Consider the following 72,089-nt stretch of genomic DNA (forward strand, 5'->3'; position numbering starts at 1 on the left):
CTTTTTCCCCCACGTCTGCATCACCCTCTGAACTTCCCAGACCCCTTGCTGCTTAAACTTACAGCCTGTTTGTTCTCCGTGTCTTCCTAGCCTGCTTGTTCTCTGTGTGTCTGTGTCTCTGTGCTCCTACTGCCAAACCTCAATTGTATTGCTGAAGTCTAGCACAAAACCCCATTGGTTACTTTTTCCTCTCTGATACACCTCACATTCTACATTTACACCACTGTGACACATTTTACCTAAAATTGTTTGTTATTTAACATTTTTCCATAACTGTTAGTTGGTTATATGCTGCTGTGACACACCTTTTCACATAGAAATTGTTAGCTATCTGTTACTTTTATACTTCAGTGTTAATTGTTTACCAACTGTATTGTACCCCACTGTATTGTACCCCACTACTGAAACTCCCTATACTGTTCACCAAAAGAAACCCCTCCCCAATTGTCTACCTTAACAAACCCCACACCCCTCACTATTGAATTTTCCCTGTTTTTGCATTTGCTTAATAAAGTTTATTTTGCACCCCACCACTGCAGTAATTGTCCCCCAAGATCCCCTACCTGCTGGCAGGGACAAGAGAATGAATTAAACCTGCCATGGTGCAGATCTCCACCCAGCCTCTAGATTACTGGGAAACTCCCTGACATGAAAGTCAATGCAGACTTGTCCATGGGAGAGAGGGTGCTCCCTGCCTCTCCCTCTACAGCAGCTGGGGCTGGTCCCACCAGGAGTCACTGCTCTGAGCAGGGCTGTTCCCTGGAGCCTGGGGAAAGAAGCACATTTAGTCCCGTAAATCTCTGCCAACTCTCAGGGCTGGGTTCAGACACTCTAGGGCCATGCATGGGGCTCTGCCCCCTTGACCCTGGCCCACATGGAATGACAGTCTGGCTATGCCAGTGCCATCGTCCCCCTTCTCCTTCCTAGAAGAGGCAGCAGGTGACTCATATTGCTAGCTCAGACTTTTTATTTTATTTAGCAGTAACACCAGGAACCTACAGGCCTGTATCCTGCAAAGAATTAGCTTAATCAGTTAGCATAAAGCTACCAAGACCTACACATTTTGACATAGATAAATGGCCTAGCAGTGATCCTGAATTGCTGGGGAACTGGGAAAAAATATGTTTAGGGTCTATCAGGTAACCACAGATAATATGAACTGATGCCAGGTTTTGGATATTCTAGGATAGGAACATCTTCAGATGTCTGACCACAAGAGTCCCATAGCAAAAAATGGATGTAAGTTGAGATCATTGATATACTAAATTATTATTAGGGTGAAGAAACATAAATAAGGAAGAGTGGGGACCCTCTACTGAATATGCATTAGGCATAGTGGTGTTGGCATAAAATATTATAACAATTGTATCCCAGCCTCTGTGCTGGGGAGAGGCAGAGATGTAGCCCTTCGGCGATACCAGGATTATGGCCAATGGCAATGATGATGAGGAAGTGATGGGGATGAGGAAGATAACTAACATTTCAGGTTGCTCTGTAAGGCATGGCGTGATTATATGGATGTCCAGATGTACATTCTGTATTGTCTCTATCTACCTTTCTGAATTGGTGTGTTTGGTGACTATTGTCACAACCCAATGACCCCATCCCTCAGGGGGTCCCCTGGGGAGGCAGATTAGCATTGTATGTTGCTAATGCTGTTGCAGGCACCACAAGGCAATTTGAGAAGGCTTAAAGGTATGAATGCGGAATGAAAGGTTTCTTTACAGGCGGTGAAAGGCTGGAGTGGGAGGAAAAGAGAAAGGAACAGGTTAAATTGATGTTCCAGCTAAACCCAAAGATAAGGAGCTGACTCCAGCTCAAGGCCATTGCACACTCTGCTACCTGCCAAGAAAGATGGGGAGAATCCACCCCCACCCTCAACCAGCTGTGAGAAAGGAGAGTTGCTGAACAAAATAGCAGGGTCCATGAAAAAAAAGTAAGACAACAAGGGAAAAAATAACCGTCTCACAGCCCTGAAGCCGGTGTGTTTTGAGAAAGCTGAGGAAGCTGCTCAAAGCTGGTTCGGACTTGTACAAAAACAAAGGGAACAAAGATCCCTAAACAAAATGCCTCCCCCCCCCCCAAAAAAAAAACCCGCAGGATTTAAAACCCTCCTGAGAGCTGAAGCAAGCTGGAGATCAACAGCGAACACTGGACAACCCATGCACAGGACAAGAACTCCTGTCCAACCCTCTTCTTCTTATGTTACACCCAGGCTTGGCCAGTGTGGGTGTGAGTATGAAAGTGGATTAGAGCTTGGGGCACTAACACTTTCTTCCTTCCTCTGAGTTACGTGGGGAACTCCCAGTACTCTCCACTGTTATCTTATTATTTTATCAATAAAGCTTTAAAACACAGTTACTTCTTGTGCTCCATCATCTCCTTCCCTAATAATCATGTAGCTTCTGCCTGATCACCTGATGCCTCAGGCAGATTGGTAACAGAAATCTGTCACACTATGAGAATTGAATTAATAAAATCCTTACAAATAGAGAAGGGTTTTCCTAAGTGTGAGTTTTTCAGCTGTGCACATCGGGGTTCTCAAATGAACACTAATTTCAATAATACTGCACCTGATCTTGGGACAAGACCCTTGAAAACCTTGGAATCTTAATTGAGAATTCTTAAGTAATCAATATAATGAATATACAATCCATAGATCAAGCAATATTTGTAGGAACGTTACACTTCTCAAGCACTAAGAGGGTTGGAAAACCGCCCCCGGATTTAGAGCGGCTGAAGTGGTTCCCACCCCCCCACACTTCCGGTGAGGAGACACACTGATAAAGCGCCGACCAGGTGCATACCACTGGAGTACGCAGGGCATAAAGCACCAATCAGGAGAGGGGGCGAGACGCTGGCTTGTGTTAGTACATGCGTATAATAGGATGATTTATGTAACCAATTATAATAAATAGACGTGGAAAGCCCCGTTCGGGGCACTCCACCGGAACAGACTGACTGACTTGGCTTCATTCATTGCTACAAATATTTCCCATTCCTTGGACGATAAGGAGGATAGAAAGCTGGCTAGATTGTCAGTCTCAATGGGTAGTGAGCAATGGATTGATGTCTAGTTGGCAGCCGGTATCAAGCAGAGTGCCCCAAGGGTCAATCCTGGGGCCAGTTTTGTTCAACATCTTTATTAATGATTTGGATAATGGGATTAATTGCACCTTCAGCAAGTTCTCAGATGACACTAAGCTGGGGGGAGAGGTAGATATGCTGGAGGGTAGGGATAGGGTACAGAGTGACCTAAACAAATTGGAGAACTGGGCCAAAAGAAATCTGGTGAGGTTCAACAAGGACAAGTGCAGAGTCCTGCACTGAGGATGGAAGAATCCCATGCACCTCTACAGGCTGGGGACTTACTGGCTAAGCAGCAGTTCTGCAGAAAAGGAGCTGGGGATTACAGTGGACAAGAAGCTGGATATGAGTCAGCATTGTGCCCTCATTGCCAAGAAGGCCAACGGCATATTGGGCTTCATTAGTAGGAGCATTGTCAGCAGATCAAAGGAAGTGATTATTCCCCTCTATTCGGCACTGGTGAGGCCACACATGGAGTATTGTGTCCAGTTTTTGTTCCCTCATTACAGAAGGGATGTGGACAAATTGGAGAGTCCAGTGGAGGGCAACAAAAAATGATTAGGGGGCTAGGGCACATGACTTATGAGGAGAGGCTCAGGGAACTGGGGTTATTTAGTCTGCAGAAGAGAAGAGTGAGGGGGAATTTGATAGCAGCCTTCAACTATCTGAAAGGGGTTTCCAAAGAGGATGGAGCTTGGCTGTTCTCAGTGATGGCAGATCACAGAACAAGAAGCAATGGTCTCAAGTTGCAGTGGGGGAGGTCTAGGTTGGATATTAGGAAAATCTATTTCACTAGGAGGGTGGTGAAGCACTAGAATGGGTTACCTAGGGAGGTGGTGAAATCTCCATCCTTAGAGGTTTTTAAGGCCCAGCTAGACAAAGGCTTGGCAGGGATGATTTAGTTGGTGATGGTCCTGCTTTGAGCAGGGGGTTGGACTAAATGACTTCCTGAGGTCTCTTCCAACCCTAATATTCTATGATTCTATGATCAGGCAGATGCCCACAGATAGGCAGGAGGCAGCAGTGATCCTCCCCAATCCTCACTTGCCCAACCAGATAGTATCAGCGTGGGTGAGGGAGTGTGGACAGTTGTGCTCTTCCCCTCCACCTACACACAGAGCCCCGTGCTGGGGTAGGGTTGGTGGGGTTCTCGAGAGCAGTGGGGCTGGGAGGTGAACACCCATGGAAAAGCCTGAGTCAGTTCCACTCTGTCAGAGCCATTGTCGCAGACTCTCTGCAGACCCAGGCAAATGATCCTGCACTGGCTGCACTTAGAGCAGCTCCCAGCACTGACTCCAGCTGTTCTGGGTGGTGCAGCATTTGGTACTGGGCCCAGTGAGACTCCAGGCATTAGACTCTGGTGATTCCTACATTTCTGTGGGAAACAGGCAAATTCTGTTTTGAACAAAATGCAACAAATATTTCACCCAGATCTATGAACATTCATTAAGGGCTTGAACCAAACTGAATAGTGGGGTGGGCCTAAATAACTGATTCCTTATGAAGTATTCAGCCATTCTCAGTGCTTATCCCTCAGGTTACAAGCAGGGAAACTGAGGCACAGAAAGTAGTGGCATAGCCAGGTTTAGCTCGCAAGAGCACCAGGTGTTTGGACCTTGTTTCTCCAGCCCCTGCTGCCTGGCTATACTTACATCACAGCAGCCTGGAGTGTTCCAGGCAGGCCAAGGCAGGTTGGCATCCCAGGTTTGCATACCTTAGCCACCTTTGCAAATCCCAGGCTTAGTATTTCTGAAAAGAAAGAAAAGCCTGGGAAGTTAACAAGCTAGAGACAGGGCCAGCTTTATACACGAGTTTATGCTCTTGAACATGGAGATGGTATCTATGTGGAATTCACAAAAGCACCTGAGCAGGTCAGGGGCTTATCTCTCATTGAATTTAGGAGCTTTTGTAAATCCCACTAGTCTCCTGTTTCCATCTTTAGTTGCCTAAATATCTTTGTAACTCTGCCTCATGGATAAAACAGAAGGTGGTCTGGAATCAGGGAACCCTGGGGCAGATCCTAGGGCCTGTGCTGGATAGGGGTCAGAAGAAAGGGGAACAGAGGTCCCTTTTGCCTTTGGGCTGCTGCTTCTGAGCTGTGCAGGGCTCCAGGGAGTGAATCTAGCAAGCCCTTGGGAAACAGAAATGGATAAATTGTCTTGTACAGCATGAGTCTCCTACTGTCAGTGACGATCAGACTCAGCTACACACGGCTCAACTGCAGAGAGCAACAGTGTTGAGTCTAGTTCTGTCAGGTCAGTCTCAGAGTGCGCAGGTGAAAGGATTCTTTGAAATCTCTCCCTCTGACATGTAGATAATACAGTGGTAAGGACAGTGACATAGATAGATAGATAGATAGCAGAATCTTGGAGCTGGAGGATCAAACACAAAGCAAGTTGGAGTAAAATCTGCAATGAACAGCACAGTAAGTTACTGTCTCAATTAAATATATTACGGAATTAACGTACTGACAAATTAAAAGAAAATACAGCTGGAACTCTTTAAAGTTTTTATTATCAATTTAATCAAATATCTAGAGCCAGCCAGAAAAAGAAATAAAGAAAACAAGAAGAAAAGTTTGATTTTGCAGCAGATACCCCAAATTAAATTTTTTTTAAGGATCTGGCAACAAAAAACTAAACCCGTGTCACTCAAAACTACTGAAAACTGAAATTTTAAGTTGAGAAAAAAAATAGAGGAGTGGGTTCAGTTTTTCAACAAAATATAACCCCCGCCACACACACACTCCCCTCTCCCCGAATATCAGTTACTTTCCCTATACATTGCTATTTGGTTGAGAAACCAATTTTCACATGATAGAATATTCAGATGGACAATTTCTGACTCTCTCAATTGGAAACCATGCTTTAAACAGGGGTGGGAAATGCTAATATTTTAAAGTAATATTGTAATTGCAAACCTAGTTATCCTACCACTGCTGTGTTTATGTCTATTTCAAAGGAATAGCTGCAGGAAAGTAAAAATTGAGTAACAAGCACAGCTGATAGTCCACAGAATGTGTTTTTTATGCACCAGCAACTCTAAACTCAGAGTCAGATTTCTTTGCATAGACAGCCTGTTACAATATTTTTAAATAGGAAAATTGGGTTCTCACCGAACATTTTCCAGGGATAGAATCTACTACATACAAGCTGCCACAGATGATGCTGGGAGTATCTACGTCATATTTCCCTGTGAAGAGGGAGTGTGCCTGTGTTGACATTTTCATATTTTAGCTTTGTGTCCTAGTTGTGAACCTGCTGTTTGTCACAAGAACAGAGGACATGAGACCAGAAGATACCTCTTGGGTCTTCAGGTCCAGTCCACAGCTTTCACTGGCAACCCCATTATATCCCCATCATAAATGTATCAAGCTCCATCCTGGCTTCCACACTAGTTAGGTTGTTCCACCCTACTGCTCTTATGGGGGAGGCTGCTCCAGAACTTCACTTCTCTCATGGCTACAAACCTTCTTCAGATTTCCAGCCTGAATTTACTCATGACCAGTTTATCTCCATTTTGTGTTGTGCCAACATGGTCCTGTAGCATCTTCTTCTTCCCCGGTGTTTATCCATTGTATTAAATGTAAAATGTATGCATCATTGTGGGCTGGGATTGTATGTAACTTCTCGAGGGGAGAGATTGGATATGACCACAGAAAAATGTTCCAGTGGGTTTTGAAGGACTTACTCCTACCAGAGCCCTTGGATGGAATGGCAGGGTGATGTCTGGTAAGTTTATTATCATGTGTGTAGATTATTTTATTTTTAAAACAGTTTCTCTGTAATGCTTTTACCTTAAGAATAAATCTGCTTGCTTCAAAAGGGCTCTGTGGTCTATACCTGAGAGCATTTACACTGTTTATAGTCTCTGTAGAAAAAACAAAGTGTGGCCGCAAACATGTTTAGACACTCTGGATTGCTGGGAATAACACAGTGTAAGCAGCAGGCCGTGCAGCTCAGAAAACCCCCGATAAGGAGGGAGTGGAGATGTTAGTCTCTGCCTCAGAGAGGTGAGAACCGAGCAGCCTATAGCTACAATGGGTGCTCTTTTTGGAACACTACAGGGAACTAAAGGAGGAGAAGAGAGTCAAGTCAGGTCCATGGGACCCCAGAGGAAGGAGATAAGGGTGTGGCTGGTTTGGAGATAGCAGGCAAACAGTTATGGGTATGATGCATGTAGCCTGAGTTAATATGGACACAAAAGAAGGTTATGCATGGTAAAGAGTGCTGAGAAATCCATGATACCCAGAAAAGGGTGGGAAAAGCCCAGATGTGTATGAAACAACCATTGGAGGCATCAACAGGGGAATTGACCTATATTGTTGTCATGAAGCTGTATTTGGGTATGGTCACCAGAATTGTTCATTGACTGACTGAATGTATGAAGTTCAAATGGACAAGTAGTAACAGCAGATGGTCTGTCTAGGAATGGGGAGCCAGAAAATCCCGGGGGGACCTGCTGCATACCCTTGCCCTGTTCTTTCTGGAAAGGGGAAAAATGTGAGGAATTGGGAGTTCTATCTGAATAATCCTGATTTGTGGAGTGTTCATCACTCAATGATCATCTAAATCCAAATAAAACACCTTGAGACAATAAATCATAGAATCATATAATATCAGGGTTGGTAGGGATCTCAGGGGTCATCTAATCCAACCTCCTGCTCAAAGCAGGACCAATCCCCAACTAAATCATCCAAGCTATGGCTTTGTGAAGCCTGACCTTAAAAACCTTTAAGGAAGGAGATTCCACCACCTCCCTAGGTAATCCATTCCAGTGCTTCACCACTCTCCTAGTGAAAAAGTTTTTCCTAATATCCAACCTAAACCTCCCCCACTGCAACTTGAGACCATTACTCCTTGTTCTGTCATCAGGTACCACTGAGAACAGTCTAGATCCATCCTCTTTGGAACCCCCTTTCAGGTAGTTGAAAGCAGCTATCAAATCCCCACTCATTCTTTTCTTCTGCAGACTAAACAATCCCAGTTCCCTCAGCCTCTCCTCATAAGTCATGTGCTCCTGCCCCCTAATCATTTTTATTGCCCTTCACTGGACTCTTTCCATTTTCTCTACATACTTCTTGTAGTGTGGGGCCCTAAACTGGACACACTACTCCAGATGAGGCCTCACAAATGCCGAAGAGAGGGGAACGATCACATCCCACGATCTCTTGGCAATGCCCCTACTTTTACAGCCCAAAATGCCGTTAGCCTTCTTGGCAACAAGGGTACATTGTTGACTCATATCCAGCTTCTCGTCCACTGTAACCTCTAGGTCCTTTTCTGCAGAACTGCTACCTTGCTCTCGGCTCCTACTCTGTAGCAGTGCATGGAATTCTTCCGTCCTAAGTACAGGACTCTGCACTTATCCTTGTTGAACCTAATCAGATTTCTTTTGCTCCACTCCTCTAATTTGTCTAGGTCCCTCTGTATGCTATCCCTACCCTCCAGCGTATCTAAGTTTAGTGTCATCTGCAGACTTGCTGAGAGTCCAATCAATGCCATCTTCCAGATCATTAATGAAGATATTAAACAAAACCCAGGACAGAGCCTTGAGGCACTCCGCTTGATACTGGCTGCCAACTAGACATGGAACCATTAATCACTACCCATTGAGCCTGACGATCTAGCCAGCTTTCTATCCACCTTATAGTCCATTCATCCAGCCCATACTTCTTTAACTTGCTTGCAAGAATACTGTGGGAGACCGTATCAAAAGCTTTGCTAAAGTCAAGGAATAACATATCCACTGCTTTCCCCTCATCCACAGACCCAGTTATCTCCTCATAGAAGGCAATTAGGTTAGTCAGGCATGACTTGCCCTTGGTGAATTCATGCTGACTGTTCCTGATCACTTTCATCTCCTCTAAGTGCTTCAGAATTGATTTCTTGAGGACCTGCTCCATGATTTTTCCAGGGACTGAGGTGAGACTGACTGGCCTGTAGCTACCCGGATCCTTCTTCTTCCTTTTTTTAAAGATGGGCACTACATTAGCCTTTTTCCAGTCATCTGGGACCTCCCACGATTGCCATGAGTTTTCAAAGATAATGGCCAATGGCTCTGCAATCACATCTGCCAACTCCTTTAGCACCCTCATATGCAGCGCATCCAGCCCCATGGGCTTGTACTCATCCAGGTTTTCTAAATAGTCCCGAACCACTTTTTTCTCCACCGAGGGCTGGTCACCTCCTCCCCATGTTGTGCTGCCCAGTGCAGCAGTCTAGTAGCCGACCTTGTTCGTGAAGGCAGAGGCAAAAAAGCATTGAGTAGATTAGCTTTTTCCACAAGCTCTGTTACTAGATTGCCTCCCTCATTCAGTAAGGGGTCCACACTTTCCTTGACCTGACAACATACCTGAATAAACCCTTCTTGTTACTCTTAACATCCCTTGCTAGCTGCAACTCCAAGTGTGATTTGGCCTTCTTTATTTCACTCCTGCAAGCCTGAGCAATATTTTTATACTCCTCCCTAGTCATTTGTCAATGGGTTTGCGCTAGCTGGGAGAAGGCATGTCCTCCTTTTGTCTTAAGGCAGGGGGGTTTGAGAGCAGTGGAAAATTACCAAAAAGCAGAACAAAAGCAGCAGGGGACCCCAGCAGGAGTCTCTAAACAGACTGACAAGGGAAAACTGGGGGAGAGAGCCATCTTGCACCGGAGTAAGATGAGGGAGGTTCGGGCAGGGTAAGCAGTGGTTGGTGGATATTGCCTGCCTCACAGAACACAGAGGGACCCCAAGGGAAGGGTGAGTTGATGAGGGACAGTGAGTTTAAGATGTTTATGTGATATGCTTAAATACAAAGAGTATAAAGTTGACAGACTGAAAAAATGTGTGTGTGTGTGTGTGTGTGTGTGTGTGTGTGTGTGTGTGTGTGTGTGTGCGCGTGTGTTATTGTTTCAAAAACTACTGCATGCCCCCAAGGGAGTGAAACTAGAAGCGTCACACCTTTGGGGTGGAGTTGTAGGAGAGAGGCGAGTTTGAGTACTGGGGAGTCTGGAAGGTAGGGATAGGATACAGAAGAACCTAGACAAATTAGAGGATTGTGCCAAAAGAAATCTGATGAGGTTCAACAAGGACAAGTGAGGAGTCCTGTACTTAGGACGGAAGACTCCCATGCACTGCTAGAGACTAGGAGCCGAGGAGAAAAGGACCTAGGGATTAAAGTGATGAGAAGCTGAATATGAGTCAATAGTGTGCCCTTGTTGCCAAGAAGGGCTAACGGCATTTTGGGCTGTATAAGTAGGACCATTGCCAGCAGATTGAGGGATGTGATCATTCCTCTCTATTCAACATTGGTGAGGCCTCATCTGGAGTACTGTGTCCAGTTTGGGGGCCCACACTACAAGAAGGGTGTAGAAAAATTGGAAAGAGTCCAGCAGAGGGCAACAAAAATGATTAGGAGGCTGGAGCACATGACTTATGAGGAGAGGCTAAGGGAACTGGGATTGTTTAGTCTGCAGAAGAGAAAAATGAGTGGGGATTTGATAGCTGCTTTCAACTACCTGAAAGAGGGTTTCAAAGAGGATAAATCTAGACTGTTCTCAATGGTGGGAGATGACAGAACAAGGAGTAATGGTCTCAAATTGCAGTGGGGGAGGTTTAGGTTGGATATTAGGAAAAAACTTTTTCACTAGGAGGGTGGTGAAGCACTGGAATGGGTTACCTAGGGAGGTGGTGGAATCTCCTTCCTTAAAGGTTTTTAAGGTCAGGCTTGACAAAGCCGTAGCTTGGATGATTTAGTTGGGGATTGGTCCTGCTTTGAGCAGGGGGTTGGACTAGATGGCCCCTGAGATCCCTTCCAACCCTGATATTCTATGATTCTATAACTCCCTTCAGGCTCCAAAAGCTTAACACAACCCATGGGTTTACAGAACACAGAGGCTTGTATTGCCCTCAGAGCTATTCCAGTGGGTGTCCAGGAATAGGGGCTTGCTCTGATCTGTGACACCCCTGATATATTCATGGAAAGCGATCATTTCCCCTCTCAGCCCACACTTTGTGTAACTCATTTAGTATCCTCTCATGAAATGTCTCTCCATTGTCTCAGTAGGACAGCCATAATTCTGAGGATGGATGGGTTTGGTTTGTAATTAGTTCCATATTTACACTGCAATTTGTGAAGCCACTTCTTGAACCAGATTGTCTAAAGATGAAAATGGATGCCACTCCATTGACTGTAAGGGATCTATAGGCATTTATACTTGTGTGATCTTCTTCTCATGTGCTTTTCATAAACAAGATGTTTTTTCCTCAGAACCATGAACAAGCGATGGCACCTTCCATCGCCACAGTGAGGTTCTCCTACCCTCTGTTTGTCAGAGGGTGGTGATGGACGGCAGGAGAGAGATCACTTGATCATTACATGTTAGGTTCACTCCCTCTGGGGCACCTGGTATTGGCCATTGTCGGGAAACAGGATACTGGGCTGGATGGACCTTTGGTCTGACCCAGTATGGCTGTTCTTATGTTCCTCTGTATAGGTCTCCCCAAGGAGTCAGCAAATGAGCAGGTACTCCATGTATTCGTGTCATTAGAGCTACTCTAATGATTGGTGTGATAATGTGCCTGACGACTAGCGTGGTTGTCAGAGGTGAGGAAGCAGGAGTGCTTTAGCCTCACCATTGCCCTTGTCCTTCTCTCCACAGGCAGCACATGATGAATTGAGTAGGAAAATGTCCAATCACACCACCGTGACTGAGTTCCTTCTCTTGGGATTCTCTGAGGTTCGAGAGCTGCAGATTTTACACTTTGTGGTGTTTCTAGGGATTTACTTGATGGCCCTGACAGGAAATCTCCTTGTTATCACAGTAGTACCCCTTGACCACCACCTTCACACCCCCTTGTACTTCTTCCTGATGAATTTGTCCATCCTAGACATCGGATCCATCTCTGTCACTGTCCCCAAGTCCATGGCCAATTCCCTATTGAACACCAGATCTATTTCTTATGCTGGATGTGTCACCCAAGTCTTTCTCTTCTTCTTCTTCACTTCGGCAGACTTTGCCCTACTCACTGTTATGGCATATGACCGATATGTGGCCATCTGCAAACCGCTGCACTATGAGACTGTAATGAACAGGGGAGCTTGTGTCCAAATGGCAGCCAGTGCCTGGATCAGTGGTCTTCTCAATTCTGCTTTGCACACTGGGAACACATTTGCAATATCATTCTGTAAAGGTAACATGGTGGATCAATTTTTCTGTGAAATCCCCCAGCTCCTCAAAATTGCCTGCTCTGACTCATATCTCAGTGAAGTTGGGGTTATTACCTTTAATGCACTTTTAGGGTTAAGCCTTTTTGTTTTAATAGTAGTGTCTTATGCTCAGATTTTCACCACAGTGCTGAGAATCCCTTCTGAGCAGGGCCGGCATAAAGCCTTCTCCACATGCTTTCCTCACCTCATTGTGGTCTCCTTGTTACTTTGCACTGGCACCTTTGCCTACCTGAAACCCACCTCCAGTTCTCCATCAGGTCTGGATCTTGTGGTGGGTGTTCTCTACACTGTGGTGCCTTCCATGATGAACCCGATCATCTACAGCATGAGGAATAATGAGATCAAAGCTTCCCTGAAGAAACTGACTGAGGGGAGGTTATTCATCAAAAATAAAATGTCCATCTGTCTCTCATGACCATGGTTTAATTCTGTTTCCTAATTAATCTAATCAATGGGTGAAAATGTTGTGTATATGAGAACATGGTGCGTAATCTGTTTATGCAAAATGCTTTTTTTACGGTGGTAAAAAAAACAACAAAACAAGCAAACAAAAAACAGACTAACACCACTGAAGTTAATCAGTTCCTTTAGGATGGAAAGGCTTTCTGGAAGAACAAGGTTTTGACACATGTCCTAAAGACAACACACTTTACACAACGCACTGTCAACCTGTGGAACTCTTTGCCAGAGGATGTTGTGAAGACCAAGACCATAACAGGGTTCAAAAAAGAACTAGATAAATTCATGGAGGATAGGTCCATCAATGGCTATTAGCCAGGATGGGCAGGGATAGTGTTCCTAGCCTCTGTTTGCCAGAAGCTGGGAATGAGCGACAGGTGTTGGATCACTTGAGGATTACCTGTTCTGTTCATTCCCCTTGGGGCACATGGCATTGGCCACTGTAGGAAGACAGGATACTGGGCTAGATGGACCTTTGGTCTGACCCAGTATGGCCGCTCTTATGTTCTTATATTTAGGATTCCACAAGTATAAGTAAAATCAAAATCTATATGTGTGTTTTTCTAGAGTTTTATACTGCCACCCATCGTCACTCTACCTGAGCACTTTCCACACAAAATCAATAGCATGAGGAAGTCCCTAGTGGACTTTATGGACCATCTTCTTCTTCTCCTTTTCGGAGTTAAAAAGCTCTGTTTGGGGATAGAGATTTTGGGCATTTTATAGTTTAGCTCATCTAATTGTGTTTGTTTTTAGCAATGGATTGATTGATTTGTCTCATTGTTCCAGACGTTTAGTTTTCTGGGGGTAGATACACTTGGGGAATAGGAATGATTAGTTACATGCAGTAGTCAATGTTTTGTTCTTTCCTGGTCTACCCATATGTCATCTCTTTAATGGGGTTTTCTGAGGGAGAAGATTCGTTCTCCACAATGACACAGGGGGGCAGAAGAGTTTCTGTGGGTATCCAAGTCCCTGAACTAATGTTGAGATTATTATGTTAATGCATCTTTATTGTGTTAATTATGGTTAATAAGGGTTCCTGGAGCCTTGAATATGCATCCTTTTATTATTTTGTACCTAAAGACATACATCAATACCATGACATTTTTCCTAGGATGGAAAGGCTTTCTGGAAGAGCAAGGTTTTGACATGTGTCCTTAAGGGCAGGTCTGCACTAAGGGTGGGGGTCGAACTAGGGTACGCAAGTTCAGCTACGTGAATAGCCGCGGGATCGAAGTCCGCGGCTCCAAGGTCGACTCCGCCACCGCCGTTTGCAGTGGTGCAGTACCGGAGTCGACCGGAGTGCGCGGGGAGTTCGAACTATCGCGTCTAGATTAGACGCGATAGTTCGAACTCCGAGAAGTCGATCTCACCGCATCGACCCGGCAGGTAAGTGTATACTAGCCCAAAGACAAGCTGATTTTGGAAAATGAGGTCAAAATTTGATCCTATTTTTGTTGCTGGGATTTAACCTTTCCCTTTGAAGGGATCCAGGTTTGGCAAATGGTTAATACACACAAGGATCCAAATATGGCTAAAGGTACCCTGGATAAGACGAGTGGAAGGTTTGTAAGTGTTTGACTTCCAGCTCAGCTGGACCTATGCAGAGTTGTTCCATTGACATCCATGCTTAACACTGATGAGTTTCTGCCCAAAGACTCTGGGATAAACTCAGTAGTGACATAATCACTGGGGTAAGTTATTTGTGAGGGGTCATTTTATTATAACCTTTGTGTAAATGGAGAAGTACCGTCATATACACTGGCCTGGCATTCCATGTAGATGTAGTCAAATGCAGACAGAATACAATGATTAGATAGACAGAGAGTATGTCTTCATGGCAAAGAAAAACCCGGGTCTCAGAGTCCAGGTTTACAGATTTGGGCTTGCACTAGGATGTTGGTGTCTGAGCACATTTCAAGTGAGTGGGAAAATATTTTACAGCTGCTATCTGAGTTTCTATGCATTCCAAATGCAAAATGTAAGACTTTAGTCCCATGCTGAATGATGTGGCTGATGTGGGTGATGGAAGGAACAACAGGGCACATGATAGTAATATTTGTGTATTAAGAGTGGGGTATTCAAAGAGATCTAATGGAGTTAGGTACATAACATTGGGTAGTCAATGGGAGTTGAGCACCTAATTTCCTTACGTTGTTCTGAAAATCCTAGTCATAGTTCACATCCTGGTGCAAGAGTACATGGTATAGTTCCAGATTCTGCCACAAATCCCCTTGATCCCTTTCCTAATGCCTCTCACTGGAAATCTTTGGATTTCTTCCTGGATAAATTTGGCCCATTCTGTTGATCTGGTTTCTACTCTCTCCTCTGCTAAAATTCTTTGAGGGGTGGGGTCAACAAACATATGAACAATGGTTATCCAGTGTACCTGGCCTTTCAGAAAACCTTTGAAAATGTCCTTCATCAAAGGCTCCTATTCAAAATAAGCAGTCATAGCATAAGAGAGAAAGCCCTCTCATGAATCAGTAATTGATTAAAAGACAGAAAACAAAGGGAAGGAATAAATGGTCAGTTCTAGGAATGGAAAGAGGTAAATAGTGGTGTCCCCCAGCGATCTGTTTTGAGACCAGTGCTGTTCAACTTACTCATAAATGATCTGGAAAAATTGGATAAACAAAGTGGTGGCAAAATTTGAAGATGATACAAAATTACTCAAGATAGTGAAGCTCAAAGCAGATTGTGAAATTTACAAAGGGATCTCACAAAACTGGGTGACTGGGCAACAAAATGGCAAATGAAATTAAATGTTAATAAATGCAAAGTAATGCACATTGGACATAAACCCAAATATGCATCCAAAATGATGGGGTTTAAATTAGGTTTTACCACTCAAGAAAGAGACCTTGGAGTCATGAATAGTTCTCTGAAAACATCTCGATGTGCAGGTGCAGTCGAAAAATCCAAAGAGAATTTTAGGAACGATTAGGAAAGGGAGAGAAGACAGAAAATAAGACAGAAAATATCATAATGCCACTATATAAATCCATGGTATACCCACACCTTGAAAACTGTGCAGTTCTGTCACCTTCATCTCAAAAAAGATGTAGAAGAATTGGAAACGGTACAGAGAAGGGCAACAAAAATATTAAGGGAATGGAACAGCTTCTATATACGGATAGATTAAAAAGACTGGGAGTTTTTTTCTTGGACAAGAGATGACTAAATGGGATATGATAGACGTCTATAAAATTGTGACATGTGTGGTGTGGTCAAAATCTTGCTCTTGCCCTCCACATAACACAAGAATCAGGGGTCAACCAATGAAATTAATAGGAGTACCTTTAAAACAAAAAAAGGAAGTACAAAGGAAGTACTTCTTCATACAACGCTCAGTCATTTTGTGGAATTAGTTGTCAAGGGATGTTGTGAAGTCCTGAAATATAAAAAAGAATCAGATAAGTTCATGGAGAATAGATCCTTCAATGACTATTAGCTCAGATGGTCAGGGATACAACTCCATGGTCTGGGTGTCTCTAAGCCTCTGACTGCCAGTGGATGGGACTGGAAGATAGGGATCAATCAATAATTTCCCTCTTCTGTTCATTCCCTTTGAAGTACCTGACATCGGCCACTGTCAGAAGACAGGATTCTGGACTAGATGGACCATTGGTTTGACCCCATATGGTCATTTATATATTTTCATGTTGTAATGTAAAACTTACAATTTTCTTAACTTAACATTGCATGGACATAAAATGGCTGGGCACTATTTCTTGTTCAATATGAATAATTATATTGGTACAAACTATTTTCAATTTAGCAAAATTAAAATTAATTAAACATTGATGCATTGCATACTGTTTGTGGAAAGTAGCTATTTAGTCCATGAAACAGAGGGGGATGGGAGGGTGGCACACAGGAAGCTGGTGGAGGGAAAAGTGGAAAGCAAGGAGCCCCTGATGTGTGCAAGGGGCTCAGCTGACAAAAGCTATGAAATGTGAGACCCCACCTATTATATTGAGTATTATTGTTACTGATGTATCTAGGAGAGAGAGAAGAGCACATTTATGAAAAAATGGGGAAATTATCTAAAAGCAGATATCACTTGGAAGAATGGACAACAGCTAGAGGAAGCTGAAACATATCTATATTTGCAACTATTCAGGAAAAAGTATTATAAAATACTTCATCAATGCTCAGTCCACTTAAGCTCAGGAAAATGTATAAGAAAGGGAAACCTAATGGCTAGAGAAGGTGTGGAGGCATATATGCTGGGATTGCATTAAGATAATAGTACAGAAATTAGACAATATTTTCAACAAATTAAACAGATTTCTCAAGAATAGTAAAGGTAGGCCACCTATAGAACCCAGAATTATTGTCCAAAGTTGGTTACTGACTCAGGGAAGGGCACACTGATAACACAATTACTTCTGGTAACAAGATATGTGATAGCTCATGTTTGGAGAAGGATATATTCACCAAGATTAATGGCATAGAGAAATAAAGTATGGGCAAACCTTCTAATAGAGAAAAGGGGAGAGATCCATTAATTGATTTAGTTGGGCTTGGTCCTGCTTTGAGCAAGAGGTTGGACTAGATGACCTCCTCAGGTCCCTTCCAACCCGAATATTCTGTGATTCTATGAATTGGGGTCAAGTATAGTACATATTGAATAATTTCCATGTTTGGAATTTGAACATAATGAGTACAAACTTCATGCTAAAAGGTTGACCAACACAATTTTTTTGAATGTCAAAAATAGGGATTAAAGATATGGATTGTTAAAACTCTGACGGAAAGTTCATTTAGGACAATAATCAAGTAATTGAAAAAAAAAGATAATTCAAGATACATTCTGTCTTTATAGTTTCTTCCCTGAGGACAGGATTCTGCTCATCAGACTCCTGATGGCCTTTTTCATCTCAGCGTTCCTCAGCGTGTAGATCATTGGGTTCAGCATCGGGGTGATTACAGTGTAAATGATTGATGCCAACTTGTCCATGGGCAATTTCCGGAAGGGCCTAGCATAGATGAAAATGCAGGGTATGAATTGTAAACACACAACTGTGATCTGGGATCCACAGGTAGACAGCGCTTTGTGCTTCCCATCTGTAACATGTGTCTTTATCTTGACAAAGATGATGGTGTACGAAATGAGCAGGATGACGAACATTACTATGACAAGCATCCCACCATTGGAAACCATCAGCAACTCGACCAAGTAGATGTCTGTGCAGGCCAGTTTGATGACTTGTGGGATATCACAGTAGAAATTGTCCACGATATTTGGACCACAGAAAGGCAGCTGGAGGATCAATCCAATTTGAACAGCAGAGTGAGCCAATCCACCCAGCCATGCCCCTGCTACCAGCCCCATGCACACACCATGGTTCATGATAGTTAAGTACCGCAGTGGTTTATAGATGGCTACGTACCGATCAGCAGCCATCACCACAAGGACAACAACCATAGCCCCGGCGATGAAGTGGAAGAAGAACATCTGGAGGATGCACTCATTGAACGCGATAGTTCTGCGCTGGGAGAGGAGACCCAAAAGCAATTTTGGAGCATTAACTGATGAGTCACTGACATCTAGGAAAGCCAAGTTGGCCAGCAGGAAGTACATGGGGGTGTGGAGCCGGTGGCTGGTGATCACAGTGGTGATGATGGTGAAGTTTCCCAACCAGGTTGTCAGGTAGACTATGAAGAAAACGACAAAGAGGCATCGCTGCAGCTCAGCATTCTGGGTGAGGCCCAAGAGGACAAATTCTGTCACTGTGGAGCTGAGGTTCTGCTGTTCCATTTACTAGCCTCAAAACATGCCTAGAGAGGCAACAGTAATAATTAATATGAAGTTATTATTATTCCTTCCTTGAATTACTAGTATTAAGTCAATATTAATGCCTCTTAACAGACATTTTGTTTAATAATTATCATAGTTTACTAAATTCAGTCATCCTCAGTGCAGGGCATCCCTTCTACAGCAGACCCTATGAACTACACCAGTTGTCATGTTGAGTTTTGGGATCATTGGGAGTGAAAAGGAGCAGCCTACCTACGAAATCAAGCCTTTGCCAAACCACTTTCTGTATTCATTGTCCCGCAGCCCTCATCTTGTACACATCCATGGGGTCTAGAGGATCATGGTTGGGAAAAATGTGAGTTTCAGGGAGTGCTCTTAGGCAGAACATCTGAGAGTCCATTGGTTCTCAGTGTGGGGGTCATAAGAAATTGTCAGGCATTCATGACAACCAGAATGCCCTTCTGTAGACAAGCAGACTCACTCCTGTGGCACCTCCTGCTGGTGACTTCTGGGAATTAGCTTGTTCCATCTCCAGAGTGCCCTCTGCAGGCCAGCGATCCACCTGTCCTCTGGCCCCATGTCCCTCCCTGACCCAGTGCCCTTTTAACTGGGTGTTTCCCCCTAGCAGTAACCACTTTCTCTTTGGGTCTCCCCTCCCCGGGAAACCACCACCCACTATCCCCACCTCACCTCAGTACCAGGCTACTGCCAGTCATCATCTAGCCCCTGCGCCTTGGGGCAGACTGCAGTATCAGCCTACTCATCACTGGCAAGGTTGGGTTTGGACCTGCAGCCTTTGCCTACCCCTGGGCTGCTCTCTGCAACCCCCAGTACCTGTTGGCCTTATGCTAGGCTAGAGCCTGGGGCTTTCCAGGCTGGAGCTCCCCAGCTCCTCTGCCTTTCCCCAGCCCTGCTCCACTCAGATAACCTGTGTCTAGCTCCCTGCAGTCAGGCCCATCTTCCTCTACAGGCAAAGGGAGACAACCACTTCTGGTTTCCCTGGTCTTCTTATAAGGTCCTGCTGCTCAGTTTGGGGCATGGCCCCAGCTGCAGCCACTTTCCCCAGTCAGCCAGGGTTTTACCTTGCCCAGCCCCGGCCCTCTGCAGGGCTTTTCCAACCCCTTCCAGGCTGGAGCAGGTGGTCACCCTCTACACCTTCTTATATTCATATTTGGCAAGGAGGTCCCACATAGTTCCTGGTTTAGACTGAAGAAGAGTTGGAATGGAAAACCAGAGAAACACTTACTTAGAGGATTCACATGTCCAGTGTGTGCCCTTGGTTACAAGAAGAGAAGGAATTAGCTCTAATTGTCTTTAGAAGTAATTGCATGTGCTCACCTCATCTGAAATAAATCCAGTCACTGTATTTAGGTTCCTCTGGATTCTGGTGCATAATTTTAAACACCTGAATTTGAAAGCTGTGAACACAAAAAGATTTCTGTCTATGCATCCCTGTTTAAATATTCAAAACTGCTGTGGAATTATGGATTCTGAGTTATTAACATTTTTTAAAATCTCTAGAACAGATTTTTTTTTAAATGTTCCCAATAAAACACATCTATGAAATATTCAATATATCTAATTTTTCATGGTTAAATTTTAAAAGGAAGGAAATGAAAATTTTCATGCCATTGGTGTTCAAATCCCAGTTTTCAATTAATTTCTAAACAATTAGTTTTTGCAAATTTTATACTCAGATTGAATTTTAATTTTGATTCTTCTTTTTTTTTCTTCAGTGTCAACCAAAAAACTTTTAAAACATAAGCATCTAGTTGTTTTCATCTACAGAGCTCAAAGTAATTTTAAAAGGAGGTTGCTACGAGCCTCAGTTCTGCATTTGTAAATGGCCCAGAGAGGTTGTGCACTGAGGGAACCAGGCATAGGACTAAGCTCTGCAGTCCTGGTCCCCTGCTCTCTCCACTAGGCCATGCTGCTTTCAATCTCATGCCACTCCCCAAATCGTATCCCTTTACTTTTTCATTATCTCCAGATTTGAGTTTTGAAGAAACCTCATTTTTCTGCAGAGAAATATATTTTGCCAGAGAATGCCAGCCAACTTTCAACCTCTCCTTCTTAAAGGACAGGGCCACGGTGCTGTGCACCATGTGGGAGGACGGCTTTCTGTGTAGAGTACTGGCCACGGGTTCAATTTCTGTACTGCTAAGGACACCTTCTGGGACCCCAGGTAACTCACTTCCTCTCTCAGCCTGGATTTTCAAAGGGGAATAAGGGAGGTAAATGCAGGGAATACTGCTCAGGTTTTATCAGCATTTCCCTGGGATTTTTCTAATTTTTGCTTCCTAGCTCCACCCTGCTTCCGAGATAAAACCTTTCAGATCAGAGCAGCACAAAGCACCTGCCATAGGAGATGCCTGGTCAGACAGAGCTAGTGTTACAATGGTTGGTGGTAAAGGCTCAGTGAACTGTTCTCTTCCTAACTCACTTAGGTTCTTCTAAAATCCAATCCAATGCCTCAACTTCCCCCAACACCCACTTCCTCTCTGCAATAACAATGTGAATTGCTAATTCTACATTGCAGATTTTGAACAACAAAAGTCATGACCTCAGCCTGTGTGCCAGTGATCTCAGAGCCGGTTGCCTCCAAACAGTTGAGGATGGTCCGGGGAAGTCACATCTCATAGCTGGTCATTGTTTTCCTGACTGGCTAGGGAAGAGGACCTGATTCCAAAGAGTAGACAGCCGCAGAAATCTTCTCCTTATATCCAATCTGACCCATGCACCAAGAGTGGTGCTAGGATCAAAGATTCACTGAAAGACCCCTGAGCTTTACTGAGCCAGATCGAGAGAGTTGCTGCTTTGGAGATGTGAGATTTCAGTCTCAAGGGGAATAATTAATAAGTTCCTGGAGTTTTTCCTTTTGTTTATGTTTCTTTTTAGCCACTCAAACTGAACAGACTTTAGAAATTTATCAAGTTGAGTGGGCTTGACGCAAAGAGGCACAGGGGCTGAACTGGATCGTTGTCTGGCCTCCAAATGGAAGACATTCCAGGACTCCTGGGTTCTATTCCTTGCTTTGAGATACAAAGCTGTTCTGTGGGTCAGAGCTGGAGAAAAGTAACCAGTACTTCTGGGTTGCATGTCAGTTCTAAGTGTCACATTGGGTCTAGTGTCTCTGAGAGGGGTCAGTTGTATTTCCTCATCCCTCCTGAAGTCCTTTAACATATTTTGTTCAAGAGCTCTATGGAAGATAAGAATGAATTCTGGAGGAGATCTGAATGAATGTCAATCTGCAAAGTCAGTCTGATTATGAAGTCAGCAGCCAATGTCAGTGTTGCCAAACTTCAACACTGCAGCTCAAAATACTTCATCAATGGTAATTTGCTCCACTTAAGCTAAGGAAAATACATAAGAAAGGGAGTCATAATGGTTAGAGAATAGTGGTCTTTCTCCATATTTGCTGAGAATGGCCTAAGATAATAGGAGAGTAATCGGACAATGTTTTGGAGGAAAATAAGTAGATTTAGGAAGGTTACTAAAGTTCGGACACCCATGGAACACACAGTGACAGTCCAAAGCTGGATGTAGATTCACGGAAGGAGCTGTTGATAAAAAAATGACTGTTAGTAGCCACATCTGTGATAGCCCATGTTTAGAGGACACATCCATTAGCATTAGTGGAATGAAGGAATAAAATATAGGGAATCCCTCCAGTAGAGAAAATGGCAGAGATTTCTAGATCAGGGCAGAGTGCAGAATGCTTCATTTCCACAAGTGTAAACATTATGAGCAGAGTTTCACCCCCAATACATTTATTAATATGTAATAAATGGATTATAAATGAAATTTATTAATACTCTGATGGAAACATCATATGGAATAAAAATTACCATATATATATATATATATATATATATATATGGTAATTTTAGTGATGGGTCTATCACTATATATATATAGTGATAGACCCAGGCCAGGCCAGTTGGGTGGCCCTGCTGATACTATAAAAAGGGCTCACTCCAGTGAGGCAGAGGAGAGCCAGGGAGCCAGAGGAGAGGAAGTGCTGCTGAAGGGCTGGTTAATGAAGACACCCTCAAACCGTCATTAAGGGAGCCCTAAGGTAAGGGTGAAGAAGGGAGAAACAGGAGAGCTGTGGGGAAGTGGCCCAGGGAAATGTAGTAACTCTGGCAGTGAATGGTTGGCTGCCAACAGCTGCTACCATTGGGATCCCTGGGCCGGAACCCGGAGTAGAGGGTGGGCCCGGGTTTCTCCCAACCCACCACTACAGGAACATCTCCTGGGAGGGAAAGTCAGGTCCCTGTCAGGACAGGAGGCTGAACAGAGACTGTGGGAGTTCTCTCACCAACCTCCTTGCTGGCCTATGATGAAAAGGGCTCCGTAGACTGTAACCCTGGCCCTAGGGAAAAAGGCTACGTGGAGGGTCACAGTGAGCCACCGAGGCTAGCATAAACCGCCTAGAAGCTCAGGATCCACGGGGTAAGGTCAGAGCTCTGCCACTATGTATATATCATTCAAAGCTAAATTATGATGTTATTTTTCTTCCCTGAAAACAGAATTCTGTTCTTCAATCTCCTGATTGTCATTTTCATCTTGGCATTTCTCAGTCTGTGGATCATGGGGCTCAGTATTAAGGTGATTACAGTGTAAATGACTGAAACCAAGTTAGCTAGAGATAATTTCCAGAAGGGCCAAGCATAGATGTAAATGCAGGGTAGGAATTGTGAACATGGAACTGGGATGTGGGATCCTCAGATGGACTGATCCTTGGCTTCCCTTCCATGACCTTTGTCGTTATCTTAACTAAGATGGTGGTGTACTACATGACCAGGAGAAAGAAGATGACAATTAGCAGCATCCCACTGTTGGAGAACATCGACAGCTAGGCCAGGTAGACATTGGTGCAGACCAGTTTGATGACTTTTGGGATATGGTAGTAGGAATTATCCAGGATGCACATGCAATAGAGTAATACTCACTATCATTCAGACCAAAGACTATATACTGCAATTCATAGGGACAATTCACAGTCATTCATGATGACACCGGATTGTCAGTTGGCAAGAAAAAGAGAGTGAAGTCTCGTTATAACACTCTGCTCCTATTAAACACTGGGCATCCTCTTACCCTTCAGCCTCTGGCCTCAATGACCCCTGTGTGACACTGGCAGGCCAGATGCCAGCACTTCCCCAGGCTGCAGACATTAGCTCAGAATTGGCAACCTCATAGCTGGAGACCAGGTCAGGTGACCTGTGTGCTAGTTCTGTTCAAAATAGATATTAGTCTTATAAGAATATATCTAGTGTGTAGACTCTCTGAAATTCTTGTATGTTGCTGCCTGCATTAATCTCACTGATAATGTCTATATCCCATGTTATAAGATAATATTTATGCGTTTGCTCTGTAACTATAAAGGTGATTGCTCTGAAACTGTAATCCCCCACATTCAGGAGAGAAACTTGAGCAAGGGTGAAATACTAGTTTGTCAGAGGAGGTATTCACTCCTGCCCAACAGAAGAAGGTCCATATACATCAGAAGAACCATTGTGGAATGTCAGAAGACAAAAGACTTTGTTGAGTTCTCCCACCACACCCATGAAGAGGAGATGTGCACATGAAGTTGTTCCATCATCTTGAAATCTGGGGGAAGGGAATAAAAATCCCGGACAAGAAGAAACTGTGTCTTTTGGTCTATTTGAACTTTGAAGGTCCAGAGAATTTGAACTGAAGCCAGAGATCCCCAAGGGCTGCCTGTTGGGTGTGTCCTTAAAGACACTTTTAAGTGTCCTATCACTATAGCTCTGTAACTCCTAGGATGTAGATGATAACTCATTGGTGTGTATGTGGTCACTTACTTTAACCTGTAAATAACTCTGATTCCTTTTTCCCAGTTAATAAACCTTTAGGTAGTTTACTGAAGGATTGGCTACAGGTGTTGTCTTTGGTGAAAGATCTAGGGTACCAGTTGTTCTGTGGTAAGTGACTGGTCTCTTGGGACAGGAAGCAACATGAATATGGTGTGATTTTTGGTGTAAGTGATGAATTTCATCATGAATTCCAGTTTGGGTGGAAAGATAGACTGGAGAGTCTAAGGGGAATCTCTGTGACTCCATGGTAAGACTTGTATAGTGATCCAGGAGTTCGCATTTGTTACTGGCTTGATCAAATCTAATTATAGAACCTACCACCAGTTTGTGGTGTCTACCCTGTTTTTGGCAGTCCGCCTTGAGGTAGGCATTCATGGTCATGAGCCACTCCAGACAAGGTGACACCCTGTACAACCAGGTCTCTTTCCAAGATTGCCCTCGGTGACCCCTGTGCAGCTCCTTTCCCTTCACGTCTTGCCCTTTGTGAGACCGGTGGAGCTGCTTTCCCTTCTCTTTCTGCCCCCTGACTTCGGTTCTTTAGCTATACTATATTAGACAATCCAGGATGTTTTTGGAGAGTGTTGGGGACAACTTCCTGGTACAAGGGCTGGAGGAACCGACTAGGGGCTGTGCTCCTCTTGATCTGCTGCTTACAATCAGGGAAGAATTGGTAGGGGAAGTAGAAGGGGGTGGCAACCTAGGCAGCAGTGATCATGAGATTGTTGAAATCAGGATCCTGAAAAAAGCAAGAAATGAGAGTAGCAAAATACGGACCCTGGAATTCAGAAAAGCAGACCTGGACTCCCTTAGGGAACTGATGGGCAGGATCCTCTGGGAGGCTAATATGAGGGGGCAAGGAGTCCAGGAGACCTGGCTGTATTTTAAAGAAGCCTCATTGAGGGTGCAGGAACAAACCATCCCAAAGTGGAGAAAGAATAGCAAATATGGCAGGCCACCTGCTTGGCTTAACAGTGAAATCTTCAGTGAGCTTAAACTCAAAAAGGAAGCTTACAAAAAGTGGAAATTTGGACAGATCACTAGGGAGGAGTATAGAAATATTTCTAGCACATTCAGGGGTGTAATCAGGAAGGCCAAGGCACAATTGGAGTTGCAGCTAGCAAGGGATGTGAAGGGTTACAAGAAGGGTTTTTACGGGTATGCTAGCAACAAGAAGAAGGTCAGGGAAAGTGTGGGCCCCTTACTGAACGGGGGAGGCAACCTAGTGAGAGAGGATGTGGAAAAAGCTAATGTACACAATGCTTTTTTTGCCTCTGTCTTCACGAAGAAGATCAGCTCCCAGACTACTTCACTGGGCAGCACAGTATGGAGAGGAGGTGACAACTATAAGAAGTGTATTAATAAAATCCTTACAAATAGAGAAGGATTTTCCTAAGTGTGAGTTTTTCAGATGTGCACATCGGGGTTCCCAAATGAACACTAATTTTAATAATACTGCACCTTATCTTGGGACAAGAACCTAGCAAACCTCGGAAACTTAATTGAGAATTCTTAAGTAATCAATATAATGAATATACAAGCCATAGATCAGACAATATTTCCCATCCCTTGGACTATAAGGCAGATAGAAAGCTGGCTACATTGTCAGTCTCAATGGGTAGTGATCAATGGCTCGATGTCTAGTTGGCAGCCGGTATCAAGCAGAATGCCCCAGGGGTCGGTCCTGAGGCCAGTTTTGTCCAAGATCTTTATTAATGATCTGGATGATGGGATTAATTACACCTTCAGCAAGTTCTCAGATGACACTAAGCTGGGGGGAGAGGTAGATATGCTGGAGGGTAGGGATAGGGTCCAGAGTGTCCTAGACAAATTGGAGGATTGGGCCAAAAGAAATCTGATTAGGTTCAACAAGGACAAATACAGAGTTCTGTACTTAGGAAAGAAGAATCCCATGCACTGCTACAGGCTCAGGATCAACTGGCTAAGCAGCAGTTCTGCAGAAAAGGGCCTGGGGATTACGGTGGACAAGAAGCTGGATATGAATCAGCAGTGAACCCTTGTTGCCAAGAACGCCAATGGCATATTGGGCTGTATTAGTAGGAGCATTTCCAGCAGATCGAGAGGATAGATTATTCCCCTCTATTTGACATTGGGGAGGCCTCATCTGGAGGAGTATTGTGTCCAGTTTTGGTCCCTTCACCATAGAAGGGATGTGGACAAATTAGAGAGAGTCCAGCAGAGGGAAACAAAAATGATTAGCGGGCTGGGGCACATGACTTATGAGGAGAGGCTGAGGAAACAGGTTTTTTTTAGTCCACAGAAGAGAAGAGTGAGGTGGGATTTGATAGCACCCATCAACTACCTGAAGGCGGGTTCCAAAGAGCATGGAACTCAGCTGTTCTCAGTGGTGACAGATGACAGAACATGAATCAATGGTCTCAAGTTGCAGTGTGGGAAGTCTAGGTTGGATATTAGGAAACACTATTTCACTAGGAGGGTGGTGAAGCACTGGAATGGGTTACCTAGGGAGGTGGTGGAATCTCCATCCTTTGAGGTTTTTAAGGCCCGGCTTGACAAATCCCTGGCTGGGATGATTTAGTTGGTGTTGGTCCTGCTTTGAGCAGGGGATTGGACTAGATGACCTCCTGAGGTCTCTTCCAACCCTAATAGTCTATGATTCTATTATAACATTCTAGATTTAATTCATTATATACAGGAGTAATTGATTTGAAATTTGTTGATAGATTTTATGTGTTGTTTTTTTTAATGATATTAAGTAATAGCATGCAACTATTCCCTCAATTCAGTATTTATCTAAGAGGTCTTACAGGAGTCAATCTACTTATAATTCATTTTTGGATATGAAGATCCACTTCTTTTGCATATGGAGTGTAGATCTGTTCAGAAAGAAGTACCCATTTTCATCTAAATATTTTCCAGTGTGGAACAGCCTCTTTTGTACTTAAATATAGAAAATATAGAACTTTTAGGGAAATAAAATATGAATTGCAATAATCTGAAAATTCAGAAAAAATATTTTAAAATATTTGAAAAGAACTATGTTTCCTTTTATCTCAATTTTCTTTTTCTTTCTTTCTTTCTTTCTTTCTTAGAAAAACAGGAATAAATATAGAAAAAAATAAAACAAAATAAATTTAGAGACATTATGTGCTCTTTTTCCATGAAAATAAAAATATGGAAAATATATGAAAGTATTTTTACTGTTTATACATTAACTTTGAAAAAGACACTAACATACAACACAACATTTCTCCTCCTTTCTTTATAACTTCACATTTATATCAGGATTAACAGAAAAGGCCACCAAAGACAAGTTTACTTTAAATTAGAAATAGAAATACACATACTATGTAAAAAATAAAACCAATTCCTTGTGAAAGGAAGAACTCAATATAATTAACCATTCTAATGAGAAATCATATAGTATAAAAGCATAAGCCATAAAGGAAACGAATGTTCCTAGTCACGTACATCAGAAAGAAAAATACCAGGGAGGGAAAAGAATTATTTAAATTATGTGCCATCATTGACACAAGAACAAATGTATATAAACAGGCCATCAACAAGTTTAGGCTTGAAATTAGTTGATAATATCTGACCATCAGAGAGTGAAGTTCTGAAACAGCCTTCCAAGAGCAGCAGTGGCGGCAAAAAATTCAGGCTTCAAGACTGAACTCAATATGTTTACTTAGGGGATGTAATGATGACACTTTATTTGACTGGGAAAGGAAAGAAACGAAGACAGTTTCTGGGTCTGACACCAGTTTGGTGTTAGCCTTAAGCTCATAGGGTCTGGGAAAGAAGAGTTCTGTGTGTCTTGAAAGCTAATCTGTCTCACCAACTGAAGATGGTCCAATAAAAGATATTACCTCACCCAACTTGTCTCTCTAATATTCTGGGTCTGACACAGCTACAACAGCACTGCATACAGCTTTTACATAGTCATTCAGTTTAAAATAATAAAAAGACACCTACTAGAGGCTCTCTGTCCCTCAACACATCATCAATATGTGTTGAGGGACAGAGGAACTTAGGCATGCCCTTTTCTCATTCTGTGAGGCAAACCTTCAGTTTGCTCAGAAAACCACATCAAAGAGATGACATATGGGCACTCTCAAGAGAGGACAAAGATAGACAATCCTATATAATCAAATACTCACTATATCACCAGGCCTCCCCACCTCCAAACCCTACTGGAACAGAGATACAAATAAAAATAACAAACTACTATAGAAATATAAACTAAAAATCTGACAAAAATAAAAACACAATGAAAAAATGTTTTGATACCTCAATGAGAGTTTTTATAATAATAAGAATAATAAGAAGAGTCAGGGACCCCATTAGCGACTTTGCTATGGCTACTGATTTTATTTGCAAGGTTCCCAGATAGTGTGGAGATGGGTAGAGGTACATCACAGATAGATAGATAGATATATCCCAATCTTAATTACATTAATATATGTATAATATCTGTGTAATAATTACATTTTTTCTTGAGGTATGTTTGTCTGGATTTTTACTAGTGTAAATTATACAATGAATACTGTCATCAGATGATTATATTTATAAAGGAACAGAGAATGACATTGCTAACAAAGGAGAAATGTGGATATTTTATTCTTGCTGAATAACCTCCAATTTATCAGCTTACTCAGTGCTCCTTTCACCTCCTTGTTTCTCATGACGCAGATGATGGGATTCATCATGGAGGCAACATGGAAATGATAACACCCACCATGAGATTCATACTTGAGGTTGAGCTGGACGTGAGTTTCAGGCGGGAAGAAGTGGAAATGAAAAGTAACAAAGAGACCACAGTGAGGTGAGGCAGGCAGGTGGAGAAGGCTTTATGCTGGCCCTGCTCAGAAGGGATTCTCAGCACTGTGGTGAAGATCTGAACATATGTCACAATTATGAAAACGAAGTGGCATGAGACTGTGGAAACACCAAAGATGAGAGCCCCAACTTCACTGAGGTACAAGTTGAAGCAGGTGAGCTGGAGGAGCTGGGGGATTTCACAGAAGACCTAATCTATCACATTGCCTCCACAGAAGGATATTCCAAACATGTTCCCGGTGTGCAGTGCAGAGTAGAAAATTCCACTGATCCAGGCATTGGCTGCCATTTGGACACAAGCTCTCCTGTTCATCACACTCTCATAGTTCAGCGGTTGGCAGATGGAGACATATCGGTCATATGCCATGACTGTGAGAAGGCAAAATTTGCTGAAGCATAGACTATGAAAAAAAAAAAGACTTGGGCAATGCATCCAGAATAAGAAATGGACCTGGTATTCATGAGGGAATTGGCCATAGATTTGGGGATGGTGACAGAGCTGGAGCCAAGGTCTAGGATGGACAGATTCACCAGGAAGAAGTACATAGGGATGTGAAGACGGTAGTCCAGGGCTAAGGCTGTGATGATGAGAAGATTCCCCATCAGGGTTGCCAGGTAAATCACCAGGAATGCCACAAAGTGGAAAATCTGCAGTTCCCGAACATCAGAGAATCCCAAGAGAAGGAACTGGTCACGGTGTTTTGGTTGGACATTTTCTTCCTCGGTGCATTGTGTGATGGCTGTGGAGGGAATGAAAAGGGTTATGGTCAGGATTACAGCAACAGAGGAAACGGCCCTGTTTCCCCTCTCCCTAATATCTCATTGCATGACTGTCATAGGTGTCCAGCACTTGTCACTTATAATGACTAAGAGACGTTTACTAATAAAGATAAAATGTTTCACAAAAAACACCTTTTATGACATACCCATGCAAATAGACACATTTATAATGGAATAAAAATTAATAAATAATGGGAAAAGAACATTTGAACGGGAAAGAACATTCATTTCCATTTCAAAAACCCATACACCAACCGTGTCTCTCACAGGCGAGTGTATGTGCAGCTGTGATTTCCTGTATTCTCCCTCAGTGTGGAGGTTGAGCTGAAGGAACATAAGAACATAAGAATGGCCCTAATGGGTCAGACCAAAGGTCCATCTAGCCCAGTATCCTGTCTTCCGACAGTGGACAGTGCTAGGTATCCCAGAGGGAATGAACAGGACAGGGAATCATCAGGTGATCTATCCCCTGTTTCCCATTCCCAGATTCTTGCAAACAGAGTCTAGGGACAACATTCCTACCCACCCTGGCTAATAGCCACTGGCAGATCAATCCTCCATGAATTTATCTAGTTCTTTGTGAACCGTGTACAACAGCCCCTGATGCCACGTGGAATGCATGTGGGGCTGTGTAGGGAGGTCCTAGAATTCAGTTCTCTATAGGCTGCAGAGGACTAGAATTCAGTTCTCTATAGGCTGCAGAGACTACAGGGAGGCGAGCACAGGACTATTGAACCTCAAGGTCAACAAGAGTCTGCAGCATGACTGCTGCTTGAGAAGCACTAGCATCTCCCGCTGAATGTCCCGCTCTTTTTCCAGCACTTTTCTCCTCTCCACTCTTTCTCTGGCCATGCTGTCTGTGATCCTCCAAGCCCTGTGCTCAGCATTCCAGGCTGCAGAGACTTACAGGGTCTCCTGTGACATGTTATCTTGCAACTTCTTTCTTCTCCTCCTTATCTGGCTGAGCCACTCCATTGGTGTGGATGGAGAGGCCATCAAGGCCACATTGACAGCTGCAAAAGGTACAGTGCACAGAGGTACTATTGTGTGAGTGTAATCATGAGATAAATGGAAACTTCGTATACTGAATTCTCTCCCCTTGATCCACACAAGGTTCAATCACTACATTCTCAGTTCTCCTTGGGATTCATAGACCACGGCAGCAATCTCAGCCAGGGAGAGGATGGCCCTGGGGTGAGGGAAGGAATTGGAGAAATAAGGGGGGATAGCTCACAGGCCTCAGTATATGCACTTAAGGCAATTGAACTGAATGCTGGTACCGTTTTCAATGGGCGCTGGGGATTTTAGCAGATGTCTCACTTCTGAGGCCAATGGAGGCTAAAAGGGAACAGCCCCTGCAGGCATCTGGCTGCAGACCAGGGCCGTATGCTGCTAGCCTGTGTACTTCAATGGTGCCTGCTGAAGTAATCGCTCAGTGTTAGAACATCTAAGGGCCAGATTTTTAATGGCATTTAGGTGTTTAGGAGGATTTTCAAAAGCCTTTAGGCACTTAATTCCCACTGACATCAAAGAGTCTTTTGAAGATCCCATTAGGTGCCTAAATACCTTAAAAATCAGACAGTAATTCCTTCTGTGAATCTAGCCTTGGATCTCTGAAATCCCCTAAGAGGCTTTGACAATATCATCCCAGAAAACTAGACTGAGATTCAGAACCACTATTTCTGAGCCCTTCCAGACATTGAGGGCTTTGTAAACAGCATCCATATCCAGAAATGGATTCTACAAACAGCCCTGTCTCTTTAAAATGAGCCAAAAACAGATCACAGGACTGTGGGTCATGGTGGCCTTCAGAAATGGAATGGGATCTTTGTGCAGTTCCTAGAAGACATGTCCCCACCACACAAACATCAACATCACTGGAACTGTATTTGCACCCTTGGGTTCCATCACTACGGAGGTGTCCAGGAGTACAGAGAAAGGAATCCTCCATCATATATAGCAAAGTTCCCTTCAGGGCAGGGTTGAAGCACATTTCCAGGAAGTGGTGAGTGGGAGAAGATTGCCCAGCTGCCACCTTCACTTCTATATATACTACTGAAAAATATCCAACTTCAGAACCTTGGGCGAATCATCTGGCCACTTAGGACTAGGGCAATGCAAAGAAAACTAGGATACAAGGGGACAAGACAGAAATCTCTGTGCATTAATGCTGGTATATTCAAAGGGGTGTAAGGGAGATAGGTGTCTAACTGCCCTTGTGCAGTCAATGGGAGATGGGCACCTAATTCCATGAAGCCACTCTGAATATCCCAGTCACAGCTCACAGCCTGGAGCAAGAGTTCACTGTATCATTTGTGCCACATTCTGCAGCACCCACAGCCCCATGTTTCTGCTCTAATTGCACAGGATGCGGCAGAGTCAGTTACAGGTCTCTCCACAGGCCCAAGCCCATCCCTGGTACCTCAACATGGAGCTCAGTGGATTTGTGCCCAGGATTAATTTGGCCCATTCTCAGGGGCTTGTTTTCTACTCACTCTTCTGCTAATGCCCACTGGGGATAATCACAGCTCTATGTCCCTCATGGGGGTTTCCTGCGGAATTCCCCACTCAGTCTGATTGCTTTGGTTGCTATCAGTACCTGAATCCCTGGGCTGATGATATGTTCCTTGCACATGATGCAGAATCTTAACACTGTGGGAGGGCCTGGGAATAGACTGTGACTCAACAAGGTGTCTTTAGAGAGCAGGGCAGTCCCTGGCCTTAGCCCCCACTGGACATTTGAAAGGACAGGAGGACACAGTTCACACCTATTTCCATGTGAATTCTAGAGAAATTTTACCGCAGGAGGGAACAGGTTGGCTGGGGAGACAAGAGATGAAGCAGCTGCTTTCACCTCTAAGTCCCCTGTTTACACCAATCCCCACTGAACAGTAGCCAAGGGATTGATCCACAAAAGGATTTAGGTGTCTAAGTCCAAAATTAACATCCTGAAAACCTCCTCTGAGCTGTTGCTTAACCGGGTAGGCACCTACATTTCCCTGCGTGAAGTCCCTAATGGTCTCAGACTGTAGTGGTTTGCAGATGGTGACTTATCAGTTGCATAAACCCAAAGTTTGCTCCATTAAGCAACTTTGGAAATCATAGATTTAATGTTTCTGAAGTTCAAGGAAGCCCAGGCCTTAGAACGTAACAAGATAGACACAAGGCCAGGATTACAAAGGGGTTTAGGCACCTTACTATTCAAATAGGTTCCCAGTGGTATTTACAAAAGCACCTAAGCAGGTTATGCACCTAACTCCCATTGAAAGTCTATGGGATTTAGACTTTTGGCTCACTTAGGAGTTTTGATAAATCCCACTAGGCACTTGGCTTTATCTGTAGGTTCCTAAATCCCTTTGCGACTCTACCCAATAGATTACACAGAAGCTGGGCTGTGATCAGGAAACTCTGGGGGAGAGTCTAGGGACTGTGCTGTGCTGGAATTAAATTACAGGATAATAATGGTACATTTTGGATTTAAAATTGATGAATTCATGAAGTTTTGCCTCTGGGCCTCTGCTTCTGAGCTGTGCAGGGCTCCAGGGAATGAGTCCCTCCAGCTCTTACAAATTAGACATGGATAAATCACCTTCCTGCAGTGTTGGTTGTCTAATCCCGGTGACGATCAAAGCTGGCTACACACAGCTCATCTGTAGAGTGCAACAGTCAGTTCTGTCTCAAAAACCATGTCTATTCTATGAGGGCTGTAACAGCATAGCTACAGCATGGTAGATGTGCCAGAGGATCCTTGTAGTGTAGCTACAGCCTGCAGTGATGGAAAGGGTGGTTATGTAGGAATATCACCTCTTTGAGTTATGGGAATTGGATCATCACACATATTTTTCCATTGATTTTGCTCCATCTACACCAGGGGTGAAAGCAGCATAGCTACACCACTCTGGGGTGTGAATTTATAGCCCTGAGTGGTATAACTACGTTGATCTAAGTTTTAAGTGTTGAGCAGGTAAGAATGAGGGGTTGAAAGGATTCTTAGGCAGTTGTGCCTTTGCCATCAAGACATCACAGTGGTGGGGGAAATGCAGATAGATAGATAGATCGATCGATAGATCGATATTGACCAAAGAATCCAGGCAGTGGATGACAGAATGCGTCGCAATTTGGGAAAAAGGCTACAAATTTCAACACAGTAAGTTTGCTACTTCAATTAAATATTTTTGGGGATTAATATAGAGGGGAAATTTAAGAACATAAATATGAATTGTAATCTGAACTCTTTTAAGATTTTTACTATCAGTTTAATCAAATGCCTTGTCAGAATTTTTCCCCCTTCTGGAAAATGCTGATTTTTTCTTTTAAAAAAACCCAAAAAAATCTGATTTTTTTTAGCCAGTTGTGGACAATCAAACTTTTTCAGCTGAAAGATGAAACTTTTAAGATGAAAATTATATTTTTAGTAGTAAAATACACATTCTTTAGGTGAAAAAAAGCCAAAATTCCATAAAAAATATCAACAGACAATTTGCAATGAGCCTTAAACTTTAAAGAAGTGCTGTGGACATTAATACTGTCTAATTTCAAATGACTTCACTCTATTGCAGCCTTGTTTGCATTTCTGTTTCAAAGTGTAACAGCAATAGACCCCGGGTGTTTGTGGGCAGGATTGATGGTCTCGGTGCCACTACATGGGCAGAACACCACACCCAGGAGGACTGTGGGTTACAAAAGCAATAATTACACACAGATTAAAATAGAAAGGGGGAAAAAAGGCACAGAAAGGTCAAAGTGACTGGCCCAAGGTCAGAGATCAGGCCAGTGACAGAGCCAAACATAGAACCTAAGTGTACTGATGGCCAACGAGCCACACATCACAGACCTAAATTCACAGAGGTGAACACCACCACCCGGGAGCGACCGATTCTCCAAGATCGTCATGCCATGCCGATGGAAGCACAGCTGGTATTCAGTGCTGTAAATCAGTTTTTAACCGAGAAGCAGGCCATTGACGTGCTGCTGTGGTGGAATCATAACAGATAAGCTGACATTTTGGATGCGGGGTGACTCTATGGAGTGTAGCCTCAGAGAGTGGGAATCAGGCTATGTTGGCATATTCTAGTACTTCAGTTTCATGCCCAAGTTGTCAGCTGGCTATTTCTCAGAATAGAGAGACCATTGTTAGGAGTGTTGGGTTTAGGTTGTAATTTGTTCCAGCCTTTATACTACATTTCATCAAGCCAACTCTTGGGCCAGATCCTCTGATGGTGAAAAATGACCCAGCAGCACTGGGAGAAATGCCAATTTACACTGATGTGATAATGCACTTGACTAATGCTCTGATTGTCAGGGGAAAGAAGCGTTCACCATGCCTGGTCATGGAATTGATGAGTGCAGTGCTCCTGTGACAGTCACATCATGAGTTATTATTAAAGAATATCTTCAGCAATTGAATATAGCTATAATGCAACGCAGAATAAAATGATGACCATAGTCTTTATTCTTCCCTGCACAGGCAGGACACAATGAACTGAGGAAGAAAATGTCCAACCAAACCACAGTGACCGAGTTCCTTCTCCTGGGATTCTCTGATGTCCGAGAGCTGCAGATTTTACATGTTGTGGTGTTTCTGGTGATTTACCTGGCAACCTTAATTGGGAATCTTCTCATCATCACAGCTGTAGCTCTCGACCCCCATCTTCACACCCCCATGTATTTTTTCCTGATTAATATGTCCATCATAGACCTTGGATCCATCTCTGTCATTGTCCCCAAATCCATGGCCAACTCCTTATTGAACACTAGGTCAATTTCCTATGCTGGATGCATTGCCCAAGTCTTTCTCTTTGTCTTCTTTGCTGCAGCCAATATCACTTTACTCACTGTCATGGCATATGACCGATATGTCGCCATCTGCCAACCACTGCACTATGACAAAGTGATGAACAGGAGTGCTTGTGTCCAAATGGCAGCCAGTGCCTGGACAAGTGGCATTCTGTTCTCTGCCCTGAACACTGGAAGCACCTTCAGCTTTCCCTTCTGCCAGTCCAATGTCATCAACCAGTTCTTCTGTGAAATCCCCCAGCTATTCAAGCTCGCCTGCTCTGATTCACACCTCAGTGAAGTTGGCATTCTTGGCTTTAGTGCATGCTTGCTATTAAGCTGCTTTGCTTTAATAATTGCGTCATATGTTCACATCTTCATGACAGTGCTGAGAATCCCCTCTGAGCAGGGCCGGCATAAAACCTTCTCCACCTGTCTTCCTCACCTCACTGTGGTCTCCTTGTTCTTTTGCACTGGCATCTTTGCCTACCTGAAACCTACCTCTAGCTCAGCATCAGGGATGGATCTCGTGATGGCTGTTCTGTATTCTATAGTGCCTCCAACAATGAATCCAGTAATCTACAGCCTGAGGAACAAGGAGATCAAAGCTGCCCTGAGGAGGCTGAATGTGTGGACATTATTTACCAAGAATAATATGTTTGTCTTTCTCCCATAACTCATTTTATTGCGTTTCATTATAGCTACATTCAACAGATGGAAATATTCTTTCTATGGGAAAATCACCTGCAATGTGTTTATGTAGTGGTTAAAGTACAGACTAATTCCACTGAAGTCAGTGGAGTTACTATAGAATTAACCAGTGTAAATAAGGTCGGAACCTATCTATTAACCCATCTTAAGGATTTATATGGCTACCACCACTACATCATTAAAGCACCACACACATTAAATCAGTAACTACGGTAAAGTCATTAGTCAACTTCATCCACTCTCTGGCTCATCTCTTCTTTTTTTGGGAGGAGGGTAAAAATTATGTTTGGGATAAGAGATGTTTTATTTGCTTGATTGCCTCTGTTTCTTGTTTTGTTTTGCTGGTTGGTCTGTTTTCTGTGAATTGCAGAGAGTGGGGTATGTTTGCTTAGAAGCATGTGTCTTTCCCCCTCTTTCTTTGTTGTTCTCTCCACGTTCTCTCCACATACTGGGGGTGTCAGTGTGTCATGCCTATCCTGGGAGGGGGCTCAACTTTTGATTCCCATGTTGATCAAGAGATGGGAAATAATTTCTGTCGGTGTAGGGATGGCTGAGTTTCTGTTCAAATTATTATTTTAATGCTGATGGGATTTTAGTCTGTTAGTAGTGATGTGTCTGAGCACAGTTTTCTTTGTTCCTGCTGTGCTAAATATATTATACTTTGGAAAAGACCAGCTGGTCACTCAACTTACGACTGGTCACAGCTCTGTGGGAAGAACTGCAGGACCCAAACCCAATCAGACTAGCTGAGAAATCATGGTTGGTGCACTTGGTGCTGTAGCCTGGGTCTCAGTATAAAAGTGGGAGAATCACGAGTTTCCACTCTATGAAATGTGTAGGCATGAAGCACAAATCTGAAGATGTGCATTCAGAGAGACCAGAGAATCACAGAATCGTAGGATTGTAGGACTGGAAGGAACCACAAAAGGTCTTCTAGTCCAGTCCCCTGCACTCAAAGCTGGACTCAGTATTATTTAGATCATCCCTGACAGGTGATAGATGCAACTAGGCCTGTAACCATAACAACTAGGATTTAGCCATTTACTTTAAAGGGATCTGGATTTGGCCAAGGGTGTTTTATCCCACAAGGATCCAAAGGTGACAAAACGTGCCCTGGATCACAGAAGCTGGCTGCTTATTGTTACTGTTATTATTACTACCATATTTGTGCATATAATATAAGTGAGATTAAAGGAGAGTGTGATAGATAGATAGATAGATAGATAGATAGATAGATAGATAGATAGATAGATGATCCATTTAAATTACTATGCTTCAGCTTCTTTCCTGACTACCAAATGCTGAGATCATGATTTTCTTAAAAGGATTAATGTCACCATTATTCACCACAGAATTTCTGTGACCATTTCATGCACCAGTGCTCATATACAATCAGGTCTTGATTATTATTAAGTGTTTGAACTTTTAGCTGTTTCATCTGGTCACATTTTAACATGCTCTGATTCTCTTTCCTGACCAGATACATTGACAAATTATAATCCAGATTCTGGAAAATAGAAAGGCAGATTGTCAGTTGGTGTAAACCATAGAATCATAGAATATCAGGGTTGGAAGGGACCTCAGGAGGTCATCTAGTCAAACTACCTGCTCAAAGCAGGACCAATCCCCAACTAAATTATCCCAGCCAGGGCTTGTGCAAGCCTGACCTTAAAAACCTCTAAGGAAGGAGATTTCGCCATCTCTGTAGGTACCCATTCCAGTGCTTCACCACCCTCCTAGTGAAAAAGTTTTTCCTAATATCCAAGCTAGACTTCCCACACTGCAACTTGAGACCATTACTCCTTGTTCTGTCATCTGCTACCACTGAGAACAGTATAGATCCATCCCCTTTGGAACCTCCATTCAGGTAGCTGAAAGCAGCTACCAAATCCCCCCTCATTCTTCTTTTCTGCAGACTAAACAATGCCAGTTCCCTCACCTCTTCTCATAAGTCATGTGCTTCAGCCCCATAATAATTTTTTATTGCCCTCTGCTGGACTCTTTCCATTTTCTCTACATACTTCTTGTAGTGTGGGGCCCTAAACTGGACACAGTACTCCAGATGAGGCCTCACAAATGCTGAAGAGAGGGGAACGATCACATCCCACGATCTGCTGGCAATGCCCCATCTTATACAGCCCAAAATGTTGTTAGCCTTCTTGTCCGAACACACAGTGATTATGAAGTTAAAACTCATCTCCTTTAAATATTCTGAACTAAAGGCACTGATCTAGAAAAAAGCAAGTTGTTGACTTTAGACGTGTGGGAAGTCCCATTGCAGGCTTAAAGATAAATTTATGAATGAGTGCTTTTCTGGATTTGGGCATATGAATAAGACTGTAAACTGGGCCTATGGTAATTAGACATGAAACTGCTGTAGACTTCCATTGGGTGTTCAACACCCAACTTCCTTGGGCCTTTTGATGAATCCCATCCCAGTTCCTTCACATTCTCTGCTTCCTTGAACATTCATGTCTGCATTGGTGGAATATTCATGGAATGTAACCAAAAAGAGGCCATGACCTCACCTCAGTCAAAAGTATTTTAAAAGTAACATTACTATGCACACATATATGGGTTGCTGTATTCATTCAGTTCTTCAAATGAAAGTGGGTAGAAGCTCACTCAAGCATCTAGGAGACATAAATCAAGATGCAGCTTTTGTATACTGCTGTGTTATAATATATATTTCAGTAAATACCAATTTCCATTCATTGCCTACCAGGGCTAACTCCTGACTACACAAGAGTAACACCTCCCGAAGCTAGGCCTTATTTTAACATCATGTTACGGAGTCTCTGCTCTCATCTAATAATTTACACCAGTGTAACCAGAATCTGCTGAGGCAGGTGATCTAACAGCCGATGGCTCATTGACAGTGGAATTCTCTTCTTGTGCTACATCCCAATTCTTTTGACTTTAATGATGTGCTGTATGGCCCATGTATTTTTCCTAGCTTAGGAGAGGCCTACAGACATGGACCTAGGCTTCCAAACTTACTTACCACTTTATAAATAGAGAGAAGTTAGTACTTTTTGATGGCTTCCTGGTGGCCTTCAGAAATGGACTGAGGATCCTTGTCCAATCCCTAGAAGATGTGTCCCTGCCACACAAACATTAACATCACTGGAATTATATTTGCACCGCTGTGTTCTGCTACTATAGAGATGTCCAAGTATGGAGAAGGGAATCCTCTGTCATATCTGGAAAGGGTCCCTTCAGGGCAGGGTAGAAGTACATTTCTAGGGAATGCAGAGTGGCAGAAAACTACTCAGCTGCCTCCTGGGCTTCTAAATATACAACAGAAAAATGTCAGACTTCAGACTCTTGGGCGAATCATCTGGCCACTCAGGGTTAGGACAATACAAAGAAAAGTAGAATACAAGGGGACAAGACAGAAATCTGTGTGCATTAAGGCCGGTATATTCAAAGGGGTGTAAGATGTTTAATTCCCATTGACCAGTAAATGTGAGTTGGACACCGATTTCCATGAAGCCACTCTGGATATCCCAGTCACAACTCACAGCTTGGAGCAAGAGTCCACTGAATCATTTGTGCCACAGTCTGCAGCCCCTTGTTTCTGCTCTAATTGCTCAGGATACTGCAGTCAGTTACAGGTCCAGCCACAGACCAAGACCATTCCTGGTGCCTCTCCAATAAAATCAGCAGATTTGTACCCAAGATACATTGGGCCCATGCTGTTGAGCTGTTTTCTACTCACTCCCCTGCTAATGCCCACTGGGGACAACCACAGCTCTGTGTCCCTGATGGTGGGAGGCAGCCTCCTTCATAATCGCTAGCTTTGGAGTTAAAGCATTTACCCAGGAGGTGGGAGACTGAAATTCAATACCTCACTCTGCCTGGTGAAAGGGATTTGAACAACGGCTCTCCCCTCCAAGGAACTGTGATGTTATCTGATTAAAATATGACCATGTAAATCATTGTTGCTACCACTGTTATATAATTGCAACAAATCTTATACAAAGTGTGTCAGGTAAGGTGTCAATAGAAACACTATGATTTGCTGAATATGATTATGCTATTGGTACGAATTTCTCATTTTTGCATCTGAAGTTATGAGCTTTAGCTCTATTCCTGGATTTCAAATGTTTGTTTCTGGGTAGCACCCATAAGGTGTTTAGCGAGCACATTGTGAATGAACTTTTCAAGTGAATGGCCCATTAAAGAACACTTAACTCAAAATGGAAGATGCCTACCTACACTTAATCGACTTTCCTGCTATGACACAAGTGAAATCATGCGTGGACATGAAAGCCCATGTGACTCCAAACACCATCTTGTCACTTTCACTTGAGCGAAGCTATAAAAGGCCCTGGAAACATCTCCATTTTGCCTTTTTCCTGCTCTAACCTCTGGACTATGAACTTATACTAATGGGAGCATTCTAACCAAGGGACCGAGGACCGAAGAAACCAGAGACTTAACAAACCAGCAGTTTATTCCATCACTGCTACAAGCCTGAACCAAGAACCAAGAACTTTGCCATGACTGCATATGATTGATTCCTTCAACCAAATTAACTCTCATCTTTCTTTCTTTCTTTCTTTCTTTCTTGCTCAGCCATTACATTATTTTTCCCTTACTGCAGACAGCACTAATTTAAAAGGCTCAATGGGCTGCAGATGCAATGCTACATGGCATTTAAAAATATTTAATTCACATTGGTTGCGGAGCAGGTGAAAATTGGCTGTAGCTCCTTTGGACTCTATGGGCCCTGCTAACAGCTCTACAGAGTTGTGTTAATTGCCCATTTCATATGAATTGCCCACTTCATTTTAAGTGGTCTCCTACATGTGTGATCCCACTATGTGTAACAATTAGGGCTGTTGATTAATCACAGTTAATGCATGTGATTAACTCAAAAAATTAATCAGAATTAAAAATTAATCATGATTAATCACAATTTTAATTGCACTGTTAAACAATAGAATACCAACTGAAATGTATTAAATATTTTTGGATATTTTTCTACATTTTAAAATATATTGATTTCATTTACAACACAAAATACAAAGTGTACAGGGCTCATTTTATATTATTATTTTTATTACAAATATTTGCACTGTAAAAATGACAAACAAAATAAGTGTTTTTTCAGTCCACCTCATACAAGTACTGTAGTGCAATCTCTTTATCATGAAAGTGCAACATACAAATGTTGATTTTTTTGTTACATAACGTCATTCAAAAACAAAACAGTACAAAAATTTGGAGCCTACAAGTCCACTCAATCCTACTTCTCGTTCAGCCAATCGCTAAGACAAACAAGTTTGTTCACATTTGCAGGAGATAATGTGCCCTCTTCTTGTTTACAATGTCATCTGAAAGTGAGAACAGGTGTTCACATGATAGTTTTGTAGCCAGCATTGCAAGGCATCTACATTCCAGATATTCTAAACAGTCATATGCCCCATCATGCTTCAGCCACCATTCCAGAGGACATGCTTCCGTGCTGATGATGGGTACTGCCCAATAATGATCCAAAACAGTGCAGAGTGACATTTTCATCATCTAAGTTAGATGACACCAGCAGAAGGTCGATTTTCTTTATTGGTAGTTTGGGTTCTGTAGTTTCTACATCAAAGTGTTACTCTTTAAGACTTCTGAAAGCATGCTCTCTCCTAGTTCTCAGGTTATGAAGGGCATCGGCCATAGGTTAGGTGCAGGCAGTTGGGCAGCCTCACTTGCCCCGAGGGCCTCAGCAAAAGTCACACATCCAATTCCAAATACCTAGGCATTGGTGCAGTATACAGGGAAGCTGAGGTACACACAGTATTAGTACAGAACAGTAAGATTCACATGCAACATAACAAGGGGAAAACCCCACTTAGTCACACAGCCTTTTCAACCTTTTAAAAGGGTATGATATATTTTGTACAAAGTATGCCTTGTGAGGTATCATTTGAAAGCTCATAGAATCATAGAACTGGAAGGGACTCCGAGAGCTCATCTAGTCCGGTCCCCTGCACTCGTGGCAGGACTAAGGATTGTCTAGACCATCCCTGACAGGTGTTTGTCTAACCTGCTCTTAAAAATCTCCAATGATGGAGATGTCCCAACTTCCCTAGGCAATTTATTCCACCCTGAGAGTTAGGAAGTTTTTCCTAATGTCCAACCTAAACATCCCTTGCTGCAATTTAAGCCCATTGCTTCTTGTCCTATCCTCAGAGGTTACAAAAAACGATTTTTCTTCCTCTCCTTTGTAACAATCTTTTACATACTTGAAAACTGTTATCATGTCCCCCCTCAGTCTTCTCTTTTCCAGACTAAACAAACCCATTTTTCTTCATCTTCCCTCATAGCTCATGTTTTCTAGACCTTTAATCATTTTTGCCGCTCTTGTCTGGACTCTCTCCAATTTGTCCACATCCTTCCTGAAATGTGGCACGCAGAACTGGACACAATACTCTAGTTGAGGCCTAATCAGTGTGAAATACAGTGGAAGAATTACTTACCCATTACCATACCCATACCAGTCCCCATCCTCTCTCAATTGGCTGGGTTTTGGAACCCATGTCCCTTGTCTAACAAGTGCTACTTAGTTGATGGTGAGGTCCTCTGTCATAAAACAGGTTCATAGTCCCTCATTCACATAATCAGGGTAAGAACACTTTATTCCTCCTGCCCCAATAACAGAGAAATTGAGGATCCCACAGCTGTCAAAGTGACCATTTTAGGCTGCCGTGGGCTATGCTAGGCGGGGTGGGTGTTCCCTATGCAAACAAGATCAGCCCCTGAAATTCTTTTCCACACTCGCCATAATTCACCGCCAGATGTCAGGTAGAGCTCATCCTGACTTTGCTTACACAAACAAAACCTGATTTTTTTTCTTTAGAAAAAAACAGAAATTTCAGTGAGAACGGATTTTTGGAAGAAATTTTCAAGGGGAAATATCAGATGAGTTTACAAAATGAAAAATTAAAGACAAAGGAATTGGAAAGTGTCAAGGAAAAAGCCAACATTTTTGAGTGAAACATTTAGTCGATAATTATCATATTTTTGACATTTCAAAAGGTCAGTACTTTTGGCATTTTTGGTGTGTTGAAAATAAGATGACAGTGAAATAATAGAAAGAAGCCCATCTGTGTGTTCTTGTTATGAGCAGAGGTGTGAGTGTGTGTGTGTGTGTGCGTGCCTGTGTGCATGTGTAAAAGACTAGCTCTGGGCCTGGTAAGAAACAGGGAGAGATAAGAGCAAAAGGAAGAAAGCAAAGCAGCAGTCTGTAAGTACAGTGTGAACCTGGGAAGAGCCTAAAAGGAGGTTCTGGGCTTTTGGATGAACTAAGCTTGGATCTGTAAACTAAGAAACTACTCCTTTTGTCTTTGGTTCCTCCTCCTACAGAGAGCAGGAATTTGTACATTCCTTGTAAATAAACAAGTTTGCATCAAAGAAAGTACCAGATTTTATCGTCATTTTCTACCTCCAGCTGGAACGAGCTACTGGGCCTCAAACTCTGGCTATCCACTTGTGTCAAAAAGTGGGCAACATATCCAAACTGATGTTATTGAGATCAATGCAGGGGTAAACAGGTGAAATCCAATGGTTTGTGATATACAGAAGGTCAGACCATATGATCTCTTGGTCCATTTTGGGCTTAAACTCTAGGAATCTATGGCTTTATAGAACTGCTCTCCACTATGTTGGCATCTGGTTCTAACAGATTTTAACACATTGATTATTTCCCCCTAAAAGGTTGGACCCACACAAAAAGGAAACAACCATGGTGTCATAATGACACTTGAGAAGTGTAATTTGACATTGATAAGAGGAAGCCATTTCCCCTTCTGGATTAACACCCACCAAAATAACCCAGATATTCATCCAGGGTCATAAAATCCAATATATAAAGTACAGAAGGAAAAAGGCATACAACCGTCAGCCAGCTACTCTGTATTAATGAATTTATGGAAATTAATACCCTCAAAGAACACACAAGAAACATGAATATGCAATTGTTTGCTTAATTGAGACTAAAAGCTTTATAATACAATGTAGAAATCCCAAGTTTTAGAAGAATGTTAACATTGATGGACCAACTAATTAATGAAAATGACACCTCAAAAGGCCTGATTCTCATTGACTGGCCAAACCTATGAAGGTCTTACAATCAACTCAACAGTATTTCTCTGTCTGTCTGTCTATATACTCTGAAAACTTTTGAATAGCACATCTGATAGTTCCAAAATTTCAGACCCTATTTTAGGAATCAAAGGCAGACATAGAACCACTGCTATGGGGGAAGGATGGAGGCCCTGGTATTGGAGGAGGGCAGGATGAGGGGCACAAAGAACTTCTGGTGGAGGGGAGATTGGTGAAGCTCCAGGGAGGAAGGCTAAAAACACATCTATTTGTGTAACTATTCACACAAATTATTACCAAATACTTCATCTTTGGTAATTCACTCTACTTAAGCTCAGGAAAATATATAAGAAATGTAGTCATAAGGGACTGAGAAAATATGGAGGTATAGCGATGCCCTAAGGTTATCAGACAGAAATATTACAACATGTTAGGAGAAAATAAATAGATCTTTCAAGATTACTAAAGTTAGGCCACCTTTCGAACTCATAGCTATAGTACAAAGTTGGTTATTGAATCGAGGAAGGACCAATTCACCATTATTGCTAGTAGCCAGATCTGTGAGAGCTCATGTTTGGAGAAGGACAAATCCACCAACATTAGTAGCATGGAGAAATAAAGTATGGGAAATCCTTCCAATGGAGAAAATGGCAGAGATCCCTAGCTCAGGGTCAAGTAGAATGCATAAGCAATTAATACCATGTTTGGCAGCTGAACATCATGAATAAAAACTTCATGCTAAGAGGCTCACCAATACAATTTTTCCCAATGTCACATACAGGAATTATGAAGGAAACATTTAATATGATGGGAAGTTCATGCAAGATAATCATTACAAAATGGAAAAAAAAGCTCATCTAAGATAAATTCCATCCTTATAATTTCCTCTCTGAGAAAAGGATTCTTCTCATCATTTTCCTGATGGCTTTTTTCATCTCGGCATTTTTCAGGGTGTAGATCATTGCATTCATCATTGGGGTGATTAGGGTGAAAAAGACTGAGGCCAACTTGTCCATGGGGAATTTCCGGAAGGGCCGAGCGTAGATGAAGGTGGAAGGTATGAATTGTAAACACACAACTGTGATCTGGGTTCCACAGGTGGACAGAGCTTTGCGCTTCCCATCTGTGACGTGTTTCTTTATCTTGACTAAGATGATGGTGTATGAAATGAGCAGGATGATGAACATTACTATGACGAGCATCCCGCTGTTGGAGACCATCAGCAACTCAACCAAGTAGGTGTCAGTGCAGGCCAGTTTGATGACTTGTGGGACATCACAGTAGAAATTATCCAGGATGTTTGGACCACAGAATGGCAACTGGAGGACCAGTGCAATCTGAACAATTGAGTGAGCCAATCCACCCATCCATGCCCCTGCCACTAGGCTCACACACACACCTTCGTTCATGATATTCAAGTAACGCAATGGTTTATAGATAGCTACATACCGATCAACTGCCATCAACACAAAAACTAAAATAGCAGCACCAGCAAAGAAGTGGAAGAAGAACATCTGGAGGATGCACTCATTGAATGAGATGGCTCTGTGCTGGGAGAGGAGACCCAACAGCAATTTGGGAGCAGTGACTGATGAGTCGCTGACATCTAGGAAAGCCAAGTTGGCCAGCAGGAAGTACATGGGGGTGTGGAGCTGGTGCTCAGTTATCACTGTGATGATGATGGTAACATTTCCCACCCAAGTTGTAAGGTACACTATGAAGAAGATGATGAAGAGGCATCGCTGAATCTCAGGACTCTGGGAGAGTCCCAAAAGGACAAATTCTGTCACTGTGGAAGTGAGGTTCTGCTGTTCCATTTACTAGCCTCAAAACATGCCTACAGAGGCAACTGTAATAATTAGTATGAAGAAGTTCTTATTACTCCCTCCTTAAATTACTAATGTTAAGTAAGTATTAACTCCTCTTAACTGAATTTGGTTTAGGAATTTTCTTAGCTCACTAAATTCAGTCAGCCTCAGCAGAGGGCAACCCTGCTTCATCAGACCCTAGGAGCTACACCAGTGGTCATCCTCCATTCTGAGGTTATTGGGAGTGAAGGAGAGCAGCCTACAATTCAAGCTCATGTCTAACTTCTGTCTCCATTCACCTTCCTGCAGTTCTGATGCTGCACATCTCCTGAGGCCCAGAGGGACAGGGTTGAGTTGAATGTGGGTTTCAGAGAGTGCTTTTAAGTTGGACTTCTCAGAGTCCAATGATTCTCAAAATGCAGGTCACAAAGAAGTGTCAGGAGATCATGATGACCAAAATGCCCTTCGTATATTCACAAGTGGCAGTGAAGTCCCAGGTAGCTCCTGGTCTAGATCAAAGAGGAATTGGATTGAAAATTTTGAGAACCACTGATTTACGGGATTCACATACCCAACCTGTGGCCTTGATATGAGAGGTATTGAGCATCTGTAGCCCACATTAACAAAGTGATGGTAGTTGTCCTCTTCTAGTGGCTACAAGAAGAGAAGGAATTAAATCGTATTCTCTTTAGCAGAAATTGCATGTGTTCCCACATCTGAAATAAATATAGTTACTGTAATGAGATGTCCATGGATTCTGGTGCTGAATTTTAAATACCTCTATTTAAAAGCTGTGAACACCAATATATTTCCATGAATGAATCGAGATATAAATATTGAAAACTACTGTGGCATTATGGATGCTCAACTCCCATTAACATTTTCAAAAATCTCTAGAAGTAGTTGGCAAAAAATATGTTCCCAATAATGTCCCCAAGAAATTGTCAGTATTTCAAATTTTTCATGGTTACATTTCTAGAGCAAGAAAATGAAAATGTTCACATCATTGGCAATCAAATTCCATTTTTCATTTAATTTGTAAACAAAGAATTTTTTTTAATTTCAAATTGAAATTTAACTTTTAACTTTAATTCTTTTTTATTGGTGGGGAGTCAAAGATATTTGAAATCTGTTGTTATGAAGAATACTATCAGTACCTGGCTCTTTATATCTAAAGACCTCAAAATGCTTTACAAAGGAGGTTGGTATCATTATACCCGTTCCACAAATGCAGAACCGAGGCACAGACTGGTGAAGTGAGTTGTACAAGGTCCCCCAGTCAGACATTGAAAAAGCCAGGAAAAGAACAGAGACCTCTGCAGTCTTGGTCCCATGCTCACTCCACTAGGCCATGCTACTTTCAGTCTCACACCATTCCCCCATTTTATCCCTTTTTTTCATTACTTCAAGATTTTCCTCTCCAAACACTGGGTTTTGAGGAAAGCACATATTTCTACAGGAAATAGATTTTGCCAAAGAATGTCAGCCAGCCCGAAATGTCTCCTCCTTTATGGATAGGGCCATGTTACTCTGTGAACATAGGAACAGCCATACTGGGTCAGACAAAAAGTCCATTTAGCCCAGTATCCTGTCTTCCAACAGTGGCCAATGCCAGGTGCCCCAGAGGGAATGAACAGAACAAGTAATCATCAAGTGATCTACATGTGCTGTAGGGGGGATGGCTCTGTGAGTAAAATACTGGCCTGAGACTTTGGAGATTTGGGTTAAGTTTTTGCCCTGCCATGGATACCTTCTGGGACCCTGGGTAACTCACATCTTCACTCGGTCTATAATTTTCAAGGAGTAAGAGAGTTAGGCACAGGGAATCTCATTAAGGTTTTATCCACAGATCAGGGCACTTCCCTGGATTTTTTCCAGTTTTCACGCCCCTGCTCCACAGATAAAACCTTTCAGATCAGAGCAGCACTGACCCGCTGCCATAGGAAACGCCTGGTCAGACAGAGCTAGTCATTTAATTTTGGATGATAAAGTGTCTATGGATTGTTCTCCTCCTAACTCATTTAGGTTCCTGTAAGATCCAAGCCAGTATATGAGCTCACCAGTGCCCACTTCCTCTCTGCAGTAACAATGCTAGTACCACACTGTAGATCTTATACAACAAAAATCATTACCTCACTCAACCTCTGTGCTGTTGATCTCAGAACCGGCCTCCTCCAAACAATTGAGGATGATCTGGGGAAGTCACATCTCACAGCTGAACGTTGCTCTTCTGACTGGCTGGAGCAGGGGACCTGGTTCCAAACAGGAGAGAGTGGTGGAAATCTACCCCTTATATCCCATCTGACCCATGCACCAAGACTGCTGCTAGGATCAAAGACTCACTGAAATCCCCCTGAGCTTTTTACTGAGCCAGATCAAGAGAGTTGCTGCTTCGGAGATTTGAGAATTCAATCTCAAGTGAAATGATTAATAAGTTCCTGGAGTTTTTCATTTTGTTTATGTTTCTTTTTAGCCACTCAAACTGAACAAGTTTTGGAAATTGACTAGATGAATTGAGCCTGATATAAAGAGTCTCTATGGAGCACAGGGGCTGCTTACGTTGACCTAGCTGTCAAAGTCTCTTCACTTCAATTTAGCTCCCACCAACGTAAGTGCCCCGCCACACTGATTTAATAACACCACCTCACTGAGTGTCATAGAGTCATGGTCAATGTAATTGATGCATTGTAGACACTTAAACGTCAACTGTTATTGGTGTCCCGGAGTTGTCCCACAACGCCCCCCACTGACCATTTTAGTCACCATTGTGAATTCAGCTGCCCAGGATTCAGGTGGACAGGAAGCCCCTCCTCCCCTTTAGAGCCCTGGAAATTTTTGAAATTATTTTTCTTGGTTGCCTGATAAGGAGAGCCCACCCAGCAGCTCTCCTTTGTTGTGTATAACTGCCCTGTTGACTATACCGGCTACATGTTCCAAATGCATTCCTGCCTGTAGTATGCAGAAGATATTGGATTTCTTGTGCCTGTGGGGAGAAGAGGCTATGTAAACACAACTCGGATCCAGACATAGAAATGTGAACATCTACAAAGCCTCCCTCAGTCAGGAGCGGCGCCAGGGTTTCTAGCTCCCTAGGCAGAATTCAGGGGGCGGCATTATGTGCACCTCCCACGGGGCGCGCGGGAGCTTCCGGTTCCTCTCCCATCATATCGTCGAAGAAGGACCCTCTGCCGAAATGCCACAGGTGACAGAGGCAGTCATTGAGCTGCTCAATTGCCTGCCGCTGTTTTCCGCGGCATGTCGGCAGAAGGTCCTTCTTCAGCGGTGCAACGGGAGCAGAACCGGAATCTCCCGTGCACCCCGTGGGGAGCTCACAAAATGCCGCACCCTGAATCCTGGCTCCCTAGGGACCACCTAGGGTCGCCTAATGGAAGCGCCAGCCCTGCCCTCAGTCATCTAACTCTGGGTTGAGCTCTTTTGTAGCCCTTGTATCTGGCTGTTCAAATTCAGCAGACAGCCACTCCACCTCCACCCCAATGGAAACTTCTCCCCGTTCGCTTCACAGATGTTATGAAGGACACAGGAAGCAGCTATAACCAGTGGGATATTTTTCTTACTGAGTTCCAATCTTGTAAAGTATCAGAGGGGTAGCCGTATTAGTCTGGATCTGTAAAAAGCGACAGAGTCCTGTGACATCTTATAGACTAACAGATGTATTGGAGCATAAGCTTTCATGGGTGAAGTGGGTATTCACTCACGAAAGCTTATGCTCCAATACATCTCTTAGTCTGTAAGGTGCCACAGGACTATTTGTCACTTTTTACCAATCTTGTAAGTAAACAACATCAGTGTCCCTTCAGATGACCAAAGGCCCATTCATCTGTCATTCTATGCCTGTAGCTGAAGCAGTTCTTGGTGCTGTTAAGGTGGCTGGTGTATGGCTTCATGAGCCATGGAAGCAAGGTGTTGCCCAGGATGACTATTGGCATTTCAACATTCCCATTGGCAATCAGCTGCTCAGGTTAGAAAGTCTCTGCTTGCACCTTTTTGAATGGGCCTGTGTTCTTAAATATGTGAGCAACATGCACCTTCTCTGACTAGCCAACACTGATGTTGGTGAAGCATCCCTGATGACCCACCAGCACTTGCATAGCCATAGAAAAGTAACCCTTTCTGTTGATGTACTCTGTGGCAAGGTGGTCTGATGCTAAAATAGGGACACATGTGCCATCTATAGACCCAGAGCAGTTTGGGAATTTCTGCAAATCCATCCACTATGTCCTGCACATTGCCTAGAGTCACAGTCCTGCATAGCATGAGTCAATTAATGGCCCTGTACAGTTGCACGACAGCAGCCCCTGAAATGGATTTCCAAAATGATTCCTGACTGACCTGTGTTGCATGTTTCCACAGTGCAATCACCATTCACTTCTCCGGTCAGCACGGCTTCATTTTGGTATCCTTAGCCGTTGGGAGAGATCACCTTGATTCACCAAAACAAATAGGGATTCACCTCCCCCCGCTCCTCCTCCCTTGAGGTTCCAAACAAGGGAAGAAATCAATCAGGTTCTTAAAAGGAAAGATTTTATTAAAAGAAAGAGAGAAAGTAACACTATCTCTGTAACACCAGGATGAAAAATATTACAGGGTCTAGCTTATAAACCTAGAGGGACTCCCCCCCCCCCCGCCTTTCTCAGAATAATCAAAAGTAACAGCAAACAGAAATAAAGATATTTCTCCAGCAAACACACATTTGCAAATACAGAAATTAATCACAAAACTAATCCGCCTTGCTAATACTCACTATACTGAATAGAAGGAAATATTTCAGGAAGCTTGGAGAGCCTGGATGTATGTCTGGCCTTTCTTAATCCCAAGAGAGAACAACCCCCCCAAAAAAGAACACAAACAAAGACTTCCCTCCACAGAGATTTGAAATTATCTTGTCCCTTGATTTGTCCTCTGGTCAGGTGTCCATCAGGTTTACTGAGCTTGTTAACCCTTTACAGGTAAAAGAGACCTTAACCCTTAACTATCTGTTTATGACACATCCAAAGAATGTGATTACAGCCCCTAAAATGAAATGGCCACCCAGAACTCACAAATTCACAGCCAGCAATCTCAGTGAGGTCTGTGATTCCTCCAGTCATTAGTAACTCTCAGTTTAACAGTACGAGGCAGCAGAACAAAACCATTTTGGATGGGATGTAACTTGTCAACCCCATGGTCATATGACCCAAATCTGGAACATTAACAGGACCTTGTGTCCCAATGAGACACACTGAATTTCAGATCAAACCAAGTAACCATTTGAATTTTTAGAGCACTTAAAAGAGTTGAGGTTTAAAACATATCAAATGGGGCTCATGGAAACCATTTATCTGTGTTTCTGTATTGGCGTGTACACACTGTAAAAGAGAACAACTTCTTAAATACTATTCTCAGTTTGGGTTCCCCAAAGATTTAGTAGGTGCCATGCGCTATCCCGGGTTAAAAGTTGGCAGACAGAAACCATTTTGACCTTCATCACATCAACAGTTTGATCCCCAGGTCTGTGAAAAAATAAATAAATAAAATAAAATAAGGCCATTTTCTTAGAACTTATATATCCGGAACCTCTGGCTCAACTGACCCCAAATTTGGGTTGCTAACTTACCCTGCACTGTTCAGAGGAACATCATATTTCATAAGAATGTAACTAAACTGCTGCCCCACTACAGCATTTTGTTAATGGCTGGGTACACATCTCTCAGATATCTGTCTATTAACCATGATCTTGGAATCTTTCATGAGTTTTAATATGGGCTAGTGGTGTTAAGAAATAAGAATCGCAGATGAAAAGATAGACAACATTAGGCATTACAGGAAGAATATTTAGCTCATGTAAATTACCATAACTCCATAGCACTAAACTAATTCATCCCATCTTTGGAAATGGCATAATTGACTATATGGGGTTATGTCTGGTTTACAGCAGCTGGAAATCTGGCCTCATTGATTTCAGTGGAACTGCATCAATTTACAAAAGGGGGAGAACTGACCTATTTAATCCAGTGGAGCTATGGATGTTTTATACCAGCTGGAGGTATGGACGCATTGACTCCAATGGAGCTACAATGGTTAACACCAGCTTTTCGTCCTTTATAGATGTTCAATCTTTCTGAGATAACTACAACCTATATGAATTAAATGTTTTTAAAATGTCATGAACCATTGCACCTGCAGCCTAATGGTGTTTTGTTTTAGTGTTATCTGAATAAAAGGAAAAATAGTAATTGCTGAGAAAGAAAGAAAGAAAGAAAGAAAGAAAGAAAGAAAGAAAGAAAGAAAGAAAGAAAGAAAGAAAGAAAGGTTGGGCTCTTCATCCCTGTAGAAGTTGAAAATCAGATACAAAAAATCTCTGCAACACTGAATTCCTCCAATGTTCTGACCCAGTTGGACTGAATCACTGCATAGCCATTAAGAGTTCCATTCTTGTAATTAATCCCATGGGACAAAGAGCCATGGAAGGGCAGATGGGTTAAGAACTTTTGACTCATCTTTGGTTCAGAATGACAGGCAAAGTTTATGGATCTGAAACTGTGTAATGGACTGGATCTCAAGCAGGTGTAAATCAGCCACAGCTCCATGGAAGTCGTTTAAATCATTGTAGTTCCACTGAAATCGAAGAACCAGATCCTGAGTTGGCATAAGTAGCCCTAGCTACTCTGGAATCAGTTGAACTGTGTCAGTTTACACAAGCTCAGGATCTGCCCCTTAGTTTTCAGTCTTTGACTCTGGTTACCTCTTATAGTGTGTCTGGACTGCAATTAAAAATCTGCCACTGGCCCACACCAGCTGATCTGAGCTCACTGAGCTGAGGCTAACAAGTTTTTAATTGCAGTGTAGGCGTCTGGGCTCGGGCAGGAGCCTGGGCTCCAGAACCCTACGAGGTGGGGCAGACAGATAGGCCTATTACTTGTTCTAACAATCTCATTTTGTCATAATGATAGATAGATAGATAGATAGATAGATTCTCTGTTTGAAACTCTTCCAGGAGTCTGCTGCATTACCTGGGAGTTTCAACTATTTGGGGGCTTTTAGATGCTCCACTTCCATGATGACTCCTTTATTCCTTCACCACAGTCCTCTTTTCTCTGTCCTCTCTTCTACCTCACTCTGGTACCATGTGCTGTGAATTCATAAGGAGGAGAAACATTCTGGAGTCTACAGTGTAAGGCATTATTAGAACTAAAACATGTTCCAAAAGCTAAAGGAGAGCCCAGAGCTCCGAGTTGTGTGTCTGGCAAAGGTGACACTAGAATGCTAGCCCCAGTCCAGTGCTCTGCTCTTAAAGACACAGAACATACTCCTAACACATACTAACCCTGGGCATCCACTTCCCCATCATACTCTACCGTCGACCCTGAAAGGACTGTGTGCAGCCCTGTACCTTTATCACCGTGTTCTTAGTAACCCCTATGAAGCCCTGTCCTGTCACACCCTGTGAAGTATCATTACTTCGTAATGTGCTCTCAGTTACTCCTGTGCATGCCTGTTGACTTCAGGGCTTTGGCACAGATGTCCCTGGTGAGAACTTTGTTCGTGATGTTGCTGATGATATTCCAGCCAGGAATAACATCTGTGCTCACCAGATAGAAGACCGTCACTGAACCGTAGTTTTTTAGCCCCGCTGAGGACCTGGCCAATTGATCAGTCTCATTGATCACAGTTTAGCTATGCTAATTTACATTAGCTCATTGATCTATGGCAGCTGAGAATCTGATTCTTTATCATCAGCAGAGTGATTCCAATTTACAGCAGTGGTAGAACTGTTCCATTAGTGTCAACAGAGCTGCACAAATTTACTCCAGTGGGGTATCTGGCTCTATGGAGTATAATGGAGCTACACTGATTTGTACTTACTGGGGAACTGGCTCATTGACTCCAATGGAGCTGTGCTAATTAACACCAACTTTCCTATGAGTTTCAAGGAAGCTACACTGATTTATGTTGTCAAGTATCACCAGTGTGGTGCTCTGCTCCATCCAATGTTGATAACAGTCGGTTGTGTACGTGTGTTCTCCCTGTGTACTTCCCCGGCTCTGCAGATTGCTGGCACATCAGACCCTGAGAGAAACCCCAAGGACCACAGTCTCTGCTAAGATATGAAGGAGCCGGCCAGGTTTATTGCCAAATGAAACACAGTCTCTAGCTCCCTGGATCAGATGTCTACAGTTCTGCTAGTACATATGTGCTCCCTGACAATGGACTGGCTCAGTCAGTGTTGGGATTTACCAGTACCCCCCTAGGCCAGACAAAGACAACCCCTCATGGGTGCATTCTTATATACAGGTACAAACAAGTCACACCTCACTCCTGATGTATTGAGGTACAACCCCTCTACGTAGCAAGGTGCCGCCTCTCACTTTGTACATGTTGGTTCGATTAAAACAACCCCATTCATCATCAAAAATAACGAGGAGTACTTGTGGCACCTTAGAGACTCACAAATTTATTTGAGCATAAGCTTTCTTCAATGGATGTATGCAGTGGAAAATACAGTAGGAAAATATATATATATATATACACAGAGAACATGAAAAAAAGGGGTGGATCTGTGGCGCCATCCACCCCACCCTCCCCACACACACACAATGTAGTTTCTGTGGGTGGAGGATGAAGGAACTCCACACAGCAAACCCTGTAATTGACCCAAAAGAGTGGAAAAGACTCCTTTGTAGTCCCTCCCTCCCCCAGTAGAGGAAGGAGAGAACGCAGAGCGGCGAACCTGGTAGATAGAGAAGGTGGGAACATTCTTCCATCAACCTAGCTACCGTTACTTTGGGAGGTGAAGTTACGACAGCGACAGAAGAACCCCTTCCATTGCTGTGGTATCTCTTGTGTAGCATCTACACAATATATTATGACAGCATACCTGAGCTCTTAACATTGTGCTCTCTTGAGCCAAAACTCCCCCAAATGCAGATGGCCACCACAATGCATCACTTAAGAGCCAAATCCAATGCTCAACAGGTGTCTTTCTATTGACTTTAGTGAGTACTGGGTCAGACCCTGAAGACCAGTTTTTCAAAAGTATTTAGGTGCCTACAGATGCCGGATATGCACCTAATGGGATTTACAAAGGTTCCTAAGGAGGTTAGACACCACATTATTTCAATTAAATGAGAGCTAGGTGCTAGGCACTGTTGAAAATCCCTCTAGGCACCTATGTGATCATTAGGCACCTACATACCTTTAAAAATTAGGGCCCTTAGGCACTTAAAATGCAGATAGGCAATTAATGGGATTTTTCATAATCATTCAGGTGACTAAATCCCACCTCACTAAAAACCTTTCTGTATATTTGAATGCATTTAAAAATCTGCTCCTAGATCTGCTTAGATGCTTTGAAAATCCTACAAGGTGCAACCTGGGCACTGAGTTTCCATTTGATTGTTCAAATCCCTTAGCTGGCTTTGAAAATATTCAATTTGACCCTTAAAGCCATATATTACTTGAACAAGTTTCTTAGAACCTCAGGGTCTCTTCCTTCAAGTTCAAAGGAAAGGAAAAATAATTTGGTTTAATTTAAGTTGTCGGATAGGTTTGAGGGCACTGGGTCGTAGTAGTGGCCAGCGATATACTTGAGGTCGAACTAGATGATTTGATGGTCCATTCTGGCCTTAAATGCTATGCTGCTTGCTTATGTTGCTAATTTGTTTTCTAGACCACCAAATATTTTGTTTTGATCCTGAAGAGACAAACAATAAATAATTGTACTTGATCAAGTTACTTTTTATTTACAGAACATTTCAACTGCCTTTGGATGATAGAAATTATTTCCTTATAGACAGAAATACTTGAATTATTTTATTGTCAATTACAAACAACATTTCTTTCTTTCTTTCTTTCTTTCTTTCTTTCTTTCTTTCTTTCTTTCTTTCTTTCTTTCTTTCTTTCTTTCTTCTACATTATTGTGCCATAAACATACATGGAAATTTATAGCAAACTTAACAGAATGAAATAGTTCTCTGAGCAGTTTATGATCTATAGATCAATTAAACACAGAATAAAAAAAATAAATATGGAAGACATGGGGAAGATGATATTACTTGAAGATATTTGGGGCATGTCTATCAAATAGCTGGAAGTTGAAGCTAGTCAGATTCAGACTGGAAATAAATTGTACATTTTTAATTAACTATTGGAAAAAAATTACTGCGATATGTGGTGGATCCAATCAAGACTGGATTTTTTTTTCTAAAAGTTATGCTCTAGGAATTATTTTGGGGAAGTTCTATGGCCTATGTTATACTGGAGTTCAGACTAGATAATCACTGTGGTTCTTTATGGCCTTAGAAGCTATGAATCTAGATAGACTCCAGACAAGATATATTATAGGTGCCAATGGGAGAACACCCTATAAATGAGATTACTCAATACTTTGCATTACAAGACCCTGTTTTTAATTCCTTATAACTTCCTAAAACTTTAACCATTTGGGCTGAATTTTTTCATGTTGGGTGTCTGCCTCAGTAGGAAATTTTCTTAAGAGTTCCGCAAAAAAAAAAGGTTCAGTCATTTCTATGAAAGAGATTATGGGAAAATACATTGGTTCCCCTGTGTTAACAAAGGGGAAGAATTCTCTTTTCGGACACTCTAGCTCTGGTAGGCATTGCAGCAGGAAATGAAATATGAGGGGTGGGGTCACCCTGGTGTCAGGGATGCACCTTTTGCTGGTTCCATGAAACGGCACCCAGACTTGGCCAAGTTATGAGCATTTGGAAGAATCTCAGTTTCCACATGCTCAATAGATGCTTCTTAGAGTTCTGGGCTTAGAGCTCCTATCCATCCCCACAGAGTGTGCTCCAGCTCCAGGCTAAACACTGGCAATGTTGGACTTCCCTGGAAATTGCTGATATCACACTAGATGATCAAAATGGTCCCTTATTACCTTAAAATGGATGACTCTATGATATACACCATAATCTTACAATCTGATCTGCTAGTAAAAAATGCCATGGAAGTCAAGAGCCATCTCCCAGAGTTGTTGTGTGACCTGATCTGGTTAGGCATTGAAAAAAACTATCAGTGTCTTATATAGGAAGCCTGCATAAGTGCTGAGGAATGTTATTTAAAATTAGGCCAGAGGGAACCCCAAGCCAATCCAAAACCTAAAATGCTGCACTGGGCAGCCAGAGCAGGAAAAGGGGAAGCCTAAATGGACTTTTCTGTAGAGCTGGTTGGAATTATTCAAGTATTAAAATCTTTGTGAAAATTGTTAAATTTCAACAAACCAAGTTGAACATTTTATGAAATGTTTGTTATGTTAAGTTTTTTTTTGCTTTGACATTTCAAATTTTGAAGATGTAAAATCAGGATACTACTTTGACTAAAGATTCTCATTTGATTTTTCAATTATCTTTACATCTGGTCAAAAGGTTCTGACTATCAAAAGTTTGACAAAAGTTTATTTATTTATTTATTTCATTTTAAAAAAAGTTTATCTTCCCATTTTCCAAACAGATTTAGAACAGGTCAAAGTTTTTCAAATGTCAAAATTCCAATTAAAAAAGTGAATGTCATCGGAAGAAATTCAACAAAATATTTATGAATTTCCCTCATTCCCCCTGTTTTAACTAACTCTACCTTTCATTCTCTGATTTCTCCAGTTGTGTGAAAAGATACTCTTTTCTATTGTTTTTCTAAAGGCTCCCTTCACCTCTTTGTTCCTCAGCGTGTATATTATGGGGTTCAACACTGGAGTCACAACTATGTACATGAATGACTCCGTGGGGGTCACAAGAGGGTGGGCAACTGTGGTGCATGCACCCACACTCTGAGCATGGCTCATTCCCTCCAGCAGAGGGTGAGAGTCACACACACACACACACACAGCAGGTCTCATTCCCTTGTTGTTACCTATGTGCTCTTTGCAACACTAGTTATTATGACAAAACAGTAAACTTACGTTCATTGTTAGTTTACTTACTTATGCTAATTCATTGAGCAACTCCTTCTGTTCAGGCTATAAAGCCTTCTACTTATGCTAATTGCCTTAGCTATTTTTGTATACAGTGCTGTTATAGCCATCTGGGTCTCAGGATACTAGAGACACAAAGCGGGTGAGATAATATCTTTTGTTGGACCAACTTCTGTCTCTCTCACCAACTATAAAAGATATTACCTCACCCATCTTGTCTTTCTAAGTAATTTTTATAAGTCTAAACCTATAGGTATCTTGTGTTTCTGCTATCATTTCCTCAACCCTTTATCTTTACTTACTATACAACTATCATTATTGAATGGCTATATAGTCAGTGCATGAGTTTTCAGTCTCTCTTTCTCTCTCTCTTTCACACGCAGACACACATACACACACATTTTCTATATTACATGATGTCAAGTATCAGAGGGGTAGCCGTGTTAGTCTGGATCTGTAAAAGCAGCAGAGTCCTGGACAGTCTCTACGGAAAAGGATAAATGGACACAAATCAGATATTAGGAATGGCAATATACAAAAACCTGTAGGAGAACACTTCAACCTCCCTGGCCACACAATAGCAGATCTTAATGTGGCCATCCTGCAGCAAAAAAACTTCAGGACCAGACTCCAAAGAGAAACTGCTGAGCTTCAGTTTATCTCCAAATTTGACACCATCAGCTCAGGATTAAACAAAGACTTAATTAAACAATGGCTTGCCAACTACAAAACCAGTTTCTCCTCCCTGGTTTTCACACCTCAGCTGCTAGAAGAGGGCCTCATCCTCCCTGATTGAACTAACCTCGTTATCTCTAGCCTGCTTCTTGCTTGCATATATATACCTGCCCCTGGAAATTTCCTCTACATGCATCCCACAAAGTGGGTATTCACCCATGAAAGCTCATGCTCCAAAACGTCTGTTAGTCTATAAGGTGCCACAGGACTCTTTGCTGCTTATATTACATGAGGTGTTCTTTCTTTCCAGCCTTAATCATCTGTTTATCAGAATTGCATGACATTACACATTCTGCATCCCAGAGGTGCCCCCATTTCAGTGCTCAGTTACAGGGACCACCAGGTACATTTCTCTTTTATGTTCACTTTGATGCTTGGCTAAAGTGCTCTGTGGGCCTATGTGATGACACCCAAGGCAACGTGAGACAGAGGTGGTCAGACAAGATAATCTGGAGGTCCCTTTTGTCCTTAAATGCTGTGACTCTCTGACAATATGAAATACATGAGTGATGTGTGACCGGAAGTGTTTGGGATGAAGCAAGCACAGATATGATGGAAGTTTATCTTAAAAATCTCTAGCTGCCAAAAAGCCCCAGAAGAGTAGAAGCAGTTATCTACTGTTTTTTCAAAGACACAAACTACAGTGCCAACTCCATACAGAAATGTTATTAGGCAACAGCCACAGGCCGTTGCATCATCGTTGTTGCTCTACATGAAATGTCCATTCAGAGGCCTAGGTGGAAAAGGTTCTGCTCCCGAAGGTGAATTATTTGTGTCCTTATTCTCCAGACACTTGTCAAACCAGTGGGGCTAATTCACAGCAACATCTGACTGCTACATCTCCCACTGCAGTCAATGAGACCTCAGCCCCTTTGCAAATCAAGCCAACTCTGAACTGTGATGAATGGAAAATGATCAAGGACCATGCCAGGTCCAGGAATGTCTCCTGCCCTGGCCACACCCACAAGTAGAAGGGGAACAGCTCAGCAAAACACACAGGGAAATGTTGCAGAAGCAAATAGCTACACTGTTGGAGTAATGAATTCCCTTGCTATTAATTAATCTTCCTCACTGCTCTGAGGCTGGGGATTGGCTCTGACAACAGGGAAATACACTGCTCTGTGAGAATATGAGAGTATAAAGCTTCAGGAGCTGAAAAAGCAAAGTCTTTGACATCATTATGGACCATCGCTTGACCCTTCCTCAACCCTCACCCTCTGCTGCCCCTGGTACCCAGTACACAGTATAGCCACCCCACCTCCACCCCTCACCCTCTGCTGCCCCTATTGCCCATGATACAGTATAGCCACCCCTTCCCCACTACTGTTGGGAGATAGATAGATAGATAGATAGATAGATAGATAGATAGATAGATAGATAGATAGATAGATAGATATCCATGTAATATGTTATATGCCTAGTGTGGATGAAGTGTGCTGGATGTGTGTTGCATGTTGACAGGGCCGGTGCAAGGATGTTTCGCGCCCTAGGCGAAACTTCCACCTTGCGCCCTCCCCTGTCCCCAAGCCCCCACCCCCGCGGCAGCTCTCCCCCTCCGCCCTGAGGTGCCCCCCTGCGGCAGCTCCCCACCCTCTGCCCTGAGGCACCCCCCGCCCCAGCTCACCGCTGCTCCGCCTCTACCCTGAGCATGCCATCACTGCTTCACTTCTCCCGCCTCCTAGGCTTGTGGCGCCAATCAGCTTAGGTGCCACAAGCCTGGGAGGTGAGAGAAGTGAAGCAGCCACGGCGCGCTCGGGGAGGAGGCAGGGCAGGGATGAGCTGGGGCAGGGAGTTCCCCTGCGTGCCGCCCCCCCCTACTTGCTGCAGGTGGCCCTCCCCGTGCTCCTCTGCCCCAGCTCCCTCCACCTAAATGCCGGCGGTGACCGGGGCGGCCGAAGATCCGGGCGCTGCGGACGCTGCCGAAGAAAATGCTGCCCCCTCAAATCCTAGTGCCCTAGGCGACCGCCTAGGTCGCCTAAATGGTTGCACCAGCCCTGCATGTTGACAACCAAAGCAAGAATTTGAGGTTTTCTGTGGTCAAGTTGTGTTTGCATTTAAAAAAAAACAAACACTTTGTTATGAGAAAGATGGAGAAATGCCAGATAAGGAAATAACATTGGGGGCATTGCCATGACAATGTACCTGTTGCAATGTATCTGCTGCAGTTGTAAACAGGAACTGGGGAAAGAGGAAAATCTCGGGCCTGGGACTATTTCTAAACTTCTTGGGTTTTGCCAATTTGACCAGAACTGTCTTTTGAAATTGCCCAGACAACTGATGATGTGATGGGGTGGATTATAAAAGATATTCGATACACTCACAATTTGGAGTCGTTTGTGGATCCAGAGCCCTTTTTAGATTAAGATGTGGTAATGCTGGCTCCCAGCACCTTGTGATCAGACTGAACATCGACTGGCCATCGGGACTTCAATTCTGATCTTCAGACTCTGGCGTAGTATGCTTGGTTGGGTTATGAATGTGGACTGAGTAGTTTATTTTGTAAGCAATAAAGAATATTTGTGGATTATACACCAACACTGTGTCCAGTATCTGTCTGCTCCCCTATCTCATAGGGTGACTCCTGCTGCGGGTCTAACACCCCCACCATCTGCTGCCCTAGTGCCCATTCTACAGTATAGCCACCACTTTAAATTTGTTACCTCTGCAAGTGGCCCTTGTTAACTAAGTCACTCCTTTCTCACTGCTGTGATACAGTATAACAGCTAGTTTCCTGTCATCCATCATTGGCTGCACTGTGACTGTACTGATAAATTGTACAGTCAATTGCTTGACAGTAGGGTTTATTGCTAAAAGCCAATCATAGTACTGGGAAAAGATTCAATATGATACCAGTCTCCAGGAAGTCGTCTCATGCATCATTGTTAAATTCACCTTGCACAGAAGCTGGGTTCCCAAATTTATACATTTCAACTAGGAATAACTCTAGTTACAAAACTCTTTCATGGATTGAGAACTGGTTAAAAGACAGGGAACAAAGGGTAGGAATAAATGGTAAATTTTCAGAATGGAGAGGGGTAACTAGTGGTGTTCAGCAAGGGTCAGTCCTAGGACCAATCCTATTCAATTTATTCATAAATGATCTGGAGAAAGGGGTAAACAGTGAGGTGGCAAACTAAACTGCTCAAGATAGTTAAGACAAAAGCAGATTGTGAAGAACTTCAGAAAGATCTCACAAAACTAAGTGATTGGGCAACAAAATGGCAAATGAAATTTAACGTGGATAAATGTAAAGTAATGTACATTGGAAAAAAACAACCCCAAGTATACAGACAATATGATGGGGGCGAATTTAGCTGCAACTAATCAGGAGAAAGATCTTGGATTCATCGTGGATAGTTCTCTGAAGATGTCCACGCAGTGTGCAGAGGCAGTCAAAAAAGGAAACAGGATGTTAGGAATCATTAAAAAAGGGATAGAGAATAAGACGGACAATATCTTATTGCCCTTATATAAATCCATGGTATGCCCACATCTTGAATACTGTGTACAGATGTGGCCCCCTCATCTCAAAAAAGATATACTGGCACTAGAAAAGGTTCAGAGAAGGGCAACTAAAATGATTAGGGGTTTGGAGAGGGTCCCATATTAGGAAAGATTAAAGAGGCTAAGACTTTTCAGCTTGGAAAAGAGGGGACTAAGGGGGGATATGATAGAGGTATATAAAATCATGAGTGGTGTGGAGAAAGTGAATAAGGAAAAGTTATTTACTTGTTCCCATAACGTAAGAACTAGGGGCCACCAAACTAAATTAATTGGCAGCAGGTTTAAAACAAATAAAAGGAAGTTCTTCACACAGCGCACAGTCAGTCTGTGGAACTCCTTGCCTGAGTAGGTTGTGAAGGCTAGGACTGTAACAGGGTTTAAAAGAGAACTGGATACATTCATGGAGGCTAAGTCCTTTAATGGCTATTAGCCCAGATGGGTAAGGAATGGTGTCCCTAGCCTCTGTTTCTCAGAGGGTGGAGATAGATGGCAGGAGAGAGATCAACGATCATTACATAAGAACATAAGAACGACCATACCAGGTCAGACCAAAGGTCCATCTAGCCCAGTATCCTGTCTACCGACAGTGGCCAATGCCAGATACCCCAGAGGGACTGAACCTAACAGGCAATGATCAAGTGATCTCTCTCCTGCCATCCATCTCCATCCTCTGACAAACAGAGGCTAGGGACCTTTGGTCGGACCCAGTATGGCCATTCTTATGTCTTATGTCACAGAAATCCAGCCTGTCTGTTCATCCCTTAACTTCATTCCTTAACTTCTTGTTCTGAACCATGACCTTCCATATCTTGCTTTTGGACACAGCATTCCACGTCCTGGTCCATGAAGGTTCCCCATTATTTGTACTAAGCTATTGAATTAATGTATCTTGACTTTTACAAGTTTCTTATCTGCTTATGTTAAATACTAAGTTATACTGTTGCTTGGTAGTGTGGGGTGTAGGTTAGCATGAGTGCACAGAACACTGGGAAGAACATACACTAATTCAGCTTGTAGAACTGACAGGTATTCACATAATGGGGTGTATAATAACTTTACACATATGTGTTCATTGACAGCCCATGGCTTGTTGCTCCAATAATTATTGTATGAGGGTCACACCTTTGCTAAATTAATTTACAAAGCAGAGATGAGAGCATTTATGTGGGATTTACCTTTTTTATCAAATTGTGTACGTTGTTGGGAGTGTAGAGTGGGAAACCGCATCACATGTCCATCAAATTTAGGCCTAATCAGTTTTGCCTTTATTTAATACAATTTAAGACAGAATTAATCTTACTTACAGTGTTTGGACATACATTTCTGCCTCACAAGTAATAACAGACAAGACAGAGTAGGTGAATGGGTCCAAGTTAACACATTCTGGGGCATTGAAAAGTCCTTCCTTCCTCCATGATGTCAGTCCTCCTCACCTGCCTGGATCTCCTGTTTTCCAGCCCATTTAATATGTATTTTATATGTATTTTCTTATTTTATATGTATTTTACATATGTATTTTATGTATTTTGTATATGTGCATATGTATTTTACATATTTTACATGTATTTTCATATATTTGCACATTTTCTATGGCTTAATTTCCCTCCATTCTTTAGTCAATACATTATCAATTTAATTTTACACGACCTGCGCATTACTTAGGCACAATTATTAATCATCTAATGTCTACAATTTTCTTGCTGAATTTGTAGTTTCGGGGTCATGTTACCCTGGGCCACTCTGCTCCTAAGTTTCCCAGAGAAAGGGATTTTTCTTTTGTTTATCGTTACATGTTCTTACTTCTTACTTACATCTTCCAACACGACAGGTTACTTATCTTGCCAACAACATCATTTTAAACAAATCAGCAAATTATATCAAAGAGATCCAACAAAGCATCACATACTGCCAGCCAGTGCATCTCAGAGTCTCAATGTATTTTAAGCTTCGAATGAATGCATTATAGGGATGTTTACTGAAAGAAGGCATATAGTTATGGAAATGCTGAACTAGGTATAGAGGTTTGTAATTTGGTCTTTATTATAAAGCTGCAATGATATAGGTAGAGAAGAAAACAGAATAGTATCTCTCATCATAAAATATAGAAAGGATTTTTTATCATATAGTTATACAAAGATGTACCATATAAACTGGCATTTGGTGCAATATTGTTATACATTCATATAACCATTTGTAGTTTATGAGTTTATCACACAGCTATTATTTTACATATGTAATATAAACTATGTACAGTGCTTCTTTGACTCAGGAATCATCAGGTGAAACTCTCTGCCCTGCATTAAGCAGAATGTCAGACTAGATGATCAAAATGATCCCTTATGACCTTTTAATCAATGAATCTATGATATACACAATGATCTGTTAGCATAGACTTCTGAACCTGTGCAAAATGCCATGGAAGTCTAGAACCAGCTTCCAGAGTTGCTGTGTGACCTGATCAGGTTAGGCATTGAAAGATCCATCAGTCTTACATAGGAAACTCTTCATAAGTGCTGAGAAATATTATTTAAAATTAGGCAACAGGGAGCACTGGGGACAGCCATTAGACAGCCATTAGACAGTCAAAAAAAACCCCAGCCCAACCCAACCTAAAACCTAAAATGGTGCAGTGGACTGACAGAGCAGGAAAAGGAGAAGCCTAAATGGAGTTCTCGGTACAGCTGGTTGAAATTTTTCCATCATTAAAATTTTGGTGAAAATTGTTAAATTTGCAAAAACCAAGGTGAACATTTTATGAAAGGGTTTTCATTTTAAGCTTTTTTTTAATTTGACATTCAAAATTTTGAAGATATTTAAAATTTGGGGGGGGGGGAGTTGGTAATAAAAGTTTCTCTTCCCATTCTCCTGATAGGTTTACAAGTTTTTCAAATGGCAACAATTCAATTTAAAAAGTGAAGGTCATTGGGAGTAATTCAACAGAACATTTATGAATTTCCCTCATTCCCTGTTTTAACTAACTCTATTTTGCAATCTCTGTTTTCTCTAATTGTATGAAAAAATGCTCTTCTGAACTGTTTTTCTAAAGGCCCCCTTCACCTCTTTGTTCCTCAGAGTGTATATTATGGGGTTCAGCACAGGTGCCACAACTGTGATCACAAGGGAAATCATTTGATCACTCTCTGGGGTGGAGATAGACTTGGGCCTCAAGTAGGTGAAAAGGGCCGTTCCATAGAACAAAGTCACCACCATGAGGTGGGAGGAGCAGGTGGAGAAGGCTTTATGCCTTCCCTCTGCTGATGACAGCTTGAGGATGGTGGAGATAATGCAGATGTAGGACACGGATATCAACAAAAAAGGGCCCATGATGAATAAAACTGACACAGTCAAGACCATAATCTCATTTTTGGATGTGTCCGTACATGCCATCTTCAACACCGGTGGGATGTCGCAGAAGAAGTGGTGGATGCGGTTGGAGCCACAGAAGGGCAGGCTGAAGATCCACGTGGTCTGAGCTACTTCCACTGAGATGCTGATGATCCATGAAGCACTCGCGAGCTGTGCACATGCCCGGCCACTCATGATAGTTCTGTAGTGCAGGGGGTGACATATGGCCACATAGCGGTCGTATGCCATGATTGCTAGGAGGCAGCACTCTGTCAGGCCCATGATGGTGATGACGTACATCTGGGCAGCACAGCCCACAATCGTGATGGTCTTTTGCTCTGCCAGGAGGTGAATCAGCAGCTGAGGGACCACACTGCTGGTGTAGCAGATTTCCAAGAATGACAAGTTCACCAGGAAGAAATACATGGGGGTGTGAAGTGAGGGGTTTAGCTTTATAAGGAGGATAACAAGGAGGTTCCCTATCAGGGCAACCAGGTAGGTGACCAGAAGCACCAGAAACAGAACGATTTGCAGCTTGTTAAGGTATGAAAACCCCACCAGGATGAATACATCAGTGATGGTCTGGTTTTCTCCAGGGTCACTCACAGAATAGATCATCTGTAGTGGTGGCAAAGAGACTGAATCTGAGAAATGCCAAACATGTGGATGCAAATCAAACAATTCATACTGCTTTCCTTTCAGTTGGGACGGTTCAAACTAAAATATGCTGCAATTCTGTATAGAAATATGTAACTGGGCCCAGTCATCACCAGGCATGAGCTGGTGGAACCACATTGATGTCAATCAAGCTATGCTAATATAGATCAGCTGGAAATCCGACCACATTGGCACCAGTGGAACTATAGCTGATTTACAACAGACGGGGGTCTGATACATTTACTCTAAAGGAACTACATCAATTTATACCAGCAATGGTGGTATACCAGTTTCCAGCATCAGAGGATCTATTCTTCCTCTTTGAACATATTTTTTTTCTGTCTACATGAAAATTCAAAAAGGGATACATGTATACAAATAGGATAATCATATTCAGCAGATCATAAGCTTTGCAATGATCTCTCACAAGACCTATCTTGCATAATATACATCTTAGATATGTTATAACCATATTATAAAATTATTTCTAGGAAGAATATGGGGTATAGCATCACACACATCCATAGATAGATAGATAGATAAGAACACAGACACAAACCAGGTGCTCACATACACACTAAGATTCTCTGCCAATGTATGGAAAATTCAAATGAAGAAACCAATGACTTGATCCTGCTCCCATTGCAGACTGGGGCACAAGATCATGGACTTCAGTGGGAGAATGGTTAGGGGCTTAAGTCATTCATTTATAGCCTACCTTGTTTAAGCAGAATAGTTCCCTCAACTAGCTGCAGGCACTATATGTGTTGAAGGAAACAGAGATGTTTTTATTTCATTCACTGGCTTCTGGGACCTACTCCCTGAAGGAAATTTCTTGTAATATTCTTCAGAGGAAGAACAATACTGCCTCAAAGTGCAACAAAATAAAATTCACTAGGGAAATCATTTCATAGAAAGTTGTATCATCATAATCATCATCATCATCATCATGTTTGTTTTCTAGATGAAAATCATAATGGGCTTTACTAACTGTGGTAAATTGTGTGATACAATTTTGTCTAGAAGAAGGAATGATTTGTCCAAAGCAACACAACACAGAGTTGAGGTTGACTCAGGAACAATGCTCAGGGCTCATGACTCCGGGTCCCTGATGTTCAGACTGTGTGCCCCATTCTTGTCTCAGAGCCACGATTAGAACCCAGAAGCACTGACTCCCAGTCCCAACTGCTCTAACTATTGGACCCCACTCCCCTCCCAGAGCTGGGAACAGAACCCAGGAGTCCTCACTCTCAGATTCCACTGCCCTAACCATCGGGCCCATTTCCCTCCTAGAGGACCAGATCCAAAGCCCATCAAAGTCAGCGGGACTATTCCCTTTTACTCCAGTAAGTTTGCAGTGGGACCAGAATCAGGGCTAGTTCCCAGGAGCATTAGAATAAACTCTGTGTGGAAGCTGACAGGTGCTGGTGGTAGTGTGCTTCAGGGAGTGGGGTGATGGGCTCAGCTGGGAGCACTCTCAATTATAAGACAGTATTGACCCCATTACTCCAGCATGGAAGTAGGAGGCTGTGCTACTGGGAGTGAGGTGGGATTCTCAATTTGAGGCACACTTCCCCTTTACTCAGTGCTGGTACCAATGCCCCAGTGTAGCACTAGTGGGCGCTGATCTATAGGGATGGGACTGGAGGGCTCTGTCGGATATTTTCAGGTTGATTGATCCCCCAGTAGGGGGCACTGTAATGCAGGGAATAGGGTGCGGGACTCATTAAGGGACATTCTCCTCTGTGGATCAGTGTAACCCCCATGCTTCAGAGCAGCTCCGAGAGATGACATGCTGAAAAGAGCTAGTTGCGGTCTCACCTAGGGGGGCTCTGTTGTCTCTTGGTCCATGCTGACCCCCTGTGCCTCAGCAGGGCACCACGTGGTCCTGTGCCACAAGAAGCAGGGTGAGGGTCTCAGCAGTGGGCTGTCTCTCATCAGAATGGCTGCTTACTACAGTGACCCAGCATGGTGCTTGGGGGACATCTGCTACAGAGAGTGGATAGGGTGGATCGGCAGGAGGCACTCTCCCCTTGGAGTTGGTGCTGACCCTCAGCAACTCATCACAGTGCAAGGGGGCGCTGTTTCTGGTGGATGTTATATCTTTTGGATGAGCTGTAAATGAAAGATCTTTCCTGACCACCATGGCCATGAATGAGTTCATGGGGCTGTTCACAAGTGGAGGGGGCAGCAGTGGCACATACACACACACTGAGTATGGCTCATTTCCTCCAGCAGGTGGTGACAGTCTCTCTCTCTCTCTCTCTCTCTCTCTCTCTCTCTCTCTCACTCACACACACACACAGACAAAGAGCAGGGCTCATTCTCTCCATCTGTGCACAACAATCTGTTGCCTGATCTATTGAATGTATCTTCATCATATTACTGGTTTACTCCTCCCAATTGCCATTCTGAAATTTGGTAGGTTCTTGTCCCAAGATTAGGCCCAGTATTATCAGAATCATTATTCAGTTGAGAACCCCCATGTGCATGGTTGCAATACTCACACTTAGGAGATTACACTATACGGAAGATGGATTTATTAACACAGTTAGGAAATTCACAAACACTCCATCCCAGCACAGCAGGTAGCCATAATAAAAAAGGAGCTGAGCATCCCTATATTTACACTACCCGTTGCAAAACAACCCAAAGAGTTAGTTATCTTCTTCCTTCTCTTACCCCTCACCATCATCATCATCACACTGGCATCTCTCAAGCCACACAGACTAGAATACAATTGTATAATGTGCTATACTGGTTCAACTATGCCTAATGCATAATCAGCAGGGGTTCCCACCACTTTTTCTTATTTAAAGTTCATCACCATAGTAATATCGAGATGGCCTTCTCCCACAGGTTATTAATCCTTTAACCTCAAGTTTATTAGATTATACCTTAATTAATTACCATGACATTCTTGTAGTCAGACATCTGATGATGTCCCTTATTAAAAATATCCCAACCTGGAAGAAACTAGCACCTATGAATACCTACCCGCTGTTTGCAACAGTCATGATTAAGACAAAACAATAAACAGAGCCTTGGGATGTTTTTTGACTTAAGGTCACTGTTACTTTACTTCCTTATGCCAACTCATTGAGCAACTCCTCCTGTTCAGGCTAGCAAGCCTTCTACTTACCCTAACTGCTCAAGCTATTCTTGTATGCAGTGCTGATGTAGCTGTCTGGGTCCCAGGATACTAGAGACACAAAGCAGGTGACACATACATACCTTTTCCTGGAACAACTTCTGTTTCTCTCACCATCAATAAAAGATATTACCTCACCAACTATGTCTTACTAAACTACTTTTATAAGTATAGGCCTGTAGGTCTCTTTCGTCTCTCCTATCAGTTCCTCACCCCTTTATCCTTTACTTAAAATATAACTATTGTTACTGCATGGCTATATACTCACTGCATGGGCACACACACAGAGTTTCTATTTTTCATAAGGGGTTCTTTCCTTCCTGCCTTAATCATCTGTTGAACAGTGTTGCATGATATTATACATTCTGCATCCCAGATGTGCCTCCATTTCAGTGGTTCGATACAGGGACCACCAAGTACATTTCTCTTTTATGTTCAGTTTGATGACTGGCTAAAGTGTTCTGTGGGCCCGTGTGATGACACCCAAGACACTGTGAGATGGGGATGTCAGGCGAAATAATCTAGAGGTCCCTTTTGTCCTTAAACTCTGTAACTCTCTGACAATATGAAATACACCAGTGATATGGGACCGTAAGCGTTTGGGATGAAGCAAGCACGGATATGGTAGAAGTGAATCTTAAAGACAAAAAAATGGAATCTCTCGCTGCCAAACAGCCCCAGAAGAGCAGAAGTTTTTTCAAAAACACGATCTACAGCACTAACTCTGTAGGGAAATGCTGTTAGGCGACAGCTACAGGCCGTTGCATCATCCTTGTTGCTCTACATGAAATGCCATTCAACCGCCTAGAAGGAAAAGATTCTGTTCCCGCAGGTTTTTTTATTTGTGTCCTTATTCTCCAGACACTGATCAAAGCTTTGGGTGTAATTTACAGCAACATTTGAGACCTGCATCTCCCACTGAAATGAATGAGACCTCAGCCCCTGTGCAAATCAAACCCATTCTGAGCTGTGATGAGTGGAAAATGATCAAGGACTATGGCAGGTCCAGGCATGTCTCCTACCCTGGACACATTCACAAGTATAGGGTTAAAAGGTCAGCAAAATACAGGGAAATTTGGCATTAGCTCTAATGAATAGATACACCATTGGAGTAATGAAATCCCTGGGTATTAATTAATCTTATCTGCTCTGAGGCTGGGGATTGGCTCTGACAACAGGGGAATACACTGCTCTGTGCAAACAAGAGAGTCTAAAATTGCAGGAACTGAAAAATAAAAGTCTTTGACATAATTTCTGACCCCTCCCCTTACCCTCCCCAACCCTCATCCTCTGCTACCCCTTGTCCCCATTATAAAGTACAGCCGCTCCTCTCCCAACCCCACCCTCTGCTGCCTCTAGTGCCCATTATACAGTACAGCCGCTCCTTCCCCACCCTCACCCTCTGCTGCCCCCAGTGCCCATTATATAGTATAGCTGCCCCTTCCCCGCCCCCATCCTCTGCTGCCCCCTGGTGCCCACTATACAGTATAGCCGCCCCTTCCCCACCCTCTGCTGCCCCCTGGTGCCCATTATACTGTATAGTCCCCAGTTCCCTGCTCCTCGCCCTCTGCTGCCCCTAGTGCCCATTATACAGTATAGCCAACCCTTCCCCACCCCCACCCTCTGCTGCCCCTAGTGCCCATTCTACAGAATAGCCCCCACTTTTAATTTTTACCTTTGCAAGTGGCCCTTGTTAACTAAGTCACTCTGTTGTCTATTGTTGATAAATTGTACAGTCAATTTCTTGACAGTCAGGTTTATTGCTAAATGTCAATCATTTTGACGTTGACAAATTTCCTATCTGCCTGTGCTAAATGCTGAGTTATACTATTGCTTGGTAGTGTGGGGTTCAGGTTAGCATGAGTGAACAGATCACTGGGGAAAACATACGCTAATTCAGCTTATGTAACTGCCAGGTATTCATATAATCGGTTACATACTAACCCAGGGATTGGCAACCTTTGGAACACGGCCCACCAGGGTAAGCACCCTGACAGGACGGGCCAGTTTACCTGCCGTGTCTGCAGGTTTGTCCAATTGCAGCTCAAACTGGCCGTGGTTCACCGCTCCAGGCCAATGGGGGCTGCAGGAAGGGCGGCCAGCACATCCCTTGGCCCACACCACTTCCTGCAGCCCCCATTGGCCTGGGACAGCAAACTGAAGCCAGTGGGAGCTACGATCGGCTGAACCTGCTCATGTGGCAGGTAAACGAACCGGCTCAGCCCTCCAGGGGCTTTCCCTGGTGGACCGCCTGCCAAAGCTTGCCGATCCCTGGGTTAGTATATAACTGATGAAATAAATACCTGGCAGTTACACAAGATGAATTAAACCAAAGTAAACAGAAAATAACAAACCAATAATCACTTTGTTTGTTCTCTGGCCACCACACTTAAAACTCACTTAAAATCACTA

At 42.9% G+C, this 72,089-nt stretch overlaps 5 protein-coding genes across 5 annotated transcripts; 2 read left to right on the forward strand and 3 right to left on the reverse strand.

Moving 5' to 3' along the window:
* The first annotated feature begins 11,756 nt into the window (after window positions 1-11,756).
* On the forward strand, window positions 11,757-12,713 carry LOC123347357 (olfactory receptor 14A16-like). The gene has a single exon (XM_044984770.1). The coding sequence runs from the start codon at window positions 11,757-11,759 to the stop codon at window positions 12,711-12,713; it is 957 nt and encodes a 318-aa protein (XP_044840705.1).
* A 4,872-nt stretch (window positions 12,714-17,585) lies between these two features.
* Window positions 17,586-53,493, reverse strand: LOC123348239 (olfactory receptor 4D9-like). Its single transcript, XM_044985728.1, has 4 exons — window positions 53,373-53,493; window positions 48,495-48,614; window positions 19,866-19,945; window positions 17,586-18,547 (listed from the first exon to the last, which is right to left on the reverse strand). Exon 4 carries the CDS (start codon window positions 18,525-18,527, stop codon window positions 17,586-17,588), a length of 942 nt encoding a protein of 313 aa, XP_044841663.1. The 5' UTR covers window positions 18,528-18,547; window positions 19,866-19,945; window positions 48,495-48,614; window positions 53,373-53,493.
* Window positions 35,463-36,419, forward strand: LOC123347358 (olfactory receptor 14A16-like). Its single transcript, XM_044984771.1, has one exon. The coding sequence runs from the start codon at window positions 35,463-35,465 to the stop codon at window positions 36,417-36,419; it is 957 nt and encodes a 318-aa protein (XP_044840706.1).
* Window positions 45,430-46,371, reverse strand: LOC123348240 (olfactory receptor 4D2-like). Its single transcript, XM_044985729.1, has one exon. It carries the CDS (start codon window positions 46,369-46,371, stop codon window positions 45,430-45,432), a length of 942 nt encoding a protein of 313 aa, XP_044841664.1.
* Window positions 53,494-57,937: 4,444 nt separating the features above from the next.
* Window positions 57,938-66,487, reverse strand: LOC123347359 (olfactory receptor 10A4-like). Its single transcript, XM_044984773.1, has 2 exons — window positions 65,582-66,487; window positions 57,938-58,024 (listed from the first exon to the last, which is right to left on the reverse strand). The coding sequence occupies exons 1-2, from the start codon at window positions 66,485-66,487 to the stop codon at window positions 57,938-57,940; spliced, it is 993 nt and encodes a 330-aa protein (XP_044840708.1).
* Window positions 66,488-72,089: the final 5,602 nt, after the last annotated feature.

The sequence above is a fragment of the Mauremys mutica genome, chromosome 13 (assembly GCF_020497125.1).
Source record: "Mauremys mutica isolate MM-2020 ecotype Southern chromosome 13, ASM2049712v1, whole genome shotgun sequence".
NCBI lineage: Eukaryota > Metazoa > Chordata > Testudines > Geoemydidae > Mauremys > Mauremys mutica.

Coding starts and splice junctions, on each gene's coding strand:
- LOC123347357 (XM_044984770.1), top strand. CDS start 11,757: ATGTCCAATCACACCACCGTGACTGAGTTCCTTCTCTTGGGATTCTCT.
- LOC123348239 (XM_044985728.1), bottom strand. CDS start 18,527: ATGGAACAGCAGAACCTCAGCTCCACAGTGACAGAATTTGTCCTCTTG.
- LOC123347358 (XM_044984771.1), top strand. CDS start 35,463: ATGTCCAACCAAACCACAGTGACCGAGTTCCTTCTCCTGGGATTCTCT.
- LOC123348240 (XM_044985729.1), bottom strand. CDS start 46,371: ATGGAACAGCAGAACCTCACTTCCACAGTGACAGAATTTGTCCTTTTG.
- LOC123347359 (XM_044984773.1), bottom strand. CDS start 66,487: ATGATCTATTCTGTGAGTGACCCTGGAGAAAACCAGACCATCACTGAT. Junction 58,025..65,581: donor ACACTCTGAGGAACAAAGAG/GTGAAGGGGGCC, acceptor AGGAACAAAGAG/GTGAAGGGAGCCTTTAGAAA.